At 44.5% G+C, this 72,089-nt stretch overlaps 1 protein-coding gene across 1 annotated transcript; it reads left to right on the top strand.

Moving 5' to 3' along the window:
- Positions 1 to 21,107: 21,107 nt before the first annotated feature.
- TBX5 (T-box transcription factor 5) lies at positions 21,108 to 66,091 on the top strand. The gene is given in 9 exon segments (XM_073312831.1): positions 21,108 to 21,201; positions 21,204 to 21,268; positions 23,215 to 23,309; positions 26,105 to 26,224; positions 26,901 to 27,048; positions 31,129 to 31,281; positions 39,260 to 39,351; positions 55,223 to 55,449; positions 65,511 to 66,091. Coding segments are annotated over 9 exon segments (1,560 nt in total). The 5' UTR covers positions 21,108 to 21,122.
- Positions 66,092 to 72,089: the final 5,998 nt, after the last annotated feature.

Below are 72,089 nucleotides of genomic sequence, written 5' to 3'. Positions count from 1 at the left end.
CAACTAGTGACCTCCAAGTTGTAGGCCTGTACCAACATATAGTAAGAGACAGTTCCTTTCCCAAAGAGTTTACAGTCTAAATACACAAGGTAGACGAAAGAAGTATTATTATCCACATGTCACAGATGGGGAACTTAGACACAGCGAAATTCAGTGATTGTCCAAGGTCACAAGGATTCTATGACAGAGTCAGGAACTGAATTTAAATCACCTGTGTTTTAGCCCATTGCCTTAACTACAAAATCCACCATTGCCCTCTCAGTAGGCCCTACCTCACCCCTTATCTGGAGGGACTTTTAGAGCCCAGGAGGTAAATCAGTCTCTAATGCCCATTCAGCCTTTGGCCTCTGGGCTGAACCTCCCAACAAGCCTGAGACAAAGACAGTCGTGCACTGGGGACTGCACAGAGACCATGCAACTGCTTCCGCATAGGGTACAGAACAGGATTTTCAAAGGAACCTAGGGGAGTTAGGTGCCCACATCCCATTGAAATTGAGCGGAGCACCTAACTCCTGTAGATGAGTTCGAACGCCCCAGTCTCACCTACTTTAGAGCGCGTCCCAGAACTGCACCGCGAGATGGAATTGCCAAAGCTCCTTGGAAGACAGAGTGGGGGCGGTAATATTAGCCCCCCAGACCCCCTATGATTAACTGACTGTATAACTCACCGGTGGGGAGCACATTGGAACATCTACCCAGGACCCTCAGCTGTAGTTCCACCTCGCTACTTATGTGTCTCTTTGGGAACAGGGCAGAGGACAATGGACTTGAAGGCCCCCTTCGGGATTGTCCATATCAGCAGCACAATACTACACCCTGCTTTCACTGCGCTAATGGCAAAGACAAAGACAAACCAACAAAATTCCAGCCTTCCAGTGGGAGCAGGTCTGGACACAGAGTTTGCAGCATAACGGGATATATGGATGGTTAAAGGGGGAAGAGCAATAATTATTTTGACGGGACAAATCTTTTCCCTCTGCTATTTCTGGGCCCTCTCTTGGGGTCCGTTGCTAGGCAGATCTGGTCAATTCCCACATCACCTGGCCATTGTTTTTAAACGGGATCAGGGGGAGTTTGGCATTTGATTTCACACGGGATCAGGATCGGGCCCATAGCTATTCCCATTGAAATAAACAGGAGTTTAGCCATGGGTTTGAAGGGGGACAGGATCCGGGGTGGTCCCACTGCCGCTGAAGTCAATGGCAGGGTTGGCACTGATTGCAAACCGGGGCAGGATCGGGCCCGCTCTCTCTTGCAGCTGCAGTAAATCGGGGCGCGCCCCTCTCCATCCGCGTCTCACCCATGGGGCTGCAGCGCTAAACAACGATTTAATCGTCGCTAATGTATTTAAGCTGCTACAGAGGCGGATGCCATCAAGGGGGGGGGGGTTCGTTCTCCCGCCTCCCGTTCCCCATTTATAAGGCGGGTTCTTTTTTTCCACCCGGGGCAAGTTAAAAGCAAGTGGAGAGTTAAGTAAAAGCTCTTTATTACAGAAATAAAAATAGTCCAGGTCAGCCTGGGCTGGGGGGGGGGGGGGGGAGCGCTCTTTCCATTAAAACTGCCATTTAAACCGAGGTTGAACTTGAAACTTTGACAGGGCAGTGAACGTCTTACTTCAGCGATCGCTTCTGCCAGAGCACTCCGGAGTGAGACCTGTTCCACTAAGTCCCTCGCTGGGCCCTTCCCTGGGACTGGGGGCAAGAGGAGAGAGAGTGAGTGTGTGTGTGTGGGGGGGGGGGCTGGGCTAATTCGGCCAAGTTTAACTTCCTCGCTCAGGCCACCATTCAGGGAAGACTCTAGCAAGGGCTTATGTTCATTCCTGTCCAGGAGGTGCTTCATCCATCCCTAGACAAGAAAGAGTTTGAGCACGTGCTTAACTTTACGCACGTGCACTTCCTTAAAAGCTGGTCTGGATTGGCGATCCTAGTCCTATTGGAATCACCATTGGCACGCCCCCACTGGGTTCATTAGGGCCAGAATGCTCACCCCACTCTCCAGGGGCCTGATCCTGCAGCTCTTACTCAGGAAAATCTGTTTGAAATCGATGATCTCAAGCGGGAGTGTTGCCTGGCGATTGGCTGCAGAATGAGACCCGCCGTATCCCCACCCCTCCTTTCCTTTTCGGGATAGGAGCAAGAGGGCAGAACCATCAGCACGTGTTGCTTTGGGAGGTTTGTTCTGTGATGTCTTTCCTTTCCAGATCCCCAACCCCCATTCCTGTCTAAACAATAGCTCGCCCACTGAGGTGCGTGGAGCAAAGGGAACAGAGCGTGGAACTGGCAGGGCTATTTTTCTTTCTTTGCAAAATTAAGCAAATTTTACACACACACACACAGAGAGAGAGAGAACCACACACAGCGCACTCATTTCCCAGGACTCATGATTTTTATTGGATAATTTGAACCAGAAATACCCTTATTTTATTTAAATGCATTTTGAGAATTTAGTCTACTTCATAAAGAAGCAACAAGTGGAGCGGATTCTGGCTGGGAAAGACGTGAAACCCGGGCTCCAGTGAAATCAACGGGAGAATTCCTCCGACTTCAATGGAGCCCGGGTTTCACCCACTGCCTCTCAGCAGGTCCCACTCCGGATTCCACTCATGCCAAAGGGAGCTTTGCTATTAACTTTAGTAGGAGTCGGATGGGGCGCTTAACGGACAACTGGCCTCTCTCTGCAGAAATAAAAAAGCCCAGAGAGAATATCAGGGTTGGAAAACACCTCAGGAGGTCATCTAGTCCAAACCCCTGCTCAAAGTACGAGCTACCCCCAATTTTTTTTGCCCCATCCCTAAATGCCCTCCCCCCCCCAAGGATTGAACTCACAACCCTTGATTTAGTAGGCCAATGCGCAAGCCACTGAGCTATCCCTCAAACCGTTGCAGCAAATTGCTTGAATTGGGAAATAAATGAATTATAATTATTACACACACACACTATTCTGGAGCTTTTCAGTACACACCAAAACAAAGAGAGAAGCTCGATTCCGCAGGACCAGCCCTAAAATACACAACCCGCAGTAACAACCCCCCTCCGCCCTCCAAGCCCGCCATCTCTGAGTGTAACACTAAACCAAACCGACCGTTGAGTTCATTCAAAATTCATTAATAAGCTTATTACCAGCCGGTAAGTGTACAGGGCAGCGGGAAATGGGTCCAGCTTGGCCTGAGCAGCCCCCGCCTTGCATGGGAGCCTCAAAGCATTGACTCGGTAGTAGGGGTCAGAGTAACCTTCACACCGGGCTCTTTGAATTGGTTTGATTCATGGGCCTGCAGCAGCGATAGGTCATATCGTCCATCAATCCCCCCCTTCCCCCAGGAAAAGAAAAGGGGGCTCAGCAATTAGTTTAGCGGGAACTTACCAAGATCCCTTTGGGGTTTTCACACTGAGTGGGACCGGATCAGGGCGTGTAAGGAAACATATATGAGTCCAATGGCCGTTTACTCTTCTGTGTAGGGGAAAAGAAAGGGGAGCCGTCCTAGGCAAAGAACCGGGACTGGACGCAGGTCTCAGACCCGGGGTCTCCCCTACAGTCGCTCGGGAAGAAGTAATGAAGGAGCAATTAACAAACGGGGAGAGCGCGCAGGACCCGGGGGCTTGCTGGGTGCGTTGGCGAGGCGTGTGGAGCTGGTCTGTGTGGGCGTGTGTTTGTGTCTGGGCCTTTATTAGTGTGGATGTCTGTGTTTGCCAGGGTGGGCGTGTTGCGTGCACATGTGGCTGTCGAGGCGTGTTTGTTTGTGTTCCTGTGTGCTTCATAACATTGCGGAGACAGCACACCCGGGAAAAGTCAATGCATTCACACAAGCCAGCATTACAGACTCAAAAATAAAACAATCGTCAGCGAAACCCTAATGAGTCCAAGGGAGGAAAAGTGTCCCATGAAGGTAAAATAACTAACTCAGAGTTAAGCAAATAACCTTCCCACCACTCCCTGCCTGAAAGATGAGCTATTTTGGGAAGTAATCTTTTGATACCTTCCTTCAGTGATGGGGCTGCTTCTTGCCTGTGGCACAGGGCTATTTTTTGTCTGCATCTTTAGACGAAATAAAATCACTAAACTGAAAGACGTCATTTTAATCTTGGACAAACCCTCCATCGCTGTCCTGTCTACCAGGCAGGGATGGTAGATCAGCTTTAATTCGGGATTCGATGGTTTCAGGTGATTGGTGGTTTCACTGCGTTTCACAAAGGTTGGGCGCATCTGGCCGGTTGAGGGGGCTGAATTCATTTATGACTGTTATAACAGAGAACATGTCGATCAGGCTCGATATCTATACGAAACACCGTGACTAGATCTGGCCCATTTAGTGTAGAATGACAGACCCCACCGAGAAGTTTGGGTTCCTGTGACAATGGGGAATCTTTGATTGGGGAGCAAAGGTCGGAAAAGGAAGGTAGCTTTCCCCAGCACGACCAAACTCTAGCGGGAAATGGAAACAACGTCAAAGTTTTCATTATTGCGCCATTGATGTCAATGACAACACTTCGGTTGACTGATGAATCAATCAGATCCATACCTACCCACCCATCTGTAGAGTTCGTACAGGTATACACCCTTTGGAAAAGACTCGCTATTTTCAGATTAAGAGCCTGGAGCGTGTCCCCCTTTTTGGCTTTCAGTTCCCCCTCCTTCAAGCCCCCTTGGGTACCCCTAGCTTCAATAATCTCTCCGTTTCTAACAGCAAAACTATTTCCCCCATGGCCATGCTGCATATGGGGTATCACTAATGAGAGGTTACAGGGTCAGGCGTCAGTAAAAAGGGTGGGAATAGAAACTATAAAGAAAGCAATCCGGTCTCTTTTCCGAAAAAAAAAAATGGAGCGGGGGTGGGTGACCAGAAAGAACACAAGGAAATCGGTTTGGACCCCACCCCACCCCCACTCGGCCTAGAAGCTAAACCATGTATTGCTTTTTACTACCACTATTATTATTTCTTCTTGTTATGATTATTTTAGTGCCCCGAAAGGCCATAAACGAATTTAAAAGACTGTGAGTGTATATAATTTAATGTGGTTGGCACCATTAAATAGTATGGGAGGGCAAAAGTGTCGGTACAAGACACTCCAGAGCAAAGGGGGAAAGACTGGAACATGTCATGCTCCCAGGCTGGGAGAAACAGCAGTCCCTAGACACAAGGGTGGGGGGAGGGGGCGGAAGACGTCCCTTTTGCAGCTGAAAATAGTGTATAAGAAGAATCAGCACTTCGGAGCCAGTACTGGGCAAATGACCAATTAGGGAATCTTTGTGAGATTCAGAAAAGCCCAGATAAGTATGTTTTATCAGCCTATAAAAATACCACTTTCACTTATCTGGAGCTACCTTCGCCACACAGCTGCAAAATATAAGAAGGAGGTGGGGGCAACCCTGTACTTGCATAGAGGAGGAGTTATGGAGTGTAACTGACGCCCGAGGGTTTGGAAATAAATGTTCTCTTTGCAGGGAGATCATTTCCCCGAGATCAACATTTCAGGATTTTAGCCACCTAAAGCTCCCACCGTTGGTGACCTGTGTTTTAGGAGGTCTCCCCCAAAAGTGCAGTTCTGTCACTATGGAGGTGTGCCCTGCTCTCTCTGGGGGACTTGTCAGTGTAGGAGAACGCTTGATGCCCTGTCTCAGGTCCACAAACCAGACTGGGACTCAATCACACGAAGCAGAAGGGGGTGAATTCTCCAGGCAATGTAAATGTATGAGATGTATATGTGTGTAAACACGGATACACATCTTCTATGCATGGTATGTAGACACATACACTTGGTGTGTCTGACAGATTTATATACACCCATGCACGTGTGTACACACACACGCGTGTGTATCTGTGTATATAGGCACACACACATACATATGTGTGTATATATGTATGGTATATACATACAAACACACATTTCTATAAAAAGAAAAGGAGGACTTGTGGCACCTTAGAGACTAACCAATTTATTTGAGCCTAAGCTTTCGTGAGCTACAGCTCACTGCATCGGATGCAAGAGACGAACACGGCTGCTACTCTGACACATTTCTATGCACACATATACATGTATAAATATGTACTTTGGTATAGACACACATACGTGTCTGTAACGTATCTCTCTGTGTATATATGCGCACACATATGTATGCGTGTATAGGTGAATGCGTACCTATGTCTGTATGTACACACACACATATATAAACATCTATGTACACATATACCCGCGCGCTCTCTCTCGCCACATACACACATCTCCATATTTTAGCAGTGATAAATATATATATATAGGTGATTATAGATAAAATATTAAATACATAATCACTGCTTATATATATCACTGCCAAAATATGGAGCTATATGTGTGTCAGTATACACACATATATGTCTGCATATAGGTCCATAGATGTTTATATGCATATATATGTGTGTGTACTTACAAACATACATTTGCATTCACATACACACGTGTATATGTGTACCTACATATATACCTATATATAAATATAGACAGATGCATAAATAAATATATTTGTATATATGTGTGTGTTTATACAAAAGCACATATTTATACAGGTATAGGCATGTACATATCTATGCATATAGAGACATGCGTGGGTACCTATACACTCAAACATACGTCTCTCGCCGATACAAACGTTCCCTACGATTGTTCAGACAAAAATGTACTTACGCTCCTTGTTCTGAATGAGTCCAGTCTGGTATGTGAGTTATAGGAAAGCGATCACAGAGGTTTTCTATGCGGACCATTTAACCAAGGATAACTCCAGGCAAAGAGAATAGAGAACACTCCAGTCCCGACAAAACACCGCAACTAGGGGAAAGATTGATGGAAATTGCAGCAAATATCACATTTTCATTTTTCAAAAAACAAATTTGCCCACGTGCTGGCTCTGAGCTATAAGCAAACGTGACTAATACTTGCATGTGTGTGCGTTTAACTGTCAGTGCAATGTTCTGCCCCTTGACTGGGGGCTCCTGGGATGTGAATAACTATACAAGGACCCCTGACACCTTACAGGTTTTCAGCACAGTAGCCGGAGAGTGCAGGGTTTGCAAAGGCAGTAAAGGGGAGACATTTTAAAGGTAACTTGTCACACTCTGATTGGAACTTCTTTTTCCGAGCCTAGAGTTTGCGGCTGCCGTGCCTCTCTGGTGCAGGGCGTAGCATTTAAAAATAAGAGCTGGATGGAAAACTAAGATCAAGGTAAGTGACGCTCCCCAAATGCTGCTTTCTTTCCTCTTCTGAATAAAGCAGGCTTTTGAAACCTGCAGGGAGACGGGTTGTTAACTGGGAGCTCCTTAATTCCCGTTTAGCACACTCATATCCAGCATTTACGGAAGGAATTACTCGCAATCTCTCTTTATATCACGAAGAATCTGTATCCAGCGATTAAAAATGAACCAAACAACTCAAATAGCAGCTCGAGTGGTGGTAAAGCGTCGCAGCGCACTCTTGGCTTATGCTGGCAAGATTGGTTGTGGGTCTCTAGCTCTCTCTTACTAAATGAAAGCTCCACTTATTTCAGGATTTAGTTCTTGGGAATCAGGTTCCCTGTATTCGGAGAGAGGTGGGAAGAATGTAACATTGGGTGAGAACTCTCTCCGGGCAAAAAGAATTCAAGTGACAAATGTGTACCGCGAAATCTGCGTGTCCTTACTGAGGATGTCTCATGATGCAACGTGTCTTTTGCTTAAAAAATACCCCGGGAGACAGGAAACGGGCATTTTCTAATCACGGGGGGAAGATGTAGCACCTCGGTGGGTCTGAGTGGAACAGTGGGGGCTGCCTGTCAGCCCAGGAGTGTTATAACGCAGCCCACCCGCCGCCTTGCCTGCCTGTCGGATTTGCCTGGTACTTTTTGCACAGCTTTGCTGGAAGGGCTTCTAAATTCTTTTCCAAATATAGCCCAGGAGCGACCCTCTTCCCTTCCGCCCCTCCCTGCGCCTGCCCTTCCCAAATATAAACCGCCAACTCCTGAGTCAGGCAAGGCAAAGAGTAGGCAGAAAACTAGTAATAACAACAATAAAAACAAACACCATGCAACCCCGGGGAAAAAATAAAGAGCTAAATATTGCTGCATGTCTGTCAAATTTTATGACCTCTGATTGTTTCCTCCCATACCCTATCCCCAACCCACACTTACTTTATTCCTTGCACTGCAATCCGGCCAAGACATCCCTAGACTGTGAGTAGGTAGGTAGAATACAGTAGACTCATATTCTGTGAAATATGATTCAAATGTAAGAAGAAAAAAAGAGTTTTACCCAATGTTCTGGCGGCAACCAACAAGAAAAGCCATTCCAGTCCGCGGAAGGCAAATGCATGTGTAATTAGGCAGGCAAAGATTACATTTAAGATTAAATCTCAGATTAAAAATTTACCCACATTCTCAATCTCACTATAATACGCTTTTCTTTTGGCGAAATAAACTCCGCTCAGGTGGTTTCCACGGGCAGCTTCCACAGCTGCGAAACAGGCTAACGCAACTTTCCGAAGGCAAGAAATAATGTGCAGTGACAGGGGAAAATCCAGCTTTGAAGGTTTTAAAAATGCAAAGAATTGGTTTGTAGCTTTTTGATGTATAAATCGGGATCAAACTATGAACCAGAAATAAAGGGAAGGGCATTTTTATTAAATTATATTATTTCTTTATTTGTGGTTTTCTTTATTAGTATTCTTTAAACTTCGGTGAGATTTTCTTTATATTTTAGATCCCACGTATACCATATAGGGGGAAGGGTACTTAATTTATTTCAGTAAATCGGCTGATTGCGTTTAAATAATTTCTTATTCTGACCACCGAACTTAAAATAAAGACAGAAAAAGTTCTACGGAAAAGTAAAGCAAAGCAAACAAATTGCTGGATATTTTGTAGTCTGAATAAATGTAGGTAGATAGATAGATAGATAGATAGATGATAGGGTGTATGGGGATAGATAGATAGATAGATAGATAGATAGATAGATAGATAGATAGATAGATAGATAGATAGATAGATAGATTAGATAACGAAAGAAACACCCGTGTTATCTCTAACTACAAATATTTCCATAATCAATATTAGTTAGGAATGTGGAATTAGCCTCAATCAGCTGTATAAATAAACTAGTTTATTTTAATTACATCCACAATTATATCCACAAGCACACTGGTGGCTCTTTTAAAAAATAGATCTGATTTGTCGCATTTCAAGGGAAAATATGCCTTTGAATAAAATCAGAACCACGAACTTTTTCAAGTTATGTGAACGGAGAAAGAACCTTCGGGCCGCAGAAAATATCTGTTGTCTACACAGAAAAAGATCGCTATGGTCTCCTACACATCCCTTTCCTTTCATTGTATTGACCTTCCTTAATCTGCAAACAGGCAACCAGCAAAACTCGAGGAGCCGGGTTTACACTTGAAGTGCAATTAAGCAGGCGCAGCGCTCCACAGTGACAGTTAAAATTGCGGCAGGCTCTGCCTTGGGCTTTTCAAGCGGCAACCCACCGCAGCCTTTTCACCGCCGAGCAGGGGAGCGGACCGGAGCGAAGCCTCGCGCTGCGATAGGCTCTCGTGCAGCTAGGTCACTTTTTAAAATTTATTTTTCATTATAAAATTCTTAAACTGTATTATTTCCCCGTCCGCTTTTAGAGCAAGATCAAGGCAGGGATTTTTTTTTTTTTTTTTTTTTTAAGGAGCTTTTCAGGTTAAAAGGTTAAACCTCTGAAAAGTTCGCAATTTGTTTGGTGCATTTTTTTAAAATAAAGAAATAGTTGATTGCCTCCACTAGTTGAGGGGAATGGGGGTGGGAATTGATTCTAGATTTCTCTTTTATGTTGGGTCTGGTTTCTGGTGATTAAATTTCTCTCTTATGTGTACTGGACCTATGGACAATTGATTAATAACATGCCACTTGGCGCCAACACAGAGGCTCCAATGAGGTCCGAGGCCTTTAATCCGCAAGATGCTCAAGAGAACAGAGAGAAACAGAGCAGGACAAAACCAAAGCAACCTATATCAGCCTGCTGCTCTCCGGATTTTTTTTCCCCTTCATCTATCCAGTATTTCCTGCTAAACTCGTAAACTTTATTTGATTTACAGCTATTTCATGAACCTGCTTAAACTAACATGTGTTCCGTCTTGTCCAACTGAACCATAAAAAACAATCTTGGATCCAACAAGAATCTTTTTTTAATGTGTTATTAATGACAGAAAATAAGCATTGTCTTGAAAACGAGTTATCTAGGCCCCTGGCAGTATGGAAGTGTGGGTTCTACACGCAGTCAGAAGCGTTTTGAGTGTTTCAAGGTAAGGAGATTGTACCTACCAGAGGCTTATGTGTAAAAGTTTGGGATGGGTTAGGCTTTCAATGTGATCATTATTAATTAGGAATTGTTTATCACCCACCCACCCACAAATGCATAGCAAAACAGACACAAACGCCTATATATAGACACACACATACGCAAAAATACACTCACACATATACACACACACACAAAACCAACCCCCCCCACACACACACAAATAAGATGAAAGTGAGGATGAGGTCCTTACTAAAAAAAACAAAACAAAACACTATAGCTACTTCGTGATCAAACTGTCTTAAGGAGTTTTAAATTACTTTTTTCCTACAGGGACATTTGCCCAAACTTGAGTGTGTATGTGGAACGAGTGCCTATACCCACGGATGCCCATATACGCAGGAAAACCCCCGGGAGATAGGGGAGATGTGGCCTCTTAAAATGGTTTTGCTCCTCAGTAAGCATATTTTTAAAGGAATTCTAGTCTCAAACATCTCTCCTGGCCAGGGAAACGCAACACGCTTTGGGTGAGGAAAGGGTGTTTATTTTTTTCCCAAATGAGATTCCTGTTGGTTTGCTTTATAATTAGGGTCTGTTTTTTTTTAAATAATCTATTAAAATTTGGAGGGGAAATCGGGCCTTCCACAGGGAAATAAGAGGCAAAAGGAAACACCTATGTGCTGAGGTCCTGAGGCCAGCTGAAAATTTGGTGCACGCTTTTAGCAAAAGGAAAGAGATTTTCCAAAGGTATTTATAATTGAGAGAGAGAGAGAGATCAGTTATATGTCTGAATACATATATTCGCTCAAACATTAACTGTAGAAAAATATTTTGCCTAAATACGATTAAAACTTCATCCTTTGGACACACGAATCACATGTAATGTAACAGAAGAATTCCACACCCAGTTTAAGATGTTATGTGTATATGTATATTATTGAGTTGTTTATGCTATTTGGGAAAGAAAGAAAGAAAGAAAGAAAGAAAGAAAGAAAGAAAGAAAGAAAGAAAGAAAGAAAGAAAGAAAGAAAGAAAGAAAGAAAGAAAGAAAGAAAGAAAGAAAGAAAGAAAGAAAGAAAGAGCTGGTTTCCCCAGATGACAAAGTTGTCTGAATGACCTTCACGTGTTCTCTTCCCCCCCCCCCACCCCCCAAGTGCTTGTCTTTCAGAAATAGCTGTACCGCAAATGGTATTAAGAGCCGTTCCTGACTCGTGTTATGGAAAAGGGAGAAAGAAAAATTGCAGGTGTCACTGGTGCAGCGTTTTTCAGTGAATGATTCTGACCACTTTACCTTGGTTCCCTCCCCCCTCCAAGATCATTACAGAAGAGATCTCTCTCAGGAAAAGGCACAGGACACTGAAGACTTTAGCCCTCATTGCCCCTTTAACGTTCTTTCTGGGCTGGAGTGATGGCCTTATCTTATTTTATTTTCTTCTTCAGACCAGATAAAGTACTGATTGACACTGTGTTTGGCAATAGAAGATTAGCGTTGCTATTCTGGCATCATTAACATGCTTTTATCCAGCTGTAGCGTTAGTAATTGATTCAGGAGTTGGGGGGGGGGGGCGGGAAGAGAGGTTGTAATGGGGAGAGATGAATTCTATGCAGATAAACCCAACAAAGCATTACCTTAAATGACTCAAATTATTAAGGGTCTGGTTTAAATGCATAGAAGTTAGAGACATACCCTATACCTTGTGCCTACCACTGAAGCCCCATAGGCTATGTACCCATAGAATACTCTCCACAGGCAAACTCCTTGAGTTATGTACAGGAGGGCAAAATTAACCCTGGTTTTTCCTGGCTTTAAACCAGACCTTTAATACCATTTGAACTCTGGTTTATGCTCGCGCGTGTATTTAATTTCCGGGGGGATGGTTTCCTTAAGATCAAGGGAGGGAAAAATCTATCACTGAGATGTGTCTCATACTGTGCACTGAGCCAGATGAGCTCTGAATCAACAATCCTTTATATTTATTCCAATCTGTGTCTCTGACCCTTCATCTGAGAGTTATTGACAAAAGACCTTAACATTGGTGCGCTCTGTCCTATCAACAGGTATTTTAGTGGCCCGTAATGAACAGACTGTGGATCTGAGAAAGCCTAGTGTCTCCTTGTGGGTTCCAATAACCTGTGGTATCCATTTATTGTAGGGAGTCTTCTAATATGGTCAGGACAGATGACAAAGGTTTTTACATAACTATACCCTCAAAACCGACCGTTAGGGCAGTTTAGCCGTGGATTGTTGAGACCAGATTATTCTGGTCTCTTGGCCGGCCTGTCAAACCAGTGTATATTATTAGGGCCCCAATGTTGCAGATAGTGACACAGTAGCCCCCACACTGTGTACCCGCGGGCCATCAGCAATGTGTCCGCAGAACCCCCGGCGCGTAGGCGCAGCTATGAGCGCTCCGATAAAATAGCCACTGAATCTGCACAATCTACTCTTTCTAGCCCTCAGTGTATTTGCAGTGTGCTTGTTTTTCATCTTCCCAGCTATGCTACGGCTTCCGTTCGCACGGGGAATTAATGGACCGCAGGGAAATGTGTTTCTAAATATATGTATATATATTTAAGTAACAAGGGCGGGGGGAGGGAGGAGGAAAAAAAGGTCACTTGGAACCACAAACAAACAACATGTTGTCCACCTGTAATTTAAAAATGATCAACGCAGAGTGCCCTAGCCCCAGAAGTTTCACTTTGGAGCAGCCGAGTTGTATACCACCGAAAAACGTGATTTTGTAAGGGAAAGACTGACACGGATTGAACCAGTGTGGGCGTTATTTCGACACAGGCATAACTGTGACTATGCTCAAATTAACGCATCAAGTCAAAGCCCCAACAATTTAGGCAAGAGTGAAGTTCTTTAAATACTTAAGGAACTTTAAGAAGACATATTTCCACCGATGCATAAACAGACAGGTGTTGTAGCCCACTTCCGAGAAAGAAAGAAAGAAAGAAAGAAAGAAAGAAAGAAAGAAAGAAAGAAAGAAAGAAAGAAAGAAAGAAAGAAAGAAAGAAAGAAAGAAAGAAAGAAAGAAAGAAAGAAAGAAAGAAAGAAAGAAAGAAAGAAAGAAAGAAAGAAAGAAAGAAAGATTGCTCTCATGTTTCGGAGAGAGTGATTGTTTCAGAGAAGTCGAAAGAGAAAATGGAAAACTGAAAAGAGCAGTAGTTATTCCTTGATACACTCCCAGTGCATTGTGGTACACTCCCTTATTTCGTGAATATCATGCTATTCCTAAAATGTTCAAATATCACCCTAAAATGTGAAATCCCTTACCAAACAGGGGATCCCAGGTAGGCATTAGTTCTTTTTCTTGGTATCTCGACCCACTGCAAGGCATCAGCTTTGCCATCTCTCTCTTTCCTTCCCTGACTAAATATTTAGATAAACGAGTAACTGATGCGGCTGACACAATATCGAGCTGTCGGATGAGCTGCATGGGTGCTGCCGCTGTTTCCAGCTACACGGAATACCATTGCAATGTACGCGGGGCATAGTGGGCACTACAGGGTCCCCAAAGGCTCCCCCGTTCAAAGGTTATGTTTGTAGGCCTGACCCTGTAATCTTTACTCAGGCAGCATGCCCATTGAAGTCAATGGGTGTTATTGCTGGAATAGAGAAGACAAGGATCCAGCCCTGTGAATAAAGTGAGAGAATGTCACAGTATATACAGATGTATATGCACACACACCCCCCCCCTACATATATACATACCCAAAATGTGACGACCTCTGTATCTAAATATATGCGCGCACACACGCCGAGTATGAGTAAACAAATGAGCAACAGAACACACACAATGTGTGTGTGTGTGTGTAGATACAGATGTATGTGCTGAGGTGCGCGCGGGGGTGCGAACCCACAGGCACACATATATGTATCCCCTGTTGCGCAGTTTTTAAGCATATTTGACATTGTCTGCGAACCCTAAAGGAAAATGATCAGAAATCTCCAACCTGCTTCAGTAGAAAGGTTCCTTGCTGGAATGAAAAGGCAGAAAGTAAACTTGTTCATTGTCAAAAGAACAGGAGGACTTGAGGCACCTTAGAGACTAACACATTTATTAGGCATAAGCTTTCGCGGACTAAAACCCACTTCATCAGATGCATTGTCGACTCTAGGAGTTGGTCTGATTGTTTTAGTGTTGGGAAGAAGGCTTAAAAAGTAATTGCAGCTACTCTGTATCCGCTTCTCCTCTAGCTAATAGGAATTTATAAATTTCAATATCTGGGCCGGGAGTGCGGGGGGAATATCAGAACCAGTGCAGTGTGTGAAGGGACATTGTTTTCATTCTAAATAAAACAGCGTCAAGACCCTTCGAGATGAAGACCACTCTTAAGGTTAAAACTGAAATTGCATATATAGACAAGTAAATGCCAGCCTCAGCCTGATGCAGCCTAGGGCAAAGTAGGACTCAGTGTAAAGCAAAACGTTTCTGGTGAGATTGTTGCTAAATTGTCCGATATTGGCTCTCCATAAAAAGGGACTAAATCCACTCTGGGCAAACGAGCGTGTTTGTGTATTATGAACTCGATCGGGGAGCACTGCGCCGGTTTTGCTGGTGATTAAAAGCGGCGATCGCCCTGCCGTGCAGATCTGTGGGGGTGTCCCCCCAAGAGTTGGGGTTGCATTGCTTTTTAACCGGCCCCCACTCTGTTCTGCTCGTGTTGGTGTGGAATGCTGAAGATGGGCTTGGAATGCTGCAGTTCGCACCCGCTGCTTCCTTAGCTCAGAGCGTACCGGGACGCACTAGCCCCAATATGGTTCTCTGGGTGAAAATCTAGGGGGGGGGGGGGAGATGGGGAGGCGGGGAACAAACTCAACCACCAGAAAAAGCCAGGTCACTTGCATGAAATAGGGGAAACTGTAGGGCAGAGAATCAGTGAAACAATAGCTGGGAAACTCACTGGGTCTCTGCTGTATTCACTTACCTTGAAGTCCACAGATCCTGCAACAACTTCTTGCTTTGCATCTAGGGTTTTCCTGAGGGCCGCAGGGTGTCCAATTTATTTTCTCTCCTCCTGATTTCTCTTCCGATCTCTCTCTCTCTCTCTCTCTCTCTCTCTCTCTCTCTCTCTCTCTCTCTGTTGGGGGACACAATGTTTTAGCATCTTTTGGAAAATCTTTGTGCCCCAGAGAGGGTGAGGTGAAATGCAACACAAAATTGTACCAGCTTAACAGATCTGGTTTACATGCTCTGGCTATTAATTTGCAGCGACTGATTAGAGTTTGAGAGGAGAAGTAGTTTTTCGGGTCAGTTTCTTTTGTCAAGAAACAGCCTCCATTTACCATTTTTATTATCATGAATCCTGGAAGATAATAGTTCTCCGAAGCACACTCGAATCTGTGCCAATAACCCGGCTATCCTTTACTATACACAGCCCAGTGCCCTGGCTTTCAGAGACGCCTCAACATTCATTTCACAAGTTTTCCTATTAATATTAATTGTATATTTTTTAAAAGTAAGCTGCACCGTGCCAGTACCATTGGATTAAAGGAGTTGATCTTGGTTTGATAGTCATTTTCTGCTTCCATTCCAAGACAGAACTGGACTCTGGTTTTCCAGTCCTTCCCCTTTAAATGTATTAAGCACGTTTGTTTGGTTATATTTCCCCCCCCCCCCCCAGGCTGGCTGTATTTTGCATTGCACTGAGTGGTTTCTTTGCAAAGGGGGAAACCTAGCTGATAGGGCTTTAAAGGAAAAGAAGAATACAAATTAACCTTCCATTACTGCGGCAGTCAACCATGATAGAATGGGCCAGTTGCGTGTATGATGACGTCTCTGAGTCCTATAGGTGCAAGGGCTGGTGAGATAGCAGCTATCGCCTTGAACTCTCTTTATTTTATTGGAGTATGGCTGGTAATAAACAGTAATATTTAATTTGTCTGAGACCACAAATCGGCTTTAGCTGGAAGGCTCCTTCTATATACAGTACTATAGCGCCTGGACTTGAGGTCCTTTTCCTAGATCATTGTTTTTTCCAACCTGCAGAAGGAAATAAACGCGATTTATTTGCGTCGTTTTCAACTTTTCTTCAAGGTCCTTGAAAAAGCTAGTTTGGATTTGGAGAGGTGAGTGTTTACATTGCAATATTAGAGCCTAAACGCAGCAGCATTGCCTGGTGTTTGATCGTTATGTCCCAGGTTGTGGATTGCACCTTAGATTAGATCATCTCACTTTGCATTTCTTTCCATTCATGCTACTTTGCTGTCCACTGAAAAACAACCATTCTATGGATGCAACTTTCTAACTTTATTTTTTTAAATCTCAAATTTCACTAGCAGAATTCCATTTCTGATCCTCACTATTTTGAGATCATGTGCAATTCTGGGATTTTATAAACAAGCGAATGGTTACAAAATATACAAGAGACCTGACATAGTGCTTCCAAGTTGCTTACCTGGAAACTTTCATTCAGAAAGCACTTGGGGGCTGCAGAAAGGCAGAAATGTCATTCTCTTTACTTAACAGCAACATAGATTTGAGCTAATTAATTTTACAAGATAAACAGCAGGCATGTTCATGCTAAGGCCAAAGAAGTAGCTTGATTTATTCTGACATTTACAATATTTATAGAATAATACTTTTTTTTGCATCACTCTGGGTATAATTTCCCCTTTAAAAATAATAAGAAAATAATATGTTATAATACCAGTCTCTAATTTGTTGGTTGTAACGGTAGGTTCAGCTATGCACAATTTTAAAAGAAGTGACTACTACTTTGCTGATTCTCTGCAAGTTGCAATTAAACTGGAGGACACGTGAAGAGGTTTAAGCAGATGCCAAACTGCACACACACACACACACAAACACAAACATTTTGCACAACGTTGTCTTATCCCCATTTCACCTCAAACTTTCATAGGAATCCAGAATTAGCAGTCCAGGGGCTTGTTGGTGGAAGTCTGGGTCGATTTTTCAGCTTCCGTGAAACCCTAATTGAAAGAAAAGAAAAGAAAAGAAAAGAAAAGAAAAGAAAAGAAAAGAAAAGAAAAGAAAAGAAAAGGTGGGCAGAGATCTAACCCATGCCATTTATTCCAACTCTTATCAAAAATACAACCCACCAATCTGGTTCTCTTCAGGCTGTAGAATGCGACAGGACGGCTGTTTACCCTGCGTTGACCTATTCAACTTTACCCTCAAAATAATACATTAAAAAGAGAGAGCGAGAGAGAAGGAAGATGCAGATAAAAACACATCCCCGCTTCTCAACTGACGGCTTGATTATTTTAATACAGCAGAGCCTCTGAGCTTTTGTATATATTTGCATCTCGCCGTGGAAAGGCTGAAGAATTCCTGCTCGTTTTGCAAAGGTGGGGTAGGGTGGGGGGTCAAGAGAGGAGGGAGGGGGGGATCTATTTTGTAAAAAGAGCTTTGATCTTTCTGCAGATACAATACAAAATGCTAGGCACCCCCTTCATGTTGTGTTAAACCCATTTGAATTTAAGGAGGTTGAATAACGAGGTGCCTTGGTTCCTTCTTTGCCCTGGGTATCCCTTTTATCCAGTCTAGCTTGGGTCAACGAGTCCCATTTTCATATGTCAAAGGCCCCCAAGAGAACTAAGAAATATTTTTCGTGAGTTGGTTTAAAATATTAACCTATATATTCAGGGGTGTTTGGGGGAGTGCGTGTTGGGGGGATGGGAGGGAGGCCGATGTATGGTTTGTGTTAGGGAAGCCAACTGCTTCTTTGGGGGATTCACAAGCTTTGAATTTTCTCTCCGGTTGGGGAAGATGGATGGAAGAGGGAGGGAGTGGGGAAGGAGGCGGGGGGGGGGGGTTACTGGTGAGTTTGATGGTTGTCTTTGTGCCTTGTTCTTGTTTGCCTGCCAGAAAAATAACCGGGGGGGGGGGGCTGGAGAGAGAGAGAGAGAGAGAGAGAGACTCGGAGCAGGATCAGAGCTGGTTGGACAGAAGATCTCAGCACTTTGCGAGCAAAGCTGAGCCCGACCCCACGTCACCGCACTCCGCGCTCCGCTCGGCTTCTATTTCCTATGTGCAACTCGCTCTGCCCTCCAGAGAGAGGGGACTCGAGCCAAGATCACAAACCTGCCGGGGGAGGCTGCTCCTGCTACTCAGCGACAGCCTTCTCTAAACTTTCTGTTGTCGTCTTCCCCCGCCCCTCTCCCCCCACCCCCACCCCGGTCCTTAGGAGGGGGCTGGGTGCGGGGGCTGGCTGGGGGAGATCCGGATCCACCCGATCAGGCCGAGAAGGAAGGCTTTATCTCGGCCTCAGGATCCTTTCTCTGGTGCGTCTGACAACCTGGAAGTGTTTGGCGAGAAAGAGGGCCAGAGGCACTGTGCATTGGAGAGCTTTTTTCCCCTCCAGGCTGTGTTTTAAAATAATAATAATGCGGGTCTGAACATAAATAAATGCAAGGACATGCAAACCAGAAGCCTGATGCCACTCATTTCCATTGCAAGGGGGGGAAACATTAAGGAGATGCGTTGATTGCATGGAATTCAACAAGCAAGGTAACGGTTCTTCCATTGCCCTGTCTGTCTGTCCCTGTCTGTGGGGGGGGGAGGGGGGGAGTGGGGAGAGACAGCGAGAGGAAAGCGCTGGCAGGGGGTCATTGTTACACAGACAGTGTCTTTCCCAAGGAATGCCAAGGCCCGTGGGAGGAAATCAGCAAAGGGGTTTCCTCCCAGGTAACCTCCGCTGGGGGGCGGGGGGGCGGGAGGGAAGAGAAACACAAATAAATGATGGAACAAAAGGAAAGGGTTGGGGTTGTTTTTTTATTTTTATTTATTTATTTATTTTTTTGCTAACCCACTTTGGTGCTAGCTAGCGGCGCAAGAGGCATTTGTCATACAGCGATCGAGGCCTGGTTCTGTCAAGCCCCATTTCCTCTCTGGCGCTTTTGGCAGGGGGGTTGATCTCAAAGTGGGCTGAGTCGCTGTGGTTATTTTTCCACCCCCCCCCCCCCGCACCCCAGTTCTGCTTAACTATGTTTAAAACTGGCGACGTGTGGCGCTAGCCTGCCCGAGCAATTCTTCTCCGCGGCCGCGGCTGCCGCCGGGGCTCCGGGCTGGTTGTTTCAACGAACGTGCCTTGTTTCTAAGCTCGCCGACTGCGGGGGACCGGCGCATACAAGCGCGCCTGAAGCCGATTCAAAATGGGTCAGGGAGGGTGGCCAGAGCTCGCCGAGAAGCGGAATGAAAACAACAGCCCAGCGAAGGGAACCTTAAATGGTCCCTGCCTCTGGCGTGCCTAGCACAACATCATTGCCATTAGCGTGCCTGGGCTTTGAGGGGACCGGTGAGACCCCGAATCCAGCAGCCGTGTCTCATCCCTTCTGCCCGGCGCACACCTTCGCTGCACTGGGACCTTCCCCCCTCCCCCTTCGCCCTTCAGCCACTTATTACAAACCATCTGCCTTGTGTGTGTTATGGGAAAGGAGCATTTGAACTGGGGGATGGGGGGGGGGAAAGAAAACCAAAGGAGCATTTGAACTGGGGGGGGGGGGGAGAAAGCCAGATAGTTTTATAAAATGATGTTTGGAGAGAGAAGTGGCATGTGTCCCCCTTCACTTTTTGTTTTAATTCATCTGTTTCGCCCCCAAGCACCAGTGCAAACACACCACGTCGTGTCTCAATATTTAAAGGAGACTATAACTAGGAATTAATATTTAAAGAGAGTGCTTTAAATACGGTTCGAGAAGAAAGAGCTCATGGAGAAGCAATTATTTTATTATGCTTAAAACATGTCACTTTCTCCCCCTGACATGGCTGTTAAAAACGGACCTGGTACTTTATTTTAAATATTTTTACATATTTAAAATAAACGACACCAAAGTTCTGAATCCTAAAAAAAAAAAATTAAAAAGAGAAAGAAACCAGGCAATTTAATCGCTTATATCCCTCATTGCAACCTAAAGGACAATTTAAAAAATCTTTGAAATTCGCTTTTTACTGTTAGTATCTGACTGAAGTTTTTCTCTCAGTTTAGGTTCTCTGGTTTTGCATTTCTGCTGTAATATTGTAGGTTAGATCAATGTAGCTGCAAGTGTAACTGACAGATACATTTAATACATGAAATTATACAATGGCTTGATTTTATGTATTAATTCGTGACTATGTATTTAGTCTACTTCTGCTGTGCCATATGATCTATTAAAGGCAACTTCCCACGTTGTTTGCATCTGAATGGAGCAGTCACTTTCATGTGAGAATGTTGATTGCTTCGCGGTTTGCTTTTGCAAGGGGACTTTATTTTTCTTTGCACGCGAGGTTATATCGTTTGCTTCACGTCTCCATGAGGGTAAAGCACCCTTGGAATGAATTCAGTTCTCTCAAGGAAACATTTTAAGCAATATCAGCTGTAGATGGCTCCATAAATGGGGAGCTAGTATAAAACTAAAAGTCAAGAGTGGTCAGTAGTTCACCAGTCAGGCTTGTGCATTTTCTTTAAAAGGGTGAAATTTGTAATGAGCTTCCCCAAAAAACCAAAATACCCGGTTTCTTAGCTTTATTGGCCTTTCCAGATATATTTAGCCAACAGCTTACTAGGAGGGCAGCTAAACTATATTGTTAATCTTTTTCGTGTGTGTTGATTAATAAAAAATCTCTCTCTCGGTGATGTTTGATAAAAATTTAATCTCCCCTGCGGACTGGAATAATAAGTCGAGTCTTCTCTGTGCCCCCACCGATATTTTCTCTCCAAGCAGCTGAAGAGGAGTTGCTGCCAGAGGGCGTGTTGGGGGGGGGGGGAAGAAGGTGGTCTATATCTATAGCTCTCTCTATACATTTTCTTAAATGCCAGCTTTGACTTATGTCTCTCTTATCTTCCCTCTCTGCTGTGCGCGCCTGCAGCGGGAGACTCAGCGGGGGAAGCTTGTAACATGGCGGATGCTGAAGAAGGCTTTGGGCTTCCCAACACGCCGGCTGATTCAGAGTCTAAAGAGCTTCAATCTGAAACCAACAAGAGAGTCAGCTCGGGGCCAGCAGCAAGTCGCCTTCCTCTCCCCAGGCAGCTTTCACCCAGCAGGTAAGCGGAGGCGGAGAGACCTGACGAGAAACAGTCGCTGCTCGTATGGTCTTTCCCCGGTTTGGGTTTTTGTTGAATTGTTGCCGAGATTTGTCCGGGTTTCTGTGCTGTGGAGATGGCTAATTCTAGGCACACAGGGTCAAGTGATGAGACTGGACACTAGTGTCAGACTATACTAGCTGTAACTGCTGTAATCCCAATCAGCTATGGTAATTACAAGCAAACACCCACCTATATACAAACAGACACACACACACAAATATAGAACCATTCACGTACACAGACACAGCGACACACACATATACTGAAACACACTCACATATCCACGACGCACACATCCATACACACACGAACACCTACACGAGGCCCACACATCATCCACATATACACGGACATGCATATTTCAGTGTCTCCCTCTTCCTTCCTTGACTTTCCACCTCTCTTCCTTAATCTGAAGGGTTTGGGGGGTGTTGGAGAAGTCCTGTCCCTCCCCGTGTTGCTGGGAAGGGGTGCTGATCCTTTCTTTTGAGACTCTCCAGCATGCACCCGCCGGTGGACTGATATTACTGTGTCGCTCTGCCTTTGAACCGAACCATTTAAGAGGAAAGTAGGCCAGGACGCCGGCGGCCCAGTTAACGGATTGTTTTGGTTTTTTAAACTACAGCCTACCACAGGGACTCGGCTCGTGTGGACTAGAACAAACCATTGTTTGTCTAAAACCACCCCATGAGATGCAGGGCAGTTTTTGTTAAGGCTGGGGATTAAGCGAATATTCCCCTTTCTTTAAATGAGAACAGAGCACAACACGGCTGACGGGGCAAAGACAGTCTTGAATACATGTTTAATGCAGCTCTGTGTTTACATCTCAGGTACATCTAGAAAAGGAAAATTATTAGTGTGATGAACAATAGAGGGGAGAGAGATTCTAGCATAAATCTATCCTTATTCAGATCTTAATTGTGTTGGGGGGGAGGCGCAAAAATCATGTAGGAAGAAGTGGATTTAAAAAGAAACAATTAATGAAATACCATACGATTATTATTTCTTTCGGGACATGTGTGTACATAGCAATACACTATTGACAATAGAGCACCCCGATCTTGCTTTTCTTGACTCCCCCCCAGAAAAAACTGCATCAGGAAAGAAGGCTCGGGCCTCAAAACCGGTTTCCCCCCGTCACAGAATTAACATTAATACAGGCACACACGTAATATATATACACACACATGTTAATTCTGTGACGGGGGGAAACCGGTTTTGAGGCCCGAGCCTTCTTTCCTGGTGCAGCTTTTTTTTGGGGTGGGGGGGTCAAGAAAAGCAAGATCGGGTGCTCTATTGTCAATAGTGTATTGTTATAGGACTTCCATTGCAATCTGTGTAAATGTAAGGGGCTGCACGCTCGGCTGGTCCTACGCATCGTTTGTGGTGGAGCGAGGGCTCATTTACACCACTAGAGGAATTGAAGGGTGCGGGGCACCTCCCTGGCTTTGCAGACGGTGTTTTATTCTCTTTCTTTCTGTGAATCGCCTCTGCCCAGGATCGTTTTCCTTCTAGTAAACTCACGCATTGTCTTGCCCTCACGCATTGTCTATTTTGATGCATTTGGCCCCGTGCCTATCTCTAGCCCTATATCAAAAGGCTACAAACTTCTCCTACGAAAGGGGGTGCCGTGCAGAAATCCGTCTCCTTGCTGCAATGCTTTGCAAGAGCTTCTTTGAATTTTTTTTTTCCTGGAGATTTCCCTTCAATGAATCATTCCTTTGCGCTGGTCTGGGAGTTACAGTCTTTTAATGTCACGTCAGTTAGGATTGTATAGAAAGCAGAAGCGCTCGGTGCTGACATGCCAAAGTTCAATCTCTCTTCTGGGTCTCCTGTTTTCCCCCAGCTCTTGGAAAGCTCGGAGCTCGTCCTCTCCTGGGTTCACTCATTAACTTATTTATTTGCAGGGCATGGAGGGGATCAAAGTGTTTTTACACGAACGAGAATTGTGGCTAAAATTTCACGAAGTGGGGACAGAAATGATTATAACAAAGGCTGGAAGGTAAGGTTAATAAAAGAGCGCTTCTGTTTTGAAAATGAATATATATATATAGTATACACAGATGTATATTCTGTACACACAGATGTTTATGTACAAATACACACATTCGTGTGTGTATACAGAGATTGAAAAGAAACTTTTTATGAACATCTTTCCTATGACACACAGCACACACACATATATATTTGTCTATTTGTGTGTGGGCCTTATGTATGACACACGTGTCATGTAAGAGTCAAAAGTTCATTTTAAAATTAATGTAAAATCTCAATAATTATGAGTTACGGACAGGCCGTTTCGCAAAATTGAATGAAAATAAGCAGGAAGAAATAAAATAAGATGATTGCCTAATTGAAGCTACAGAAATGTTGAAGACATTTTTCGATTTGAAGGTTTCGGAGTAGATCAGCGAGAAAGGCTGGTTGGGATATTTTCAGGAGGGAGGCCTCCAATACAGTGTATACCAAAAAGATTTGTTTCTTCTGGCTTCTTATTTAACCAGGACGGGGTTCTCCCTAATCCAGTTCATTGGAGTATTTCCAAACTCATGCTGGTTGCAATCAATTGGCCAAAATCTTACATTGTTTCATGTAATACAAGTCGGTGGACGATTTTGTGGGTTTTTTTTTTAAATACAAGGAGTAGTTAAATATTTGGAAAAGCATATTTCTGTGCTTCTAGACATTTATTTTGTGTTCAGCTGTAGGCAAATACACACATGCAGAGACATCTCCCAGTCATTCTGTAAAAAAAGTATACATGATCCTGAGCTACTGTTTGTGTCTCTATCTAGACCAACATAAGGTTTGCAAATCTAAGTGTACAGCGAGAGAGAGAGACAGAGAGAGAGAGAGAGAGAGAGAGATCACTTCCATGGTTGGCCTGGTAAATCTAATCACTTAATAAAACCCAACCTCTTTTAAGTGCATTTGGTGCAATTTACCATTTCCCTTGATATTAATGCTTTGGGGCACTGCAGAGTCCCTTTTGCTGAAGAAGCACTGAAATAAAAGTTAAGGAGAAGAGGAATTGGTGATCGATTGAGACGCAGTATTGGCTAGCACCATGCAGACTCCCATCAGTTATCTCCGGGAATCGAAATGTATTTCCCTTTGTATACTACATTGAACAATGTGCATGCCATCATCATAGGTAGGGGTTCGTTCGATACAGGAAAAAAGTCACCAGACAGAAAAATAATAATAGTTCAAAATTATATTTGCACGGCAAACCGTCTAGAAATCAAACCTGCTTTCTGTTCTGTTATATAGTTCTCGGTGTGGTCTCCCAAACTGTGCTTTAGAGAAACAAAGTTCTAGCCATGCAAAGTTTTGCAGTGGATAACAAATAGGTCTGTCTAACGGCTCGGCTTCCCTTTGAACATATCTATTGTTGAAAAGATGGTATCGTTTTAAAAGGAGAATATTCCACAAATAAAGAGACAGGAAATAAACAAAGGGCCGGAGCTCTCTAGAACCATTAGGGAGTACGGTTTGCACAGAACAGAGTTGACTAAATTAATTGTCCTACTGAGAAAAGGGAAAGGAGCAAATAGACTGTAGACTCCAATGCTGTGAAATGAACCAGCACATTGACTTGTTTCAAAATGCCAGGAATAAGTTGCCTTGCAAATGATCAGAGTGTACAAAGCAGAGAAGAGAAATATAAAACACCTTGCATAAAATTCCAGTGCAGGCGTGGATAAAAGTCTCGTATGAGTAGCAATGAAAAACATTTACAACATAGAGCTTCTAAAGAAGTAATTGCAGACATCACTCCCAGAATAAACCAAATAGTTTTAGCTATTTATGTAACACTTTATTTTTATTATGACATAAACATATAATTTATACAATATTTTGTTAGTTATATATTTAGGGATATAGCTATATTTCATTGTTCGGGTCTTTTTTCTTTTCCTGCAAAATATTAAATATCAGGTTTTGCTATTTTTGATGAGTAACTTTGGTCTGTATAGCTTTCTTTTTCCTGTTTTTCAAATCACTCAGTCTGAACTGACAAATGGGTCTGATTTCATATTTCAAAGATCTGAAAGTAAATATAATTTCAGAAATAAGTAAGTTTAAGGTTTTTTCTTTAAATTAAAGGATACAGTTTCATATGCTTATTTCTAAACACTGGGAAAGCTCAAACCAAAATAATACTGCTTGTAGTGAAGGAAAATATTTCTAAAAGTCATATTTTCAAGAGTGTTTGCATGTTTCGAAAGATTTGTCAAGTGTGTTGATGTAGATAAACATAGCCTATGTAAGCGTGTATCTAACATTTCATACATGTGCGCAAATACGATATATGTACGAGCATGTGTTTGATTCAAAGGCCAATAGTTTAGCAAAAAAACATCCACTATATAATGGCTCATACTTACATAAGTGTAATTTATTCTTTGTAGGGCTATAAATATAACTATCCCTGAAAGAGATTATATGCTCTTGTATTGTAAAAGAATGAAGAATTTAACTACTGGACTGATCACAGACAAAAGGAAGAATTAAAAAAAAAAAAGCCTCTTAACTTTAATTAATTAATTAACTATTTTGCCTGAGATAGGAACTATAACAGCGGAGCAATACTCAGCAGAAAGAAAAAAGTCCCGGTTGGACCATAAAGGAAAAGTTATGTTTCGTGTGTCTGTGTTTGAAGGGTGCGGAATAGTTTCTCGTTTAATATTGCTGATTACCGTAGCCTATACTTCCCTCACAATTGCCTGAGTTTGCGCTCCTCTTGTCATGTTTTCTTCTCTAGATTTATGTTTATTTGTTTATTTTTTTTAGGCGTATGTTCCCCAGTTACAAAGTGAAGGTCACTGGACTCAATCCAAAAACTAAGTACATACTGCTCATGGATATCGTACCAGCTGATGATCACAGATACAAATTTGCAGACAATAAATGGTATGCATGCATGGGGGGACGGGAAAGGTGCAGAGATAGGAGGAAATCTTTGTGTCTGGATTGCAGTTAGCAAAACCTAAGTTCAAATGGGTTGAAAAATACCTTTTAGCTGTCAGTTGGTGCTATTAATAAGCTAACAAAGGAAGAAATGTTGGGGGGGGGGAGGTTGCGAAGTATCCCGAGATAACTCCAGTTTGCCAGCCAAACTTTGGGGCGGGGGGCACAACATTTTAAATTAGCCAATGACTTGAATCCTGTTGGATCCTATTGGTTATCGCGGGGCCAACAACTTAATTGCATTTAAGAAAGAAAATCACCATGAAGGTAAATGTTAAGAATTGCCACATGGTCTTTTCTTTAATATTTAGGAAGAGGGGAGGAAGGGGTTAAATGGGGGGGGGGGGAGAACCAAACGGAAAATGTGTCAAAAATCTCCATTAATTTCCAGAGTAGTGTGTGTTGGTGTCTCCTTCCCCGAAATATATGATGCGACCGTCCAACAGCCCCTTCCTTTGAAACAGACCAAAGGAACTAGCTAGACAGACAGACAGATACGTTTCCATTCCTTCTAAGCCCGATCTTTCCTGCCCGTCCTGCGGTGGTGAACTTGCTTCGCTGGGCGTAGGCCTGACGCGGGTCCCGAGGGCTAAGCCGGCTTTGTGTCCCTTTGGTTTAGGTCAGTGACAGGGAAGGCAGAACCGGCCATGCCGGGCCGGCTGTACGTCCACCCAGACTCACCCGCTACTGGGGCGCACTGGATGAGGCAGTTAGTTTCTTTTCAAAAACTCAAGCTCACCAACAACCACCTTGACCCGTTCGGACATGTAAGTACCTTCGCGAGGAGGCGGCCTCCTCTCGCTGTTACGGAGTCAGCGCTCCGGAGGGCAGAAGGGAGCCCAAAGCCTCGGGGGGCAGTAAGCCTACACCTGCTTCGGGCTCTGAACTCCGCTGGTTTCATGTGCCTGAGGCTCGGCAAAGCCTGGGGCAAAAAGGTTGCAACAAAAGTCTGCCAGCGCGGGGGGTGGAGGTGGGGGGGGCTGGCTTAGTGTCTAGCATAGAGTCCGGGAGCGAATATTCAGGGTGATTTTTTTTTGCACTCATTTCCTATTTCTGTGGCATCTCTGCTTGTCAGATGAAATGAAAAGTCAGAGCAAGGGGGGAGGGGGAGAACCTGGAGCGGGATAGAGGTTTAATAGGCATAACGTTGGTATTAATTTCACGAAATGGCTTTTGATGCACGCTGGTGGTTGGCAAAGTCCTAGGACTGTTATCAACAGTTGGCTAGAATTGAGCTGTTACTCAGTCGGTTGCATTTTCAGACATTCTTATAAGATACATGGTGGTGGGTGTGGGTGTGTTGGGGGGGGGGTGATGCTTGGTGAAATATAAATCGTGACTGCATGTCTCTCTGTGCAATGTGGTAAATTGCTGGATCTGATCTGATCTTGTCCCAGTAACTTGGCAGCTGTCGTAGGACACTACAAAGCGCAGACTTCAGGCCTGTTTAGAGAAACAGTAGAGTGTACTCCGTGGGAAAAGGAAAACCTTATGAAATACTACATGGGCCAGATGCAAAACTTATGAGGCTGTAGTGTAAGGGAATAACGCAATGGGGGAAGACAATGGAATTAATTAGCCTTTAACATAAACAGCATATTAGTTTTTGTATCCATGTATGAAGCAAAAAATTCGTGTTCACATTCACACCCCTTTCTCCCCCCCACATATCCTGCATCAGAGCAGGTGACTGGAGTCGATAACCTGTAGGGGTCCCATGTTTATGATTCTCTCTCACCAGAAATAGAACACAAGAACCGCTCTGTCTCCCTGCTTTCATTTGCAAGCATGTTAGGCTCTGTATGCATGCTGCACTGTACCTCCTATTCTGTACTGGGCGGTGCTGGACAGTTGCAAGGAGTGACGGCCCAGGGAAGTCGAGCTCATTCCCAGTGTTAGAAGGTTGGGATTGTCTCATTTTTTGGGGCAGTGAGAGAGTGGATACATCTGAATTCATGTTCATTCTCAACGTTCTTGAAAATTGGGTATTTAGCTGTATTGACTGGGAGTTGCTTATGCAAGTCCTTGTCAGGTCTTGCCCTTTAACAGTATTCTTAAAAACAGGATGGCCAGGCCAGGCTTCAGTGGGTAACTTTTTAGCTACCTCGTTTTAACCTCATGTGGCTTAAAAGCGGCTTGCTGCCTCCGTGAAGTGGGTTAAAGGTAAAAAGCAGGCATAATTATTCAAGGAAATGGGACCGAATGTGGTTCGGGGTCTCCGATTCAAAATGGAACGAGGCTCAAAAAGAAAGAAAGAGAAAAGAAACCCCGCTAGCACTTCATATACAAACGATTTCTGTGCGTAGGGTCAGGCACGGAAAGGCTGTGTGAATTGCCCAGCCAGGAAGAGTCATTTTTCAAAGGTCTTCCTTTGAACAAATACATTTATAATTAGACAAGAGGGTATGAATCAAGATCCCCAGTGTCTCGTTTCCAAGAGTGAATTTTCCAGTCTGCTTTCAACACTTTGATTTTCTTAAAAACGACAAATCTTGTGCCATGAAATCCATAGACAAGTGGCCTCCACTGATGGAATGAATCCTCCATGTGGACTGTAATGCAACTAGCTAGCGCAGTGAAGGGGGGACGGGACATAATTACTAAGGAAGTGTGGGGTGGATGTGAGATCACAGCCTAATCTAACCCCCCTTTCCTCCTCTTAATCGTCCTCTGGTTTATCTGTCCCTCCCCCAGCTCCCCAAAAGAGGACATACGATCTCCTTATGGTTCTTCACTCAGCCTGGGTGGAGAAACGTCCCTTCCAGGAATTGAGATTCCTGCCCAAACCCCAGGAGAGGGGGAACAATTCGTGCCCAGCACATCTTGTCCTGTGTTTGGAGGTTTAGACTCCACCAGCAACTCCCCTTTCTAAACTCCCCCACCTCAAGGACCTAGGCTTCAAAGAAAGTTCTAGGGAAGGAAGGGGGCGGCGGGGGCTGATATGAGATGCCCTTGGAAGGAAGAGGCCAGCAGCCATTTTACTCCCTGCTGCGAGCAGGCGGCGATAGGAAAAAGTCTCTTTAAACAAACCTAAGGCCACGCTAAACAATAGGGACTTCAGAGGGGAAGCGGCACCAGTGGGCCCTCAATTAGAGTCGCTGTAATGAAATTAAAAATCATTAGATCGTTCACCGTTGATGTCCACGATTTACCGGGATGTCAAAGCAATTTGGCTAAAGCCCCAGGATGAGAAGGTCTGGCAGGCACAGAGGACTTGCAGGGGCCGGGGTTGGCGGGACAGACTGCGTCTGTCTGTCGCCGAGTTTTGCAGCAGTCATTATCATTACAGACTGCAACCAAGGAAGGGGGGAGGAAAGGAAGACAGTCTTTTCTTCCAGGATTAATCCCAGTTGAATGCCAAGCTTTCGAAAGAGACAGTCTCTGGTTTTATGGTGGGCACCAACCCTGGCATCCAGGGAAGTCTATGCAAAGACGGTTGGCTGGGTTAGGAAAATCACTGAGGTCTCTTTAGCTGGGGTGATCAATTAAAGAGCCTGTTTAGCTCCTGGGAGAAAGCAATCAGGGCGAAGGCTGAACCCGTAGTGGTGGCCAGCCCAGATCAGCACCGCTGTGTATCCAGGCTCTCTTATTTTGAGATTTGTTAACATCTGGGCCAACTATTGATTTTATATCGAGAAACAATTGGGAAAAATGGCGATCCCCCCCCCCCCCGAGATTGTTCTTGAAAAAAGTTCGTGGATCTTCCGAAAAAAAATTTCCTACCAGAATTTTTGAAAAAGGCTCTTTTAATAAAGAGCTGTGGACAGGTTGACAATTCAAAACATTTCGGCCAGCTCTCACTTTTGGCTTAGAAAGTGTGGACAAGATTAAAAAGGGGGCAACAGGCGAGTCAAAGAAACAGATATTTCAGGGGAGAGGCAAGCGCTACCTTCAGGCTGTTGGTTTAAAAATAATTTCTCTCACACACCCCTCCCTCCCTCCCAGTTGTGAGGGCAGCTGCTCGCCTTCACAGTCATTTCCAACAGTGCTAAATAGTCCCCTCCAGGGTCATCACTGAGACAGCTTCATCCTTGAAGAAGGCACTTAAGGGAAATCCAGTTTAGTTATTACGCCACCTGGGTCTTCATTTCAGGCCTTTCCCACAATCTGAGCAATGAATAACTTACGAGCCCCAGGAATTCTATCATGTAATTTCTGATGGGTCGGATTTCCTTTCGTACTCAACCCCACCCACAATAAATGTGACTAGCAGAGCAATAATTGTAATGCTCAGGCAGTCAAACTAAAGCAGGAGATTCCACTGCGCTATAGAACCAGTGAGCCAAATGCTTCAGTTAGGGTCATTACATTGCAGGCGGGAGAACTGTGGGCCCAGTGGCTTTTATTAAATGTAAATATCTATGTTAGACCCAGGCACACACGCCTCCCGTAAGCTCTTTAAAGTTATGTTATTGCAAGATGATGTTTAGCGAGGAACCTGATTTATGGCCAGGCTGGTTGTAGATTCCTTGTGGAGATCAATTTTATATCCCTGGTGGAAAATATTCCCACTGCTCATGTCTGCTTCCCGTGTCAAGGGGCTGGCTTTCAGCAGAGGAGAAAGTCCGCCTTGTTCCTAAAAAAAATAAGTTCAGCTATTTTTACTCCTGGAGACCCATAAAGATGAAACACCCCCCCCCCCCAAACACATTTTTAGAGGGATGTGAAGTCTATGAATGATAAAACCAGCTCACTTGGTCTCCTCAGACGCCCCTTTCCCAAGCGAAGCCTCCCCTCCCTGCCCCCCAAAGCCCTGTCGTGGGGATCTTGGCCTGAGGGGAGAGTGACGGATCTAGGCCTCGATGCTTGACACCCCTCCCCCCCATGTGTGTCTCTTTCTTTTCAAGATCATACTGAACTCCATGCACAAATACCAGCCCAGGCTCCATATCGTGAAAGCGGATGAGAACAACGGATTCGGCTCCAAAAACACCGCCTTCTGCACCCATGTCTTTCCGGAGACGGCCTTCATCGCCGTGACTTCCTACCAAAACCACAAGGTAAAGAGGATGGGGGAGAGCCACGCAACGTGGAAGAGTCTGAGTGCCGGGGCAGAGGCTTCGCCACGAACGCACGCAGCATTTCCCCCACCCCAATCACACATAGATCCCTTCTCCCCCCGCCCCCATCACATACAGACCCCTTCTGTCTTGCCACGCCAAGCGCTCAGAGGGTTTGCACTCTTCATTGGGGGGTTATTCCTGGCGTGTCAGCCATACGGTGTAATGATGGGATTTAGCAGGGGGGGGGGGGGGAGAAGAGAGAAGTTAGTTGAACAGGATGGTTTGCTCAGAGGTGAGACGACCCCCCCCCCCCGCCCCCGCCATCGGTCAAAGGCTTGTAATCTGGCGTTGGAGGGGGGCGCCCGAGCGGTATCTTTCGCAGTTGTCTCTATAACCCAGCCTGGCGCGTTTGCTCCTTTTGCTTTGGGGATGGTTCCTTGCTGGCGAACTCTTCAAAAGCAGGCTAGGTAGTTGCGTGGCTTGTACCTCACCTCAGGGCTTTCGGGGCGCCTCTCGGTTCCGTCAGGAAGTCAAGGGAGGAGGGCTGGGAGGGAAACAAAAAGTCCCAGAGAAGCAATATAAAAGGCGTGGATAAAATAACGCCTTGTCTTGTTTTTCTGCGCAAGAAATCGGTGAGCGGGATAGGTGTTCGTGTAGGTCTATACACGAGTCCATGGGCACACCCTTTCAGTCACACTGATGTACGGATTTAGGCTTGTGAAGCCCCCATAGAGCTTTTATGAGCGGTCCATGCTTTGTGTGTCTCCCATTGGCTCGCCCGTAGGCCACAGGATCTGAGCGTTGGGGCGTGGTATTATTTTGACTAAGTTTCGCCCACCTAACGTTTTATAGTGAAAGCGACCCAGTCCTGGTTTTTGCCTTTAAACTCTTTTGGAGAGTCTATTCCTGGCCAAAAAACGTTTTCCAGCGGTGGCCAACTGCAAGTTTTTTGGGGGTGAAGTGGTCCTAGCAGTATGATAGCAGGGAAAAAAAAGAATTGAAGATATTAAAAGGGGGGTGATAGAAGTTGAAAAATCAAAAATTAATTTTTTTTTTGGGGGGGCGCTGAATTTACTAAATAGCAATCAGGTTAGACCACTTATAGAAGGGCTAGTGTGTGGATCCTTTAACTAGAGCCAGATAATCCTTAATTAATACAAATATAAACTCGTGGCAAGAGAACAGTATTAGACTCAAGGCAAACAGATTACTTTCAAAGTAGAGGTCATGTTAAGGTAAAATTGAATTTTAAATCCTTTAAAAAAATCCTCCATAAACTGTTTATAAGTCAGGGCGAGGGCTTTTAATTACACTGCTGGACGTGTAGAATGGTTTCATTGTGTTTAAAAAGTTCAATCGTGTGGTTAATTTCAAACCAAGAACGTGTCACTTTAATACTCCGGATAAATTATGCATGGTTTCCTGGAGATGTGGCCATGAAACGCCTGAACCACTTTAAACAGGTTTCGCTTTCTCAATCTCGTTGGTATCTCCACCAACCAACCCATTAGATACAAAAACAGAGATAGGTTTGTGAAGAAACAACATCTCACTGTCACTAGGGAGTGAAAGGAAATAGGTCCAAGCCATTACGACCGGGAGATGTTGGCACGGGCAGAACAATCAGTGCTCGCAAACTGAAGCCAAATGGAGTCTTGGCCAATTTATGGCTTAAATTATAACCCCGCTGTGGAGACTATAAAATCTGGTTGATAGGTTCACCTATATTAAAAAAATAATAACAGAATTGACGGCAATAAGAGGACAGAATAACCACTTTAAAATTGATTTCCTAGAGGAAATCAAACTCCGCATTTGAGATCTTGAATTTACCTGCTGTTTGTAGACGCAAGGAGCGTCTTGTGAGCAAATAACACAATCCAAAGGTTTGGGTAGGTAACTGCCATAGGGAAAGAGGGCTATTTGATTGCAAGTCAGCTGCATTTAGTTGATAAGACATGACACCTGTGTCTTTGGCAGTCTGGAAACACACCCCACCCCTTTGTGTGTATCCCCTTTCTGCAGACCCACAAATTCATGGAACCGTTCAGGAACAACTAAATAGAATAAAGGCGCAATTGAGAAATTATATAACTATGTAATGATCTACCCTAAATGGCATCTCCCTCCAGGGAAGGGAATAAAGTTTGCCGACTGCCCAATAGGAGTAAGAGCCAGTTTTCCGGGACCCTGTACTAGCGGATATTTGAGTGGAACAGTTTATATTCCTAGTACTGTAGTAAGGCAAAGAAAAGCGCTGTGAAAACGTCGGGACATTTCGTTCACAGTGGGGACCGATTTCCCTTGCGGATGAGACGCGGATTGTGCAAGAGATATTTTCATGGCACAATAGTGAATATATTTATTCTCAACCTAGGTATTCGTTCACAGTCTCACCCGTCTGTCTAGTTTACAGATACATCCAAGTCACCCCTGTATACGTGTCCATATCACACCCACTCCCAGGTACACACATTGCCAGAAGTATGCTGCAAATGAACGCCAGCATTAGTCGTCAAGGGCTTTTGGTGAGCTGCCTTCTTTTAGCTGTGCATCTATAGGGCATATCGGAGAGAGTCAGTGTGCTTACACATGCTATGGAAAGACTCAACTGATTTCAGATCCGTGGATTTATTTCCCTTGCACCGCTGCATTCCCCGTTGGATTTGGTGTTTATTTCCCCTGATATTTTAGGCAGCCAGAAAAAGATATTTAAACAAACTGGCTCTCCCCCTGCCCCCCACCTCCCCAGCCACATTAAGGGAGGGTGAAGCCATGAAGAAAGTTTGTCAGGTTTTCAGTGCAGTTGTCAGCAGCTCAGAGACCTTTCCCGCTCCCCACAACTCCTACTCTCACCCCAGAAATATTTACCGTTAAACTAGGTCACATGCACATTTCATTTCCTTGCCGTTTGCACAATGGTTGCATGCAATCAGGTTGATTCCCAAATATTAAACTTCCCCTGCAGTTAAGGACTATTTTGCTGCAGCTTAAATCATTGTGTTACTCGCTCATATTTATTAGGTACTAGCTTTCTGGTTAGGACCAGGAAATGAACCCTAATAGACAGAAATAATTAAAGTTCTGCCCTCGTGAGGTTTCTTTCCAAAGCAAGAATTCACAACAATTATTCTCATTAATTTTTACAACCTACTGCCCCCCTAGCTGGACCTGGGCTTTATATTGGCTTTCCCCCTGTCAGGATATCCGGTTTTATGCTTATTTTTTGGATGTGATTTAACATGCTTTATAGCCCAGATCCTGTAAAGTACAGCACTAGGAAAGAACAGCCCTAGCTAAAAAGGCAACACATACACAGCTGTGCTACAGTGCACAGAGATGTGCAAAGGACAATGCACAAGGGTACATTGTAACTCATTGCCAATATGTACCAAAGGTGTGTCATAAGGGTTTATATATACTTTAACTTATATGTACACACATTATACTCAAAACCCTCTATTAAAATAGCACTGCAATCTTAATGAAGTCAAGCACTCAGAGGTTAGGAAATGCCAGTATGAAGGTTGCCTGGGCAATATTAATTTGGCCTCCATGTATATCCATTATTGTACTTTCTACAATTGCATGATCACACACTATTTTTTCACCAGGCCCCTGCCTCTTTCAGTGCACATGACAGACCGTGCTCAATTATGAGCAGCTATTCAATATTTTGTTTCATACTATTGTTTATTATATGGCCCTAGGCCTTATTTACTGTGCACTGTTCACATCAGCTCTGAAGACAGGATTAGTAATTCTCAGGGAGTCTATGGCACTCATCACTACAATATCTTCACCTCACAGGAGTGTAGTGAAGGGTTTGTATTATCCCCATTTTTCAGATCAGGAGTGGAGGCAGAGAGATGCTCACTGATTTTGGATACCTGATATGAGATGCCTGGGACCTGGTTTTTCAGAGTGCTTAGCATTATAGAGCATTTTATATGTTCAAAGCTCAGCAATTCTGCACTCCAAACCCAGAGAGTCAAGTCAGGCACCCAGAAAGTGAGGAGCACACAATTAGTGATTACTTGTTTAAATGACTTGCCCAGCATCACATAGGAACTTGGCAGAGGCAGGGATAGAATCCAGCTCTCCAGGGCAGCATTCAACCACCTTAACCAGGAGGCCAGCCTATGCTTCTCACAATCTTTTGCCTCCTTTACTACTTAGCTTTCAACTTCTGCTACAAATGAGGCTGGGGTCCTACAGACAGCCTCCTTTCTTTCACAACCCTGATTTATCCCCAGAGCACCATACATCCTGTACACTCTGAACAAGGTCATGAAAAGGGACCATCTAGTTCATCAGCAAGCTTGAAACCTTGAGGTCCACCTCCCAGACCTTTGCAACTTGAAATAATGGAGTAACAGATAGCAGTAGTAGGTTATCATGCTCTATGGGGACCAGCACTAGAAGGGGAGGACACATTTTACCAGCAGGTTTCACAGATATTTGCCAATAGCAGAGGAATGGTGGGACTCAAACCTTGGGTTCCATTTTGGGCGCAGGAGGGGAGTGAGAGCTACCGAGTACAAACTCTAGCCATTCCAAGCTTGAGCCCATCTGCCACATCCCCGCCAACCTGTCCCAGTCGTCTCTTCACCACTTCTGGTTCCTTATCCCAGTCTTCTTTCCTCAGATTACTCATCCCAGACCCAGTCTCCATGTCCAGCCAGTCCTAGTCTCACTCCAGGTTCACTATAAGACTCCCAATTCTCTCTCCCTCCCCCCGCCCCACTAGATATTTCATCTCTCCCCCTTCCCACACCCAGTCCCAGTCTCCTTGCCCAGCCAGTCCCAGTTCCCACTCCAACAACTTGTCCCCAGATTCCTTGCCCAGTCTATTCCAGTTCTGTCCTGGCTCCTCATCCTATGTGTCTCTCCGCCATCTGGGTTCTTCATCCAATCTCAGTGTTCCTCCCAGTCCCTCCCTAGATCCTTGTCTAGTCACCCCCATTCCTGGCTGTCTGTCCCAGTCTCCTTGCCCAGCCAGTATCAGTTGCATTCCCACACCCCAATTTCTTGTTAGATCTGTCTCCCCTCCTTCTGCAACCCCCACCTAGTTCCTAGTCGCAGTCTTTGTCCAGCCAATCCCAGTCCCCATCTCATTTCTCTCACCAGCTCCCAGCCCCAGTCTCACTCTGTCTCCCACTCCCTCCCATTGTAGGGTCACCAGATTCCTTATCTGAATATACTTCTTTCCCTCCCCCAGGTCTAGGATTTGTTCTCTCTGCATTCAAATCAGACAGCTTCCTCACCACACTGCCTGGGTACCAGCAGGGGTGTCATTGAGACTAGAGGAAAGACAGGCTCCTTGTCCACAGTTCCAGTGCCCAGCCCCACCCTGACCGGGAGCAGTTGTGAACAGCCATTACAGGGAGAGTCCAGCTCAGCCCCTGTAATTCTGGACTAGAAAATACTCAGGTCAAGTGTACACTACAAAATTAAGTTGACTTAAGATACTCCAATATACAGCCACCACAATAATTCCATTTCTCTTGCATGTCCACAGTAGACTTCTTGTGTTTGAGGTGCATGGCCTCCCCAGGAGCACTTGCACCATTGTGGAGCATTGGGGGACAGTTTCTGAAAGCCAGCAACAGTCGATGTAAGCAATGCAGTGTCTGCACTGACATAATTGACCTAACTACATCGACTTAAACACTACTCCTCTCATGGAAGTGGAGTTAAGTCAGGGGAGTGGGCAAGTTACATTGGTGGGAGCTACGTTGTAGTGTAGATACTTACAGAGTTAGGTTAGATGAAGTATTGTCAATGAAGATGGCGACTTCATATTTGAGCTGCTAAATTGAAAAAAGGTCTAATTAACATATGCAAGCTGCATTTTTTCCAAAGGATTATAATTGGACCAAATTTGGGGAGATTTCAGAGGGACAGAAAAGGGGCATCTCCCTGTCAAAGGATGCCCTCCTGCAGAATTTTGAAACCCTGCTCCAAAATGTAGGGAGTCTAGTATTTCAGAGAAAAGATCTCCAGATTTTTTTTTTTAATAAAAAAAGATTTGCAAAACATGTTACCCCCTAGCTTTGTTTTCAAAAAATGGCTGCATTCTGTTGGCTGAAACGATTTTAAAAAAAATCAGTCTGAGGAAGACAGCGGCATGGAAAACGTCAGTTCTAATGGTTAAAGTTTGGTAAAGTTAAAAGCAACTGAAAATAGGGTTTTATAATGAGAAGTGTTGGGCAACCTTAGTAGGTGGCAAAACCAGCACATAATGTATCTAAAACTGTACAATATATAAATGTTTACATATACTTCCATTCTCTCAAATGTTCTATAAATTAAATGTTAGAATTATGGACAGTTTTAAAGGTGACCCTTTATATGCAAGCTCCTTCCATAAACTCTGTTCAGAAGTACTTGTGCCCAGTTTATCATAATAGAGAAGTGGGAAAGCAAAGAGTAATCTATAGGTCAGGTGAGAACTTTGACAGCAGTTTCCTTCAGTTAACCCTCTCCAAAATAGTACAGTATTTAGAGCCCTATATTTTTATTGCATCCATATCGGATAATGCTTTCCTGGGCATTCTGACTTTGTGGGAGTTGCCTTTTTTTCTCTTTTTTTGAAAAAGTAAAGGATGTAATTGACTAACTCACTTAGAAAGTAAAAAAAAAAATCTATCAAAGTCAATGGCAATAGTATGCTTGTAATGAATTAAAGAGCTAGGACCTGATTCAAAGCCCACTGGTCAATGGAAAGGGTCCTTTTGACCCCAGTGGGCATTAGATCATGCCCCTAATCAGGGTTTTAAACAAGAATAGACTAAGTGACCTAAACTGCTCTTGGAGCCCAAATCTATGAACACATATTAAATCACTGCTCATGTGAACAGTTCCACCGAAGGCTGTGGGACAACTGACTCACTTACCTAAGCTTTTGCACTGCAGGGCTCTTATCATTTCATGGAAATTTTGAAAGAGAATTAGTGTGTTTTAGTACCAGTATCATAAACCCCAACTTACTAGAGGACTTCACTCACTCAAGCAGCTATTCCCATTGTGTTTAGCAAGTAAGAACTATTCACATGGGCATGATGTTGCAGAATACAAGTAAACAATGAGAGAGTTTAGCCACTGACTTCAATAGAGCCTAGATTTCATCCATGGATTCTTGCAAAGGTTGTGAGCTTCAAAGACATACACACGTGCTTAACTTCGTACACATGAGAGGTTCCATGGAACTCAAGTACAATGACTGTTCATATGTGTAATGTTAAACAAGTACAGACTAAGGACCTATGCAGTTATCCAGCTTCAGCAGGAGCATCTATATTGGAGGCAGCATTGTCTAGTGGTAAGAGCAGAATGCTCAGAACTAGGGGACCTAGACTGTTTTCATATCTGCCATCAGGTTGTGCTGCCTTGAGCAAAAAGTGCCAGTTTCCTCAGTTATAAAATGGGGATATTATCCATCTTTATAAAGTGCTACATTAACATGCAGTGGGGAACTCTTCATGTGCTCCAGCAAGGTCTACATGGGCCAGTTAGTGCACAACATGCGGGTGTGTTTTAGAATTTACACCCCACACCATGTAGACAAGCCCTGAGATGACAGGCATTGTGGGTATCGGTTGATTGATATAAGAGGGGGAAAATTTCTGTTCACTTCAGTTATGTCTGAGCAGACATACTAATAAATAGAATAGATGTTTAGAAAAATGGGTCCATAATTTTGAGTCCTCTAGGTGCTACCACAATATAAATTATTACCTTAAACCCAAATACAAAGCAATTGTCATATGAAAAAGGACTAATTCTGGTAAACCCTTACTCCTGTAAGTGTCTTTACTTTATCATAATAAAGCTTAAGAAAGAGGGGTTGTTGACTGAGGACTTCTTGTCAGCTCAGAGATTTCTAATTCTAGGAAGCTTGATTTGTAATGCCTAATTCTTTGGAGTGGGAATGAAATGCTCACGATAAATCACTTCTTGTTCCTTCCTTCAGATCACCCAGTTAAAGATTGAAAATAATCCCTTTGCTAAAGGGTTTCGAGGTAGTGACGATATGGAGCTACACAGAATGTCAAGAATGCAAAGGTAAAATATTTATACATACGGTATGAAAAAGTTTGCCATTGCAGCAATTGGCCTCATATGCATTACTTTAGTTTGTCAAATTTAGTCCTCAATCCTACAAACATTTATGTATATGTTGAACTTGATTAAAAACAAAAAACATTAAGATTGAAAATAGAAAAGGCTAAGAGGTGACTTGATCATGGTTTTAAGTACCTACATGGGGAGACGATTTCTAATATCTGGGTTCTTTAATCTAAGAGAAAGCAAAACAAGATGTAATGGCCAGAAGCTGAAGCCTGACAAATTCAGATTAGAAAGAAGGTTCATGGGTAAAATTTACAGATAGTTAACAACTGCAACAACTTAAAAAGGGACATGATAGAATCTGATGGCAATTGGAGGTCTGTCTAAAAGAGCTGCTTTAGCTCAACCACAAGCAGTTGGACTTGATGCAGGAATCACTGGATGAGGCTTTCTGACCTGTGTTATGCAGGAGGTCAGACTAGATTGTCAGAATGGTCCCTTTTAGACCTTAAGATCTAAGAATCTATTAACTTGATTCATTCCATGCACTCAGAACTCCCATGTGTAAAGTTACTCACGTGTACAAGCATTGGCAGGATCGAGCCTTAATGGCTATGTAAATCATACTGCTAGACAACAATGTCTCTTATGCTGCAAACACTTATGCATGTGACTGTCCAGTTGAATAAGATTAAACTCACATGTTCAAGTGTTTGTAGGCTCACGTCCAAGAGCCAAAAATAAAAAAGCCACCTTATTCTCCTCTGAATCCACCTTTGTGATAAATCAGACTGTCCTGTGATCCCTTATCATATAACCTTTCTAACAGCTACACTGATCCTGGCAGCTGATGTAAATATATTTTTCATACACTGAAAAGTGAAATAGTTTTTCCTTCCCTACTCACACCTCCTTTTAAACTTGGACAATCATGTCCTGACAAGTTTTTGCTGTTCAGTTACCCTATAGCTTTGATGAATGGAAAATCTTGAACCTTTACATAAATTACTATTTTTCCTTGGGGTGAAATGCTAAAGACTATTAGAAAAACTTCATGCCGTATGGAAATCATGGCACATGGCCATGCTGAGCTGGTGCTAAAGTCAATAGTTTTGTGCAATCCTGTGGTTGTGGATCTAGTGAACAGAAACTCTTGGAAATATACACAGTGGGAACTGGAGTAGTTGAAAGGGTTAAGGTATTCTGCAGAGTTGGCACTGTGCATTTTCTGATGCTTAGTTTGCTTCCTAGACAGAAGGGAGGGGAAAAAAACCACACACCTTGCCATTTTCACAAAGAAGTTATTTTGGAGAAGGGTGGAGTAAGATTGTTATTTTGAAATAAAGAACCATTCAGGATGGCTTTGTAGAGGAAAATAAAAGGCAGAAGAGTGGCCTGACCGTGTGTGAGAAAAACAGGTTTTAAAATGATGGGTCGGATGCGTAGCTCCATCGACTTCAATGGAGCTGCATCCATTTAGGTCAGCTGAGAACACAGCCAGACTAAAAATATCAGGCTACTGATTATAAAAAGGAGATGAAGAGATAAAATAAAAATAGACCACTAGAAATTGGTGACCTAAGATCCCCTTGGTTAGCAATCATCTCATTGGGTAATGTAGCCATGGACATCATTAATGTTTCATTCTGAAGGAAGGGCAATGCTATCTTCTTCTAGCTAGAGCTCAGTTCTGTTGAGTTTTAAATATGGGTCTGTAGTTATTACAAAAGGACATTTAATGTAAGACAGCAGAGCTGATAGAAACACAATTTGCAAAGCCAAGATGAGGCTCAAGACAGGAGCGGAGCATTAGCTGGTTATGGATTCCTGATTCAGGCACTTGTCCCCACATCAGATCAGGCTGGGGTTTAAGGGATCATACCCCAACTGAGGATCCACCTCAGCACAGGCCCTCCTGCCCTATACATGTCCCCTGATATCCAGGTTGGAGGGGAGAGGGCGCAGGGACACTAAACAAGGGGTCTTCTCAGCTGCCCAGGTCTGGCTTCTCCCCAGCATCGTTGCACTACCAGAGTGGCAGAAAGGGGACCAAAAGGCAGGAGCAAATCTGATCCATTGGGTTTGACTTCTGAAGTTGGCCTGAGTTTTGACATTAATTTCAACAGGCCCATTACCACCTAAAAAAAAACAACAGAATGGGCACTCTCTTCCTTGTGGGCAACCTTAGAAAAGAGCAAGTATAGAACAGGCATGTGTCTTGAATTACCCAGTCTCTGGCAGGGTGACCTCTTCAGGTCAGGTGAGACTTATGCTGGTGGTGCCATTACAGTGTGTTCTGTGCTGCCAATATCAACCTTTCCCTGGTAAAAAATGCAGGACAGGCATCTGAAAACCACTGCAGTCCTTGGAGACCTGGAGACTTTAGGGAGTCCAGGATACCAGGAGAGGAATGGGGGCTGATGGAAATGCAGTGGCAGAATGTGCGCACTTGGGCGGGAGTGGGGTCATGCACTACATTCCAAAGCGAATAATAGGCCAAGATCCATGGGAATATGGAGCAGGGCCTCTGTAGATCTCAGGCTCTTTGTAGAGAGCTCCTCCCACCAAATCTAGACTCCCCAAACAGCTCCCCCACCTACACCATGGTACAAGCTAAGCCTAGCTTCATTTACCACTACTTCCTGCTCCACAGCTGCCTGTGTTTTGCTGAGCCCCCACCTACAGTGGTGATTGTAAAGTCTACAGCAGAATCATGCTCCTCTGAGCAGCATTAATAGCCAAGGTTATTTTGGTGCAAATTCACCATTTGGGGAAAGGAATATGCCCATACCATGGGACTTGTCCCCCCAACTCCACTCCTAATTGCCTGGGCATGCACTTTTCCTAACCAGCCTTTCAGCCACATGGATGTTTTAGCAGAGAGGGGAACGGTCAGTTATGTAGAACATATATGAGTTTGAGAGAACATCCCCCTAGCTGCCTTCCTCTCTGCATGGCATCGCCATGGGTTTGGTCTCCTCCACATACACAGCTGAAGTGAGCATATAGGCCTGTCCAAGTAAAAGACTTCAGTCAACTGGGTGATCAAGGCAATACCTTTCAACATCAGGTAATTCATAGGCAAAGAATAGACTAGGTCTGCAGTGAGATCCAAATTCTAGTTAATGCAGGCCTCCAATAGAGGTTTATCTTCCCCTCCATTAGCAACAGGACTATTCATGCTCATGTCAGTTGCTATATACTTTAGGAATACATACCTTGTGAGCTTTAGTTTGTGAGATCAAACAAACTGAGATCTATTACTTTCATAGAAAGAAAAAGAATGTGTATATCTATCCATCTCCTTGTTTGCCTGTTGTGTTCATGTTGAAATTCAAAACCAATTCAGATGAAAGTTTGTCATTTTAATGCTTGGAAATTTTAGGCAAATTATTTCTCACATTCATACCTCAGACAGTGGGGGATTGTTGGGGCATATTTCACCCTAGATTTTCGTCTACAACTCTCTAATAGTGCCCATGAGAATTAAGCCTGGAGATCACATGCAGAATATTCTGCATTGATCCACAGAGGATGAAATTAAAGCAGGGATCTGCACTGTGTATTCCAGAGGAGAATTTTGCCCTTAAACTTCTCCACGCAGGAGCCAATGCAGATGTATTAATAAACCATATCTATGGAGTGATTTTGGAGGGATGGGGCATTGCCTAGAGAGTTCAGATTTGTGTACCTGCAGCTAATAGAATAGAGGGTGGGAAAAGAGTTGGTGACTTTTACTGTGCTTCAGCCCCGAACACTCAAAATGAGAGGCATCTTAAAAGAAACTGAATCTCTTGCTGAGCACCTGCAGCTCCTGTTAACTTCAACTGATGTCACAGGTGTTCAGCACTTCTGAAAAATCAAAGTCCTAATTACCATTCAAACTAATTCAGTAGTTTTGAGTTTCACATTTGGGAAGCTCTTGTTTATGAAAAATTATATGAAAGCAATGTTCTGAATGACTTAAATGGCTATCACTGGCCTTTATAATGTGTGACAAAGTTCTAGAATGGGGTATACAACAACAGAAGAGGCTTGGTGTTATATAGGGGTCTCTCTCTAATGGAGATAAAGGGTCATTTTTTGCTTTCAGTAGCATAAATCCAGAGTAACTGCATTGGCTTCAAAGGCATTGTTCTGATATATGTTGGTGTTACCAAAAGCAGAATCTGGTCCAACATCTGCTATCATGGCAGTGTCTAGATTTTACCTTTTAAGAACAGTTTACAGAACTAAATGGGTAGATGCCCCTTGGTTTGTGCAGTAGGATGATCAACATGGATCAAGAGTTAGTGCCAGGATTCCACAGCTGAGACATGCATGTCAGTGTGTGTTTGTGTTGGTGCTGGTGGAATTTTTGGGTGAATCTGAGGACTCACCAAGGTGTGTCCACGCAGGAGGACATGCTAACACCAAATCTGTTTGCTAGATCCATAATACCGGATGCAACTGGGGTTTGTTCCATTGCAAGTTACTGCTATCATTTTACCATTGCAACTCTATATGCATTTTCATTTCCCCATGCTCTGGCTCAATGAAATCTCAGCAGCTCCATGTGTCACCTTAGACACTTCCTAAGAGAAAATGCTAACCCCTAGTGTGGGGGCTATCACCCCTGGTGGGGAGATGTTGCTCAGTCCCTATTCTGACAATAGACTCCAATAGAAGGTTGCCTGCAGAAGGACCGAGTGCAAACCCAGGGCCTGATGCATATAGTTCATTGAAATCAATGGGATTTGGATCAGGTCCAGATTAAGACTAAGGAATTGGCCCATGAGTACTACTCCAACAGGCTCTGCAGATACCGGACTAAGTGTCAGTCAAATCTCTATTAGGGAGGCATAATATTGCTTCTGCTTCCTTCATTGCTCTGGTGCTCAGTTACAGGGCAGCCATCCAACAAGACAATATCTCTAGAAGATCCTCACAATTAAACACTAATAAATACGGACATCAAAATTCCAGGGTACCTTCCTATTCCCCTGCCCCTCCCCATACTCACATTCAGCAACAGTTAAGACTAGATATTTAACCTGAGAACATTAGCTCTAAAGAGTTTGCATCAGGCATAAGTGTAACCATTTGAGTAGGGGGCATGCCCCCTACATCCCAGCTTTTTGCTATTCTATTGATCCCTCACCTTACTATAGCTCTAGGTCTCCTGTAGTCTCAATTCTGATGCAGTATGGCTGCTCTTATGAACCAGAGCAATGGTTCATCTAGCCCAGAGTCCAGTCTTCTGACTCTGGCCAATGCCAGTTGCTTCAGAGGGAATGAACAGAACAGGCAATCAAGTGATCTATCCTCAGTCACCCACTCCAAGCTTCTGGTAAAGAGTGGCTAGGCTCCCCCCCCAGAACCCTCCTCCATCAGGCTTCACTTCTGGTATCAGGTGTTGTGTGTGGAAGTGTTAGGTGCTAAACTACTACCTGCACCAGTCCAAACTGGTCTTGTTAAATCACCTCTCAAGCTGGGGGTGGGGTGGAGATGGGATATTGGATAGCAATGTGGAGAGGGCAGCTGTGGGGATGGAATAGTGCAGCCCTACCAAGTCTGACTTTTGGCTCATTCCATTACGTAACCCACCCACTCTGCTGCTTTCCATGGCGCTGGCCTGCTGGCTCAGGGAGGGGGGATTTTCTAAGAGATCAGGGAGTCATTTGGCGAGGGAAGGCAATGTGTCAGTTTTTCCTCGGACTTCTCTCAGAATGTAGATTAATTAAATTCAGGATCCCAGGAGATTCTCCCAAGAATGCTTCTAAGACACCTGTTTTTAGTTACACAGATAACTACACACACACAATGCAAATATTAAAATGATGCAAATTTACACTCCAGGCTTTCTTGTTGGGGGCTGGTAGGTCAATGAATTTCCTCTTCCTTTCTGCATCAGTTGTATCTAACATCCATTCCTCTCCTGACCCCTGTTCTGAGCAATAAACAAAAAATTGGCCTAAAATCAAACACTTTTGTGCCAAATATGCACATCTGCACTTAGATCCATCCCCAGTTTTGATTCTGCAGCCGTAGAGGGGGCATCATAGAATCATAGAATCATAGAATATCAGGGTTGGAAGGGACCCCAGAAGGTCATCTAGTCCAACCCCCTGCTCAAAGCAGGACCAATTCCCAGTTAAATCATCCCAGCCAGGGCTTTGTCAAGCCTGACCTTAAAAACCTCTAAGGAAGGAGATTCTACCACCTCCCTAGGTAACGCATTCCAGTGTTTCACCACCCTCTTAGTGAAAAAGTTTTTCCTAATATCCAATCTAAACCTCCCCCACTGCAACTTGAGACCATTACTCCTCGTTCTGTCATCTGCTACCATTGAGAACAGTCTAGAGCCATCCTCTTTGGAACCCCCTTTCAGGTAGTTGAAAGCAGCTATAAAATCCCCCCTCATTCTTCTCTTCTGCAGGCTAAACAATCCCAGCTCCCTCAGCCTCTCCTCATAACTCATGTGTTCCAGTCCCCTAATCATTTTTGTTGCCCTTCGCTGGACTCTCTCCAATTTATCCACATCCTTCTTGAAGTGTGGGGCCCAAAACTGGACACAGTACTCCAGATGAGGCCTCACCAATGTCGAATAGAGGGGAACGATCACGTCCCTCGATCTGCTCGCTATGCCCCTACTTATACATCCCAAAATGCCATTGGCCTTCTTGGCAACAAGGGCACACTGCTGACTCATATCCAGCTTCTCGTCCACTGTCACCCCTAGGTCCTTTTCCGCAGAACTGCTGCCTAGCCATTCGGTCCCTAGTCTGTAGCTGTGCATTGGGTTCTTCCGTCCTAAGTGCAGGACCCTGCACTTATCCTTATTGAACCTCATCAGATTCCTTTTGGCCCAATCTTCCAATTGGTCTAGGTCCTTCTGTATCCTATCCCTCCCCTCCAGCGTATCTACCACTCCTCCCAGTTTAGTATCATCCGCAAATTTGCTGAGAGTGCAATCCACACCATCCTCCAGATCATTTATGAAGATATTGAATAAAACCATACTGAGGAGCTGGTAAACATAAGCCCTCTCGGCTTAAGTTAGATGACCAGGTAAGAGTTAAAGATCCCATGATTCATCAAAAAGATAAAGGATAACCTCAGTGTCCTGGCCAACCTTCCCTTTCAATAAAACCATTCCCGATTGTCCAAGGCTGCATGTGAGTGATAAGTCAGTGGATATTAACTGTTGGGTTTACAGTTAGCTATTGCACTCATCTTATTTACCTTAGTAACATGACTTGTCAGACTGGATCAGACCCAAGGTCCATCTAGCCCAGTATTCTGTCTCTGATGTTGGCCAGTACCAGATGTTTTGGAGGAAAGTGTAAATCTCACAGTAGATCTGGAATAATCTGCCCCCACATAGGTCTTGTCCGGAACTCTATTAGAGATTGGTTTAAGCCCTGAAGCATGAGGTTTTAATCTCCCTTCCAAAGTTTTGTTTAACAAATTAGGATAACTCTGGATAGTCTTGATATTTGTTGCCTGCCTTGGGGCACCTTGTAAAACTAAGTTTTACTTAATGATATGCCAGTTGCTTTCCTTCATATGAGTGTGGCATGAACCTCACTGCAGTCAGCAAAGTGGCATGACACTCACATGGTGAGGTTTCATGAGAATTCAATTTCCATTTGCAAAAATCAAGTGAAGCTGTTTGACTTTCAGTGCTGCAAAGTCTGCCGGAGAGCTGAAAATCAAGTTGTGCTCCTTGTGCCATCTGAACTTTCAACAGCAAAACTTCTGGGCTTCCTCCCCGCAATGCAAAATGACCTCAAAGCTACTGTAAAGCTGTAACAGGATTCTTCCAGCATTGGGGAATCTTGGACTTAGCATAGTGGCTGTATCTGGTTTGGCTGGGGAAAGGGAGCTGGAGCGGGGACAAGAGCTTGATGCGCTCTGTTAATTTCCAGTGAGTGGAACATTCTTTAGGGACCATTCCAGCTGGAGTAAGCTAGAGCAGTCCTATGGCTGCTCTAACTTGCACCAGAGGCTAGTTTGGCCCTCCAGATGGCTTAGGATAAATGGAAGCATAAACACAGTCTTTGCCTCTTCCCTGCTCCACTGGAGCATGGAAGAGGTTTGTGGCCTCTAAGCCAGACTTTCAAATATGGCAGCGTCCAACTGTGTGTGTGTGTGTGTGTGTGTGTGTGTGTGTGTGTGTGTGTATCCATGCCGTCTTCAGTGGAGGTGCATAAGCTGGGTAGAGAGTCAGTGGAAGGAGTATATACACACCATTTAAATCTCACTTAACCCCTATTTTGCAGGTTTGGGTGATGCCTACACTTTAGACTGGTCTTCTGTACAGCCATGAATTTCATCCACTGATTTGTACGTGCATGCACACCCTGAAATCAGTTTGCCTGTGCACATTGGATCTGTCATGCATAGTGCTAGCCAGGTGTGTGCAACACACACACATGCAGGAAAACCTGGCCCTTTGCAAACACAACCTAGCTGACAATTCTCCGATGAGGCAGCAGGCACATTGGAATGCAGCCTAGTCCCCTATAGCTGCATTGGCTTTGCACTGAGGGCATAAGTGATTTGCTATAAGCAGATACAATTCAGAGACACTCAGAGCAGGGATGTAGAGCAAAGAGATGTGATTTTTACAGAACCATTTTTCTGACTCTCAAAGAAGGCGATTATAGTCTCTGACTGAGTCCTTTTGCCCTCCCTGCCTGGTTTGCTCAGTTCTCTATTTACCCCTTCTTTTAAGTGCCTTCCTTGTTAAAATTCTAAATCCTTCCAAGGCCAATTATCTACTTTGCTGATAATTTTACCCTCCAGACAAAATTTCCACTGATAACTGAAATTCACAGATAGGCAAAGAAAGAAACATGTTGCCTGAGAACTCAGAGTCCCATCTGAATGCGTACAAAACATATTGTCGTGAATGCTGCACGAAGCACGTATTTACAGCTCGGCTAAAACAGCCAGCACCAGCATTCACAGAACTAGAGCTGCCGATACTTAGGCAGCAGCATTCATAAAGCTTGACATTTTGGAATCTGTGTCTACGGTCATGAAATAATCGTCATCAGACCCGCTTCCCACCCCATAATTTCCTGCAACTATGAAAGTTTTCATAGATAAAAAGAGAAGAATGCTTAAAAACAATCAATATAATCTCTCACTGATAAAAAGTCAAATTCTGCCAAGTTTATTGATAATCAATGAAACCAATATGGGCTTGTGAACGTCACCAGCACTTTGAACTTAAAAAGCGTGGTGAGAAGAGTGGACTTACCACTGATGCACCTGCTTGTGGCTACGGCTGGGGAAGTGCCTCTTTCAGCTCTAGAAAAAAAGAAAAGGAGGACTAGTGGCACCTTAGAGACTAACCAATTTATTTGAGCATGAGCTTTCGTGAGCTACAGCTCACTTCATCGGATGCTCAAATAAATTGGTTAGTCTCTAAGGTGCCACTAGTACTCCTTTTCTTTTTGCAAATACAGACTAACACGGCTGTTACTCTGAAACCTTTCCGCTCTAGAGCACTCGGCTGATAGGTTGCTCTGGTCGTCTCTCAGCTCAGCCCTCCAGCCTGGTCACATTTTAGTTCCACCCTTTCTGGGGTAACAGTGTCCACAGACAATCCAATGTCCTTAGGAAAGGTCTTCAGCTCTGGGCCTGACACCACCTTCTCCAGAGGTGAATAGGAGAGCCCAGGCCCTCTCATGACACTGGTTTCCAGTCCAGGACCTTACCAGCAACCAACATCTGCTCAGTCAGACTCTGTGCTGCTGCTTTCCAGGCCTTCTTTCTACCATAGCCTGGCAACTGGCCTTTCCCACAGCTTTTCTCAGTTAGTCCTTCGGTCAGGGTCAGGACTCCCTGCTGGATTCCCCCAACCAAATCCCAAACCAAAAGTGCAAATTTAACCCAACTTCTGCCCTCCTCAGGTTTGACTTCTCACATTTCCCTTACTCAGCTGAACAACTCCTAGGAAGTCTAGTCCAGTCCTTTTATCTAGGACCCTCAGCACCAGAGCTTGCTCAAGGCCAGAGGCTGCTCCATGTCTCTCCTGTCCAATGTATCTGCTTAGGAGAGGATCTCAGGGCTAACTGTCCCCCTGAGCTTCCTCCTTGACACTCCCAACCCCTCATTTTCCCACTTTCTAGTCTTAAAGCATGACTAAAACATTCTTTCCTACAGCACCCTTCTCAGCCAGACTTCCCTTCTTTATAGTCACCACCCAGCTTCTTCCCCAGCGGGACTTCATCTTTAATTAAGCTGCGCCCTCCCTCCAGGTGCAGCCAGGTAGCATAATTGGCCCCTCAGGCCCACATTAATCCTTTCATTGCCCATACAGCCTTTGCTGAACAGGCTATGAAGCTGGAGTTGAGTCTGTTGCTCAAAACATATTGCTTAAAGCTAGCCAGATAAAATTCCTAGTGATGTCGATGGGCACAGTGATGTCGATTGGTTCCTCTGAGCATGCAACAGATTTTACTAGAAATGGGCAAATGATTAATCCCAGATCATTTATTTCCCCCTCTCTATATCCCCCAAATTTCTCTTCTTCATGAGATGAACAGCTGGTGATTTCTCTGACTCTCTGTAAGTCCTGTGGGTTGTTGCTGAGCAGTTTGCGGTAAGGATTTGGTATTTAAAAGATGAAGCAGTGGGAGCAAAAGACCTATCTGGCTTTAAGATTAAACTCGATCAGTTTATGGAGGAGATGGTATGATGGGATAACACGATTTTGGTAATGAATTGATCTTTAAATATTCATGGTAAATAGGCCCAATGGCTTGTGATGGGATGTTAGATGGGGTGGGATCTGAGTTACTATAGAAAATGCTTTCCTGGGTATCTGGCTGGTGAATCTTGCCCATATGCTCGGGGTTTATCTGAACGCCATATTTGGGGTCGGGAAGGAATTTTCCTCCAGGGCAGTTTGGAAGAGGCCCTGGAGGTTTTTCACCTTCTTCTGTAGCATGGGGCACGGGTCACTTGCTGGAGGATTCTCTGCTCCTTGAAGTCTTTAAACCATGATTTGAGGACTTCAATAGATCAGACATAGGTGAGAAGTTTTTCGCAGGAGTGGGTGGGTGAGATTCTGTGGCCTGCGTTGTGCAGGTGGTCAGACTAGATGATCATAATGGTCCCTTCTGACCTTAGTATCTATGAATCTATGAGCTGCTTTGACAGGGCACATATGACATGTGGTGAGTTCCCCACTCTGCACCCTCTGCACTTAGCCACCACATAGTGGAGCTGCTTTCTAGTACCGCTAGCCAGGCTGTACAGAGACATTCCAGAGCCCCACCTTCAGCAGCTGCTTTTGGTGCCGCTGTCTGGCAGGCAGAAGTCACTCCAGGAATCCCCCATCCTTTGACCTCCCTGTTGCTGCTGATCAGGTGCATGGAAAAGGACCTCTTCCCCCTGCCTCCCCTCTTTTCTCTTTCCTTCCCCCCGCCCCCCCATCAAGAGGACAGATTTTAAAACAGCTGTGTAGGGTTTTAGCCATGCATCTCCCATTGGCTTTCATAGAATCTCAGGGGTTGGAAGAGACCTGAGGAGGTCATCTAGTCCAACCCCCTGCTCAAAGCAGGACTAATCCCCCAAGTTTTGCCCCAGATCCCTAAATGGCCCCCTTAAGGATTGAACGCACAACCCTGGGTTTAGCAGGCCAATGCTCAAACCACTGAGCTATCCCTCCCCCTGGAGAGACAGGGAGGCGTTGTGGTTAGGGTAGTAGACTCAGGGCTCATCTCCACTGAAAAGTTAAAACAGCATAGCTACGTCTCTCCGGGGTGTGAAAAAGCGATACAGTTAAGCCGGTCTAACCCCTGGTGTAGACAGCACTAGGTCGATGGAATAGTTCTTCTCGGGGAGATGGATTCCCCACCCCAAGGGAAGAACCCCTCCCATCAGCACAGGCAGTGTCTACCCTGAAGCTCTGCAGCACAACTGTGCGCTGTAGCAGTTTAAGTAGAGACGTAGCCTGAGACCCAGCAGGACCAGCCTAGGTTCCTGCGTCTGCCAGAAGCTTCCTGTGTGATCTCGAGCAAGTCATTTAACCTCTCTGGGTCTCAGTTCCCCACCAGTAAAATGGTAATAAAACAAAATAATACTGTCTTCTAGCTACCTCTTGCTTGTTCAGACTGTAAACTCTTTGGGGCAGGGACTGCCTCTCCCTATGTGTATGTACAATGCCTAGAAAATGGGGCCCTGACCTCAGTTGGGGCCCCTTGGTTCTACTGCAAAACAGTAATAAAATACAGTAACTGAACATTTACCTTTCGTCCTTTCGAATGCTGTAAATAGCTTCCCTCCTTGTAAATTCTTTCCTAAACCAGCCTTTTTATATACAATGTTTAATGTGAAAAAAAGTCCTACATTAACATTGTAATATAAAAGTAGAGCCCTGGCTTTCTGGCTGTATGACAACAGTATCCCCTTGCCGCTCAGAAGGCCGAATACACTCGCCAGTAGCATGCAGCCTTTCACGTTCCCCTGTCCCCCTTCATGCAGTTATTTTTGAAAAGCAAAAGTCCTATGCCTGGCAATCTTTCTGCGCCAGCAATAAGTAAAACCTTTTGTTCCATTAAACCTTTGGCCTATGATTACAATTGGCTATTTTCGGCACTGAAAAATGTCTAATGCATTTTTAAAGACCAAGGGGGCAATCTCAGATGATAAATGTTCACAGTACATATCAAGTGTGCTCTGCAAACATTAATAAATGTTTCAAGACGACTGCTGCTTTAGATGGTGCCAGAGAAATCTCTTTGTGAGAACTTAGACACCGCAGGGAAGACCAAGATATAAATTTGTAGATGTCTGTCTGGACAGATGGATAGATAGATGAGCAAGTTGGAAGAAGGACATTTTATATAGAGCTGGTCAGAAAACAGGGTTTTTTCCCCATGGGAAATTTTGAGGTTTTGGCAAAAAATCAAAATAATGTATATTTGAGCTGAAAACCGAAACATTTCTGTTCTGACAAATGCCACTGAGGTGTCGCATTGGAGTTGTACTTTGAGTTCTTTCGACAGGCCAGCTTCCCTGGCCAGACTACATTTCCTCTGGGTCTCCTCTCTCTGTAAAGGGAGCTGGTGCCTCATGGAAATGGCATGGCCATTCTGCATCTTCAGGAAATAAAGTCTGAGTGGGGAGCCCAACCCATAGAGGAGAATAGGAGCATGAGATACCCAAATTACAACTCCCATCAGGCACCGTGGTGGAAAGTCTGAATAACAACATCCTGATTTTCAGACATTTGGTTTTTCTTAACAAAACAAGACAAAAATCAACACTTTCTGCTGAAAGCAGACACTTTGGCAACAAAATTCATTTAGTCAAACCCCCAGTTTTCCATCAAAAAACAGATGTGACACAAAATTTTTGACCGGCCCTAATTTTCCATCACTTCCTCTCGAAGGTAGTGGTCTGTATTGTGTGTGTGTGTATATGTAACTTCTGTGTGAGTGTGAGTTGTGCCTGTGAATAGAGAGGGATGATCCATTCCTACACAGACTTACCTACTCTCTCATAATGTGCTGGGGACAAACACAATGGAAAGTCACCCCTGTGTTCCCTAAAGCAGCCAGAGAGAGGGAAATGAAGCAATGTTGCGTTGTCCCCCCCGCTCCAAGCCTAGGGGAGCCCCTCCCTCCATATGACCATGCACAATGGAGGCTCTCAGGGTATGTTGGGGCACGGGGAAAAGGGACTGGGGATCAGGCACTATATGCACCATACTTTCCTCTGGATTCAAGGAGAAAGGCAAGGGAGAGTTAAAGTGTAAACTCCTCTTCGGCCTGCCGAGAGGGGATAGGACACTGATGTAGCTTTGGGAGCCACACTGCCAGTGGGTCGAGCCCACTCCACACTGGCAATCTGTGTAATCACCAGATGGCGTCCCGCTGTGAGGGGTCTCTCGCACGATGCAGGCACACTCAGCTGCTGGCTGCTTAGACTCTGGAGGATCCATCTTGTCATGTAACTAATAAATAGAGTTCTGAACTACACTTTATATCCCTGGTCTCACTCTGATTCCTGGAGGCTGCAGCATACACAGGAGGAAAACACTCTTGGCTGCTGACTGTGCTCGAGAGGACGATATAACCTGGAGTTGGGGATCCCTCAGCTCCATGATGTTTGAGGGCCATGGCCTCTGGACCTTCCCTCTCCAGAAGGCAAAACCCTTCCCCTGACAAGACCATAGGGCAGAACCTGCACAAGTTAATGCCCACGGGAGTGGAAGATGCATCTCTGAGCCCCTAGCAATACTCAATGGCCATTGGCTTCCCTGGGAGGGAAAGGTGCTGCAACATCGGGCCAGTGCATTCATACCACGCCCTTTCCCGCTTTCTTATCCTGTACAGCCTGGGTCCCAGGCATGTGAGAGGGGCCTCTGGCCTTCAAGCCCTTCCCAGCAGCAAAGCTGGGCTCCTACTATCCCTTCCCATGGGCTTACTCAGGGGAAGGGACCCCACCTTTGCAATACTCTCTGCTTGGCAGACGACCAGAGCCCAACATTTGGCCGGCTCCAGGGCACGACGTGAGACACGTTTGTTTGGTGTTGAGCTCTCGATTGACTTTTTCCTCCCCATGACAGCGTGGCTGCTAATGTTTCTGGCAGCAGCAGATGCAGCGGTTTGGAGGAACGCTGGCTGCTGCAGGGAGTTTTCTATAATTGGCTTTGTTAAGTTTTGTAAATAAGCTTCTAGTTGCCACAGCAATGGGTTCTCTCTAAGGGGCCTGATCCTGCATAGGGCTCCATCCTGCAACCAGAAGTCCCTTTCCTCACACAAGATGTCCCACTGATGCCCCAAGTCCCACGGATGTGTTTGCAGGATCAGGCCCAGACTCCAGCTCGCAGACCTTAGTCACACGAGTAATCTCCATGTACACATCAGAGGTGGATACAGGAAAGGACTGGGAGACTGAAGACCTGTGTTCTATTCTGGGCTCTGCTACTTACCTGCAGGGTGAACTTAAGTAATTCACTTCACCACTCTGAGCCTCAGTTTCCCCTTCCACTCTGTGTCTGCCCTATCTATTTTGATTGTAAATTCTTTGAGTAAGGGACTGCCTCTCATGATGTGGCAATTAAAGCCTCCTGTGCCCTCACAGACAGACAATGTGGCCCTGAACTTGGCTGAGGTCTCTGGATGTGGATGTTATACCAGTAACGCAGTGGGTGTAGTTGAACTCAGTGGAGCTGCTCAGTTTCCCAGAGGGTAATAATCATGCCAACTCACATTTCTAAAGTGCTTTGCGAACCATGGATGAAAATGACTATATGGCCTTGTCCACCGTGAGGTTTTTAGCTAGCAGTGTAGCTACAATGATGCTTCAAACCAGGTTAGCTGCAAGGGAGCAAGTCCCAGTTTACACTGGTGCAGCTTGTTTGCACTGGGGGTTTGTGTTGGTTCAGCTACACTGTTTTGCCCCCAGTCTGAGGCAGGTCTCCGTGCTCAGATAGATTATTTATAATTGATTATTTATTTATGGTAGCATCACTGTATGCTGCGTGCTTTCTAGACACACTCTGCTCTGAGATCACAATCTGAGGACAGACAAACCTGCGAAGGTTGGTGGAAAGGAATAGAAACAGCAATAGGCACACAATATATAATTTACATCCAAGTCAGCTTGATTCCCCATAAACAGCATGGCAGAAGTAGGTCTGGTGATTATTATACATATATAATAGCAGTCACAGTGGGAGAGGTACATGTTTAAAGAGACCTATAGGGAAGAAAAATAAGCGTTGCTCTGGCCCCCTGTAGCTTGTTGTATCGATAAAGTGCGCATAAGGCGTTGATTCTTGGGGAGGTGGTTCTATTGGAAGTTGGAGCAAATGGACAATACTAATGTGCTGCATTTTTTCACCTGTGTTTTTCAGTAAAGAGTACCCAGTGGTTCCTAGGAGTACGGTGAGACAAAAAGTGGCCTCTAATCACAGCCCTTTCAGTGGTGAGACCAGGGTTCTCTCGGCCTCCTCCAACCTAGCATCCCAGTATCAGTGCGAGAACGGGGTGTCTAGCACCTCCCAGGACCTGCTACCGCCTGCCAACCCGTACCCGATCTCCCAGGAGCACAGCCAGATCTACCACTGCACCAAGAGAAAAGGTCAGGCCCTGGCAACTTCCCCTTATCTCGCTCATTGGTTCCCCGTGCAAAAATGGATGTCAAACCCATTTGGCATTCCTCACCAATACCTGATTTCCCCAGCCATGGTTTAAAGTTAAGTCCTTTGGATGGGCAAAGGCTTGCTATTGTCAGCGTCGCCTGCGTTACATGCATTGGGCCAGATCCCCCGATGTTGTAAATCATTGCAGTGCCGCTGACTTCAGGAGCGATGCTGAATTGCACTGGCTGACGAGCTGCCTTGCCGCTCGATTCAACTCGGTTAGGAAAGAGCGCTCAGATGAAACACAGCTACAAGTCGAATCCACATCCAGAAAGATAGCCAGTGACTGAGATAAAGAGAACTTATCCGTCTCTATAGTCTCTGAGAAGGTCTACGGGTTAATCTAAACATGCACACACCTAGATATTCTGGGTTTCAGGTGGTGTTTGCTGAATACAGTCTTATATTTGGGTGCAGCTGCATGGGGCCTATGCTCCTTTTATGTCTTTGGTCCAGTGAATAGGGAACTGGACTGGGAATCAGGAGACCTGAGTTCTTTGCCACTGACTGCTGTGCGACCTAAGCCCAGTCCTGCCAAAGCTTTACTGGGAACCCCATATTCAGACTGAGGAGCAATTACAGAAATGAGTAATCCCGCTGACATCAATGGGACTGCTTCTGTGAATAGCTGTGCACCAGCAGGAGTAAGGCATATGTAGTCAGTGGGGAAAAACTTGCAAGACTGAGCCATGCCAGAGGGGAAAAAATAGTGACCCCCCTAGCACTGATTCCTCAGGCATAAGGCTGCTATCGGTCATTTTTAGTAGCATTATGGTAACACCTAGCAGGTCCAGCTGAGATCATGCATCCTTTTAGCTGCTGCACATACATGCAGTAAGACGTGGTGAATGCCTGGAGGATCCTATAATCTAAGCAGAGCCAACGTCACATGCAGCAAGTCAATGGAAGAGTCAGGAACAGAAGCCAAGACTCCTAGATCATGAGTCAGCACCCTGTCCGGGAGACCATCTCCCTTCATAGCCAGACGCTGCCCCTTCAGCTCACTTAGTGGTGAGAAAGCTGCCACCCTTTCCCGCCCGGAGTTCGAGCCCTGCCTCCGGCGCATCTGAGCTCCGCTCCATTGCACAACTAGCTTAACCTTTGCCAGACCCTCTTCCCCCGCGCTCTGTTTTTAAAACAAGAAAGCCTGAACAACAACAAACACTCATGGCGAGCTTTGACTGCTCTGTGTCCCGGCCACACAAAGCAATTCATCATCAGCCTCCACATTGTAAAGTGATAAGGAATCAACAGAGGTTTCCTTCCAGGTTTGGGATTCCCGCTAAGTGGTGGCTCCATGGGTGGTTTCCCTCAATCCCCCAATTATCTCACTTCCTCTTATTGTCACAGAAGAGAAGATATCTCCTCAGGAATAAGCTCACCAACCCCTTTCGGCAGGCAGGGCCCTGTGAAAGTGCCGGGGACTGGCAAAGGGAGCCCTCGTCTGGGCCGCTGCTGTCTCCTCGCTATCTCTCCAATGGCTTGAGTGGCACAAGCAGTTAAGGGCCTTTTATGAAAGCCGCCAAATGCTTTAATCAAAGAGTGGCAGTGTCCTGTCAGATACCACCGGCTTCTTCCGTAAGCCCAGAACTGTACCTCTCAGGAGCCTGAATCTCTGCCTTCCTTTCTGTGCTCCCCCCCACCCCATGCATCTAATAAATCGAAAACAGCCACCAGGGCTTAAAGAAAAGAAACAAGAAGTTAATGGGAAACAGAGAGAGCGAACATAGCTGCCAAGTGGCTCTTTGCAAAGTGAGATTAATTAAAAAGAAAAGTAACGAAGGATGAGCAAGCCAGTTGGGATAAATCAGAACCTGACCCAAGCTTTCACCTGAATCTCAGGCTGCATTTGTCACGGGCCACTTTCTTCTAACACTGAAACAAGGCACTTTATTAGAATAAGGAAAACAGTATCCCCCTAACATGTTCTCTCTCTTCACTTCACTGCACTTTCCTGGATCCAACTCCTACCTGGCTTCCTGCTACAGTTTTAAGAATACAGTGCACATCACTTCACATCTTCCCCTCCCCACTCACTTAATCTTCTTTATAAATAACTTTTAATGAGCTTTAATACTTTACAAAAATATAAACTCCGCAGATTCATTATTAACCCAGCTCTGCTCAGCTTCTGGTCTTGAGGAGGGTTTTCTTCAACTGATTTACCTGGATCATCAAATGTGCAGAGGCGTTAACTCCTGTACGCTAGCTAGTCTCAATAGAAATATCACCTTTCAGCAAGGCTGTGCAGTGGGTTCTAAGGTTACTGGGATCACAGGGCAATCCAGCTGGGTTCAGAACTAGCTGACTGGCCACTGTCAGAAGACAGGATACTGGCTAGATGGACCCTTGGTCTGACCCAATAGGGACATTCTTCTGTTCTTAAGCTGCTGCCTGTATGTTTCTGTGCTAAACACTTTGATCAGCCTCTACCATGAAGACTGTCAGGGTGTAACTGCAACAGCTAGTCATGTCCAGTTTTTTTCCTTATCCATTTATATCAGGACTAGGTTTCTTGATTTACGCTTGAGTAAGTTTTGGTCTGTATGCCAACGGCTAAAGAAGAAATCCTGAGGCATCTGACACCTCCTGGCCTCTCAACCACTTGCTAGGACAAAGATTTGCCTCTGTGGTTAATAGCATTGTTCTTATCTGTTGAGCAAAGATGGACTTACCCTGGTGACTGAAATGGGGGTTCCCCTGTAGATGAACAGCTGGGCTAATGTGGGATCCTATTGCTGCAGAATTCTCTTAACAATCTATGCTCCTCAGAGACCTCAGAGTCCTTCCTCTCGTGGGTGATGAGCGCTGGAAGTACTAGGAAGACATATTTTATCCCAAAAGCTTAGACTTCAGAGCTGGGTCCCATTGAGACAAGTTCTTTCAGAATGCCAAAATGAGAAAAAAATGCCTTTTAATATTTCTATGGCCCATTAACTTGTGCGTCTATTCAGAAATAGAATTTCTACAAACGTAGAAAAATAACCAGTGGTTCCCAGGCATGTAGGTGCCTTTTTGTCACATAGGTCAGGTGCTATTTTTTTCCAAGCCCTTCTGGATAATGGTGTAGGTACAAGGGGTTCTTTGACTTGTGTTTTTCTGGTTACCCCAGGATTCTACCTTGTTGTTAAGCACCTGCCCTACTCAGGGCCTCTACACCAGCATTTGGACCATCTCCTAGCATTTTGTGAAGTCCCTTAGGTACCCTTTCTAATACAACATCCTGCAAAGACTGAAGGACTAGAGTACATGTGCCATAGATAATCAGACCATCAGCTTTGACGAGTTCTCATCTTATTCCATAGGAGTCACATGCTGGGTGAGGATGCCCTGCCAAGTAACTGGTCTGACTGGTCATCCATATAAAATTGGATACATTTTATAGTTGTTTATCAGTGCTAGTAGTTCTAAATTTCAGTGGTGAGCCTGACAGACCGTTCAAAAGGGCACCTACATGAGCTTCTATATCATACCAAACCTCTGGAAAACCTGAGTGATCCATGGCACTCTTAAATATGGTGCCAGCCACAACAAGGGGCTTTGTTGGGGCAGTATTCCGAATAAACCTAAATCTTAAAAAATGTAGGTACCATCTTAGGAGGTATGACTAAGTTTTTACTGTTTTTAATAGCATGAGTGGCTTGCAGCCTGTTATAAGTTTCATATAGATAAGACCCTGCAAATATCTTGTGGCCCTCTTTGCGTGTACATACACTCAACAAACAATCTCTCTAGTTGGGCATACTTGATCTCAGCATCTGAAAGTCATCTGGAATAATATGCTACAGGCTTCCAGTCATCTTGGTGTAACTGAGACCTTTGTTGTTTGTGTCTTCTGAAACTGCCGTAGACTTGAAATGCTCATAAAATGGCAGCACTAGAGATGAGATCAACAGAGTTTAGTTACATCAGCGCATTCCTGTGCTTTATCCACACAGAGTCTGTTTAAAGTAGTTCAGAAAGAGAATGGTTTTTAGATGACAGGTTCGCTACTTTTAGCTCCAAATTGTTGCACCCACGAAGTTGGAGATGATGCCGTCCATGGTGGAAAGAATATGACTTTCTCTCCTTACTGCTTCACCAAGCCTCATGAGGTCTTCACAGATATGGAAATCCCCATTTTTTCTCGTAACAGGCACCATTAGGGCACATGCCTCTGTCGATTCAGAATTGCACTGTCACACCGTTCTTATTCATCCTACCTCTTTCTTCCTTCACTCTGGGAAGCAGCAGGATTGTTGTCCTCTCTGCATGCTGGACAAATTAGCTACAGTCCTGTTTTTCAATAGAATCCGCACAAGTTTAAATCCTTAAATCCTTTAAGGCCTTATTTTTTTTTTTTTTTTGCCATACCCCATGCCAGCTTCTGTGAGTTTTAGGAGGCCCAATTCAGTGGCTGTTTTTTCAGTTTAAGGGGTTACTTAAGGTTATCCTATTAACACCAAAGGCACCAAATGCATACTCCCTGCCCTTGTAGCAAATAGGGGCTTCGAACTGACCCTGCGAATTTGTCTGTCTCCATAGGATATTGAACCCTATGGTCCAAAGCTAGTTAAGTTAAAAAAAGAGGTTGTTCACCCAAAACCCACCTGGCAGTAAAGTTGCAAGGCCAGAGTCACCCTTGTGTTTCATAGTTTACAATCTTTTACAACCCTGGGATGCTCCAGCTTTGGGCTCTCTCCTTCAAAGTCTCCATACAAACTGCAGCCATCTCTCCTCGGAATCTATTTTAAGTTTAACAGAAGCATTGGAGATCTTGAAATTGTTGGACCAGTGGAGCGACGCGGATTTACAGGAGCGGAGAAATTGGCTCTAAGTCCATTTGTGAGTCCTTTCTTTGGACCCATTCCCCAGGATACAGGCATCACTCACCCTTGCTTAGGCCATTTTTAAAATGGTCCTTCCCTTTTCCTCACAGGAATTTTTTTCTTTGCTACTTCTCGTCGGCCTTAGAATTTTGGCTTGTTATTTAAATCCAGGGAGCGTAAACTAGATTGGGTAGAATAAGAATAACAAAAAGCATTCAAGCCTTCAGCATAAACTCAAATTGAGCCTACCTGCATTTTTTTTTTTTTTGAGCCTGATGAATGTGGACAAACTTTTTCTAAAAACAAAAACAGGGCCCAATTCTTTGTTGCCTTGAGTTTAGTGGACCGGATCCTCAATGACTTGAAAGTAGGAACCCTGAGGATTTGACCCACAAGATACAAAACCACTCATATAGTTTACATTTTTGTACCTGATTCTGGATGGGACCAGTGGTAGAAATGTGCAAATTCCATTTAAAAAACTCTTCTTGTGGTATTTACGACCCAGCTGGAAGTCGTAAATATGAAAATCTTGGGTCCAATTATGCTCAAGTCCTTTCAATAAAAAGAGCACCAAATTCCTTGCGAGGAAGCCAGTTCTCACGAAGTTTCCAGCTAATTTAGCAGTCTCCGTTTTGCTTGGATATACTTTGGAGAAGCTTTGCCCAAACTTTGGCTGCTTCTCCACACTCAGCAGAACCTTTAGTCCTTTGAGGTTTGCCTATCGTAATAGACTGATCTTGTGAGATGATTAGCACCCTCAGTTCCCATTGATGGTAGCCAGAGGTCAGGGTGCTTGTCACCTTGCAGGACTGGGCCCTGCAAGAATGAATACATTAGAAAGCTATCAGGTTATTAACATCAAGGAAAAATCACACAAGACCAGTTCCTCAGTTGCTGTATTTCGGCCCACTTCCACTGAAGATATGGTCAAGATTATCTGCTATGTTCACTTTAGGCTGGGAAGTGGGGGAGCTGTCTGGATAAGGATTATGGCCTTTGGATTCTGCGTCCTGGCCCCCAAACAGTTTAGAGCTGTCTTGGGGTTGCTCTAAACTGCGTTAGATAGCAATGGCTTTGTAGGATCCATTTGCCAGCTGTAGGGAGGGAGGCACAGGAATCTGATCTGTCAGCTCTGTGCCTGCTCAGGACTCCATGCCAGGTATACTCCCAGCTGGAGAGCTCTGGGAAGACTGGAAAGGGAGCAGAGCAGACCAGAGAATCTGGCCCCATGGAATTTTGCCAGTTTACACCAGCTGAGGAACTGGCTTCCGCACTGCACAACGGCATCTATTTTCAAGACGAACCTGGCATTTTATTCCTTACTGAAGAACTTGTTCAGAGGATGAGCATGGGAGGGGTTGGGAAGATGGACCAAAGGGCAGACTGAGAGCAGTTGCGATAAACTATAGAATTCTTTTTGGGGGGCTGGTATCATACTTTGGGGGAAATTGAAGTGTGGAAGTAGAGAGCCTGTTCCTCAACTGATGTCAAGCAGTGTAGCTCCAGAGGATTCATAGGCACTATGCCAGCTTACATCAGCTGAGGATCTGACCTATACCGTCCTGCTTTTACAAAATGAAAGTCAGGTTTATTTTTTCTCTGCACCTGACAGTAAATCTGGAAAAGGTCTATAACTTGGAGAGGTTTGCCTGGTTATGCTGTGGCAGGGAGAAGAATGTCCTGACTAAATGGAAAAATCAACAACCTAGGGTTGTAACTCAAGCAAATACTTAGTACAATGAAAAAACGCAAAGTTCAACTATTTTTTAAAAGGAAAATAAACAGTAAAACCCAGGGCTGGTGTTTCCCAGTGCCAGCAGAGCATGGCTGGGGCTGTGTTACAGTTTAATGCTGAAAAATTTGTTAGCAGAACAATGCTTCATTTTACAAGACATTTTTCAGCCCTAGTGTTCTTATTATTCAGTAGCGGCTCTTGGGACCGGAATTCTGAAATATTCAGGAGGGTTAGACAGGATGTTACTCTAAAGCCACCTCCTGATAAAGGCCCAGATTCAGCAAAGCACAAAAGCATGTGCTTAGTTTTAAGCTTGTGCTTAAATCTCATTGACTTCAAAATTACTTAAATTTATCTGCTTTGCTGAATTAGGGCTATCATGTCCATGATTCCCTGACACTATCCACTGATTGTCAGTGTAAGCTATCTAGATCTGTATCTATAACTAGAGATTCAGATTTCTGATGTTTGCTTAAAATGTGGATTTCAGTGTTGTAAGATGGGATCGCAATCCTCCAGAAATGAATTTGGCCCCAAGTATATGAATTTGGATATACAGGCAATTGTATGCAAAGTTAAGCACCCCAATTTTCAAAGCAGTAAGCTATGGGCAGGCCTGTAAAACTGTGTTTCAGTGGTTGCACCAATGAGATCCTACATTTGCATGTTTTCCACATGTCCCCATTTTTCTCTGTGGGCTGGGAACTGCAGCAAAAGAACATCTGCCACAATGCAGCATGGCCAGGGACTCCCATGATGCACTGCGGTGGCCCAGCAAGAGGGGACCCCAAGGTGCATCATGGGAGATGTAGTCTGACAGCACATGAAAATGATAGGATTTGCAGGCACCCAGGGTGCACAGGGATTTTTGCAGGCCCATTATGTGTAGACTTGTATTTGCAGTAGCGCGCACGCTTGTAGAGAGGATAGTTGCACATACATTTTGAAGGTAATATGTGTGCACAGATATTTTGGTTGGTACTTGCATCTTTGCATGTTCACTCTTCACTACAACTGGTCTGATAATGTCCATTTCTGCCCTTTCCCTTCCCCCCATCCCCATGAAAATTTTGACTTTTTGGCAAAAAAAAAATCCAACCCCCAAATATTTAGGCCAAAAACTGAACATTTTTATTTGAAAAAATGCTGCTGTGGTTCCTCCTGGGAGTTGCAGTTTGAAGGCCTCATGCCCTGATTTCTCCTCTATGGAATTGGATATCAGGCCAGCTTACAACTCCCATGATGCACCACGGTCTCCCCTTCCTGCTGGGCCACTGCAGTGGATCAAGGGAGTCTCTGGCCACCCTATATCATGGGAAACGTAGTCTTGCTGTGTAACCCAGGCCATAGAAGAAAATAGGATCCTGAGGAACACAAAATACAACTCCTGTGAGGCACTGTGGGGACAATTCCAAGTAGAATCTTTTCAATTTTGAGCCAAAAACTGCAAACTTTTCTACTCTGAGGTGTTTCATTTTTCAATGAGAATTCAATTTTTGTGTGTGAAAAACAGAAACTTTTCACAAACAAACCTTTGACAGAAAACTGGGTTTTTAATAAACTATTTAGATGGAAAGTTTTTGACCAGCCCTCATGTTTGCATCCTTCTCTGAAAACTCAGCTTCAGAAGTCCACTTTTCTAGATATTTTCTAGACTTTATTTAAAGCATGGTGGGTTCTCCATCACTTGAAGTCTTTAATTCAAACAAAATGATTAGGGGACTGGAACATTTGATTTATGAGGAGAGGCTGAGGGAACTTGGATTGTTTAGTCTGCAGAAGAGAAGAATGAGGGGGGATTTGATAGCTGCTTTCAACTACCTGAAAGGGGGTTCCAAAGAGGATGGATCTAGACTGTTCTCAGTGGTAGCTGATGACAGAACAAGGAGTAATGGTCTCAGTTGCAGTGGGGGAGGGTTAGGTTGGATATGAGGAAAAACTTTTTCACTAGGAGGGTGGTGAAACACTGGAATGCGTTACCTAGGGAGGTGGTGGAATCTTCTTCCTTAGAAGTTTTTAAGGTCAGGCTTGACAAAGCCCTGGCTGGGATGATTTAGTCGGGGATTGGTCCTGCTTTCAGCAGGGGGTTGGACTAGATGACCTCCTGAGGTCCCTTCCAACCCTGATATTCTATGATTCTATGAATTCAAGAATGGATGTCTTTCCCAAAGAGATGCTATAGCTCAACTATAGCTCACACAGACATTATGGGCTTGATGCAACAATTACTAAGTGATGTTCTATAACCTGCATTACGCAGGTAGTCATGCTAGAACACAGTCTACATCATCACAGTGGTCCCATCTGGTATTAAAAATACGGGTGAAATCCTCTCTGATAGAAAGCAATGGGAATTTTGCCACTGGTTTCAGTGGAGCCAGGATTTCAATCTATGACTTAATACATATTTATTTCTTTAGTATTCCTCCTGAGATTTGCATCTCAGCTGTTTCTCTTATTCCTCTTGCTGCAATTAATTCAACCACTGATGCTGCAGAAACCAAAGACAGCTTTTGCTTTTGTCACACTTGATTTAGGGGTGTAAGCCCTGAAATTGGATGTTTCCGATCAGGCAACAGTAATATAATCCAGAGTGGGTTTATGGTAAGCTCCATATTTATAGCTGAAGTATATCATTATGTATTATTTGGATTACAATAGCACCCAGAGGCTCCAGCTATGATCAGAAGTCCATTGTGCTAGGCACTGTATATACACATAGCAAAAGAGCAGGTCTCTGGATCAAAGGGCTTGCAGTCTAAACAGAGAAGGCAGAGAAAAGGTGGGAAGGGAAACAGAGGCACAGATGTCTCATGACTTACCAAGGGTCACACAAGGGATCAGGGGCAGAGCCAAGTGATACAAGCCAGGTCTCCCAGTCCTAGGCTAATAAATTATCCACTGGACCATACTGTCTCTCATCGCATACCTACACATAAACTCGAACTCTAACAATGAAAATTTTAAATTGCTACTGTCCATTTCCCATGCTCATTTCTAAAGGATTTCGCTGAGACTAAGGTTAAGGTGAACTGTAAGCACTTCATGTGGAAAACCTAACATAGCAAAGAATTTTGTTACATGTTGCTAAATTCTGTCCTGGCTGTTCTCTGGTTATCTTGTAGTCTGTTTTCCTTTCTAGAATACAAAGTAGGGATCTGGGAGGTCTGGAGATCTGGGGCCAAATGCTATTCCTGGTTTTACCAATGTAAATCTGGATCATCTCCATGGAATAGCTCCAGCTTTACAGCTGTGCATCTTGAGAGCAGAATTTGACCCAGCTGTGTGTAACCGTGGGCAAGTCACCTTGCTGTGCCTCAGTTTCTCCTCTGAAAAAATGGGGATAATGATGATACTGACCCATCCTTGCAAAACACTTCAAGATCCTAGGATGGGAGGCTCAACACAGGGCAATGTGTTCTTATTTATAACTAAGCATTTTATTTCTCAGCAGATGAGGAATGTTCCACCACTGAGCATCCGTACAAGAAACCCTACATGGAAACCTCACCGGCAGATGAGGATCCCTTCTACAGGTCCAGTTACTCCCAGCAGCAAGGACTGAATACCTCATACAGGACTGAATCTGCCCAGCGCCAAGCTTGTATGTATGCCAGCTCTGCTCCCACCACGGACCCCGTGCCCAGCCTGGAAGACATTAGCTGTAATACGTGGCCTACCGTGCCGTCTTACAGCAGTTGCACAGTGACTGCAATGCAGCCTATGGACAGATTACCCTACCAGCATTTCTCTGCCCATTTCACCTCTGGTCCTCTTATGCCCCGTCTCACTGGTGTGGCCAATCACACATCACCACAAATAGGGGACACACACAGCATGTTCCAGCACCAAACATCTGTCTCTCACCAGCCCATCATCCGGCAGTGTGGACCTCAAACGGGCATCCAGTCTCCTCCCAGCATACAGCCAGCAGAATTCCTTTATTCCCATGGGGTGCCCAGAACCCTTTCACCTCACCAGTACCACTCTGTTCATGGGGTGGGCATGGTGCCAGAGTGGAGTGAGAACAGCTAACAAGGCAATAAGGGAAATGCAAGAAATCTAGCCATGAAAAATTGAAAACAAACAAGCAAACAAGAATATTTTGCAAGACTCCTTTAACTGAATGTTCACAGTTAGCACTCAAGAGATGGACACTGATCCAATCAGCTGTTTGAAACCACAGATTAAATAGTAATTCATTGTGACTTTTTTCTATTATTTTGTTCCAAAAGAAAATCGACAAAACAGCACACTCCCCCCCCGCCATTCCCTTCCCCAGACACACTCGCACAACTTTTGTGTTATTTCTGCACAAAACTTGTGCCCTCATTCCTTCCGTTCTTCTGGTTTTCAAGTGAACACACAACTCCTGCTGCCTTTACCACAATCAGAGTGCTTGGACGAAAACAACTAGGATGTTACTTTTTTTTTTGATGTTGACATTGTTATATAATAAATAATAATAATATATATATATATATTCTTGCAATTATCTCAAAAAGACACTGCCCCTTTTTAAAGAGGCCTAAAAAGGGTGGATTTCAGTGTGTGTTATTTTTTTTAAACAAAAACAAATGACACCCCCACAAATCAGAAAAAATAGGTATCTACCTCTGCCATGTGTTGTTTCATGATTGCAATTACTCACTGCATTGTGCTATGTTCCAATATAAATGCGACATGCCTGAAATTTGTCTCCAAAAGAAGCAGTCTAGTAAAATAATTTCCTTGCCAAGCTGGGCTCTGTATTTCTCTCCTTCTTCTTCCTTTCACATCTCTCTTTCCTCCTCTTCAACTGACTGTCTCTTATTTAATCCCTATGTCCTGGGATACCTTAAAATTTGAAAACCAGGTTGGTCTTCAGGAGAACTCTTAACAGCAACAAGAAAACAAGGCCTTGAGCCAAGCAAGGAGTCGCAGACAGCAAAAGAAATTTAGAAAGCCTGCATTCTTAAAGAATGGTGAAAATGTAAATGTGTAAAATCATCTCTTTCTTTTCAGTCTTTATTTTTCATCCTCTATTAAAGGAAGAAAAGAAAAAAGAAAAAAGAACACTTTCACATATGTTAAATGAGACACTGAACAAAACGTTTTAAAAGTGCAGCAAACAGTGGGATGGCGGGGAAGCAGAAAATGTGTATAAATAAAACTTCTATTGCAGGGTTCTTCAGATGTAATATTTTACTGGTACTATTTATTTATAAACAGGAGTTCTAATAAGTAATAACAGGTAATAAAACCAGCAAAGCAGCTGGTTGAGAGTTTTTTATTTTATTGATACTCTAATTCAAGTATGGTTTCTTTTCTTTTTTCTCCCCCAAACTGTTCTCTCTCTATATATATTAATTAAAAGTGACCCTAATTAAGAGAATAGGGTATATGTAATTGTGAAGGGGAATGAGGATGTGGGTGAATGTGTGTGAGTGTTGGTGTGTATGTGGGAGTGTCTATAGAAATGTGAGCACATCTATGTTGCTAAGAAAAAAATATCCCTACCTAACTCATTGTACCATATTCTTGTGTGCCAATTTATGTCTAATAAATACAAGGTGCTATGGATATAAGGTACCCAGACACCCATTTTCTGTTCTTTCTAGCAAACAACCACAAGCTAAATTATTATTATTTATTTGTATTTCACTATCATCGATAGGCTCTGGAAGAGATTGAGACCCCATTTTGCTGCACATACATATAGTAAAAGACACTTCCTGCCCCAAAGAGCCTACAATCTAAACAGGCACAGGGTGGGACAAAGCAAATATTACCATCCCCATTTTGCAGATGGGAAACTGAGGCATAGAGAGGCTAAGTAACTTGTACTGGGTCACAGAAGGAGTCTGAGGTTTAGCCAGGAATTTAACCCAGAGCTTTCAAGCTCCATTTCTATGTCTTAAGCACAAAACCATGCTTCCTTCCAAAATATAAAAGGAGTTTTAATAACAAGTGATGTTTGGTTTAATATTCTTTTATTTTGCGTCTCCTTCTTCATGTTCTTCCCTCTTCCAATTCAATATCCAACCTATAATCCACCCTTAGCATCACACTGGTGGAGGGCCAGTGGCAGATAGCCGCCCAGAGGCTAGATTCCACCAGCTTTACAACTGCAAATAGTCTACTGAAGTCAGCGGGACTAGTCCTGGAATCAGGTGCTGCTCAACATGAGTAAAGTTGGCAGAATTTGGCCCAGTGAGATTTATTAGGCTGCAGCATGGCTCACTAAAGAAACGGCAGAAGCACCATCTCTTAAATGAGATGTAAACTAGCACTAGAAAATATATTGTAAGGAACAAACAGGAATCGCCTCCCCCAGTGGAGATGGACTGAGATGACCTAAAAGTTCTTCTCCATTTCTAATTTATATGGGCCTCACTCTGCTCCTGTTATCAGCAGTGGAAAAGCTCCCTCTAATTTCAATGGAAGCCTGTGACTCCCTGGAAAAGAGCCTGAACTGGATTGCTGTATTCACCTAGAACAGACTCCCAGCAATGCTCCTTCCTAGGCCTCAGTCCTGTAGTTGTGCCTCTCTGAGTCCTTTTTACCCACTTTGGAAAAAATTGACCCATGCACAGAGGGACAAAACAAGACCTACTGATCACTTGAACTGTCTTCTGAGGGCTTGAGTGAGATTTAAAGTTATATGCAAAGGCCTTTGCTGGTCTTCTTCATAGCAGTGAATCCACCCATGGGAATTACTCAATTTTTATACTACTTCATAAAACCTGTGCTAGACCTCCAGACTACTCAGCACCTAGATAGTCCAAGATAAATTACTAATTAAATTGCATCTTAAAGAGCATTAGGGAAAATAAACCCACATTGGTCGATTATTTCTCATGCTTCAGAAGAGAAGTCTTAGGCTTTCGATTTGACTAATTTCCTTCCTTGTTTTGTTTATCCTTGTTTTCCTTAATGGAAAAAAAGCTGAAGTCCCTTCCTGGATTCTGGGAAGTTGAGACAGAGTTGATTACAGTGTCTTATATATTATTTATTTGAATTATGGCAACGCCCAGAGGCCACAATCAAAATCAGGGCCTGCTTGTGCGAGGTACTGTACAAACACAGGGAGAGAGAGAGACGGCCTCTGCCCCAAGGAGCTTGCAGGCTAAATGGACAAGACAGCCAACGGTGGGACAGGAAAGAAGAGCTGGCTTGACTTGCTCAAGGGCGTATAGCTTACTGCTGGCTCTTGGCCCACTGCCCTTCCTTAAGAAAAAGTGGCTAGATTCCCAAAGGGGACAGAGCATTTCAACGTCTAACTCCTAGGCACCCTACTGCCCCTTGGTATTCAGATCCCCGAGTTAGGAGCCTGGGCACTTTTCCTAAGAAAGGGATTCCCAGAAGCTGAGCAGTAAGTTACCTAAGCTAGCCAGGAGCGAAATGCAGAGGAAAGGAGCAAGTGCCCAGATCCTCAAAGCTACATAAGCACCCAAATCACATTGATCTAGCCCTCAGGTCCCTGACTGACAGGCCAAAGAAAGTGCCCACCTCCACCAGAATCCTCTTCTTGGAGTTAGGCTCCTAAGCCAGCTCAGTCCTTTCTTGCAAAAACTCCACAGAGAGACCCCCCCTCCTCATTACAAACATGAACCCAGTGGTTAGAATACCCACTGGGGAGGCAGGAGATCTGTTCGCAAATCCCTGTTCTGCCTGATTTGGAGCAGGGGTTTGAACCCACATCTCCCACACTGCAAGGAAGTGCCCGAACCTCCAGGAGACTGGCTATTTTGCGCGTGTGTGTGTGTGTGTGTGTGTGTGTGTGTGTGTGTGTGTGTGTGTGTGTGTGTGTGTGTGTGTGTTAAATATTCATTAGGCCAGAGAACGTGAGGTGGCCTCTGGTGCTTAGGGTGGTGCCATACGGGTGGGGAGGGTATGCTCTGGGAATATGTCCGGGATCACACCTTGCAGGTGAGATAGACAAGGGAATGCCTCGCTTGAAAATCCCTTCAGGGTTTAGGCATGAGCTCAGGTGCCGAGCAGTGTGGTGGCTGTGGGATGGATCAGGACTTAGGCAGCTTGGTGCATGGCCCTCAGCAGAAATGTAGGCACCTACGGGGATTTAGGCCCCTTCAGGGTTCATCAGCAGCTGCATGGTGGTTTTGTGAATGCCAGTGGCACCTAAATGCTGAACTAAGATGTCTAAAGAGGCAATTCAGTGACTAAGTTCCTTTGCAAATTGGCCGCAGGCCATAGTTTTCATACTTAATGCCCTCCCGCCTGAGACTGAGGCCATGTCTACACTAGCACTTATGTCAGCAAACCTTTTGTCGCTCCGGGGTGTGAAAAACCCACGTCCTGCAGTGACATAAATTTTGCCAGCATAAGCGCTCATGTGTACAGCACTATGTCGGTGCGAGACGCCTGCCCGCCGACAGAGCTACCAACGCTCGCTGAGCTGGCTTTATGATGCCGATGGGAGTGCTCTCTCCCGTCGGCATAATGGGATCCACGAGTGCTCTTACAGCGGTGCAGCTCTTCCAGTTCACCTGTGCTACTGTTAGCCTGTAAGTGTAGACATGGCCTAAGACTGATACGTGGATCTTTAAATATATGGACAGTTTCTCTTATGTTGCCATATTTTGTTACTGATTCCCCTAAATCTCCCTTGATTTATATTCTTGAAGGACTTAAACTACAACAGGGACATTTTACAGTAAATGTTAGGAAAATCTGCAGAGGAACAATTTAGGCCATTGAATAAGGCAGCCAAAGGAGGATGTGGAAATCATCATCTCCAAGGCTAGATTACAGAGTAGCAGCCTTGTAAATCTGTATCCGCAAAAAGAACAGGAGGACTTGTGGCACCTTAGAGACTAACGAATTTATTAGAGCGTAAGCTTTTATGGGCTACAGCTCACTTCATTGAATGCATAGAATGAAACATATAGTAAGAAGATATATATACACATACAGAGAAGGTGGAAGTTGCTATGCAAACTGTAAGAGGCTAATTAATTAAGATGAGCTATTATCAGCAAGAGAAAAAACTTTTTTAGCGATAATCAAGATGGCCCATTTAGACAGTTGACAAGAAGGTGTGAGGATACTTAACATGGGGACATAGAATCACTTGCCCCATAACCTCAGCCGTGCTGAACACAATGCCATTAACAGCCTCAGGAACAACTCTGACATGATAATCAAAAAGGCTGACAAAGGAGGTGCTGTCGTCATCATGAATAAGTTGGAATATGAACAAGAGGCTGCTAGGCAGCTCTCTAACTCCACATTCTACAGGCCATTTTCTCTTTACCAAAAGAAACTACACCATCTGCTCAAGAAACTCCCTGAAAAAGCACAGGAACAGATCTGTGCAGACACATGCCTACAACCCCGACCAGGGGTATTCTATCTGCTACCCAAGATCCATAAACCTGGAAATCCTGGACGCCCCTTCATCTCAGGCATTGGCACCCTAACAGCAGGATTGTCTGGCTATGTGGACTCTCTCCTCAGACCCTACACTCCCAGCACTCCCAGCTATCTTCGAGACACCACTGACTTCCTGAGGAAACTACAATCCATCGGTGATCTTCCAGAAAACACCATCCTAGCCACTATGGATGTAGAAGCCCTCTACACCAACATTCCACACAAAGATGGACTACAAGCCGTCAGGAACAGTATCCCTGATAACGTCACGGCAAACCTGGTGACTGACCTTTGTGACTTTGTCCTCACCCACAACTATTTCACATTTGGGGACAATATATACCTTCAAGTCAGCAGCACTGCTATGGGTACCCACATGGCCCCACAGTATGCCAATATTTTTATGGCTGACTTAGAACAACACTTCCTTAGTTCTCATCCCCTAACGCCCCTACTCTACTTGCGCTATATTGATGACATCTTCATCATCTGGACCAATGGAAAAGAAGCCCTTGAGGAATTCCACCATGATTTCAACAATTTCCATCCCACCATCAACCTCAGCCTAGACCAATCCACTCAAGCAGTCTATTTCCTGGACACTAAGGTGCTAATAAGCGATGGTCACAAAAACACCACCCTATACCGGAAATCTACT

The sequence above is a fragment of the Lepidochelys kempii genome, chromosome 15 (genome assembly GCF_965140265.1).
Source record: "Lepidochelys kempii isolate rLepKem1 chromosome 15, rLepKem1.hap2, whole genome shotgun sequence".
Taxonomy (NCBI): Eukaryota; Metazoa; Chordata; order Testudines; family Cheloniidae; genus Lepidochelys; species Lepidochelys kempii.
Note: the sequence above shows the minus strand (reverse complement) of the source record. Positions and strands in the feature narration are given on the sequence as shown.